Genomic DNA, 72,089 nt, shown 5'->3' with positions numbered 1-72,089 from the left:
GCGTCGGGACAGAACGGAAACACTCCGCGGCATGGAGCTCCCAAGTGAAAAGCCTGGATAGAGTACATGCGGGGAGGAAGCTCCTACTAGTGGGAGAGTCTAGGACCAGAGGGCATTGACTCAGAATAAAATGGTGTATCTTTAGAAAGGAAATGAGGAGGAATTTCTTTAGTCAGAGGGTGGTGAATCTGTCGGGCATGGATCGGCAGGTCATTCCATTCACATTCAGTTTACATCTGGTATTTGTATAAGTTTCTGGCATTCCACAGTGCCTTAGACACACGGGAGGGGTGTCATTATCACGGCCTCCATTGCTTCAGAAAGACGGATAATCCAGAAAGGTTCTGAAACCGAGGGTGTCGGAATATGTGTTCAACCTGTAAAAGGTTTTAAAACTATCTGATCTCACCCGACTAAACTCAGTGAGGTGACTGGGTGAAAATTCACAGGTGGAATTACTCAGTACGGGTTCTGGGGAGAAGGAAGGAACCTATTGCCACAGAGGGCTGTGAAGGCCAAGTCAGTGGATATTTTTCAGGCAGAGATAGATAGATTTTTGATTAGTACAGATGTGTAAGTTATTGGGGCCAATCCGGACTTGGATAAGGACATGGATATTTTAAAAGACAAATTTGCTGGCTGCAACGGAAAACCCCCCCCAATCCACAGAAAGAATCAAACCCGTCTGGCCTGTGGACTTGGACATCACACAACGGTGTGAACAGGAAAGGCTGAGACGGAGATAACGAGATTCTCTTGGATACACAAAGGGAGGAACCAAGCCTCAGCAGACGGTGGTAAACAGGCCAGCACAAGCACAATCACCATCGGGGATGATAACGATCAGGTTGAGGGATCATGACATCAGCAAACCCCTTATCATCGGAAGCCTATTGTTCATGCCAGATCGAAACTGGGAAACATCAAAAAAAAAACTTTTATCCAGAGGACCACCTGGGGGTTTCAAAGGAAGCTCAGGTATAAAAGTCGAAGTCAAGCCAGAACTCTCTCTCTCTTCCTGCTCTTCCTGCTCTGCTGGACAGCTCGTGGGCCTGCATCGACCTAAGCTGTGAGTATCCTGGTGACCTGGTGAAAATTCCCGAAATAGGATAGAGGTCGAGGGGGAGTAACTTGTGTTAAAGTAGGTTTCACGACGTGCCCGATAGTTTTCGTCCATAGTTTTAGTTTAAAGCATAAGTTTAGCCACGCATTGTGTAGTGTTGGTGAGATTCGATTTCTCATTGTTTAATAAAGCCTGTAAATTTTAGACTTGCTTTGAGTCCATCTTGGTTTCTGTTTTTCTCTCATCAGCACACTCTGGTCAATTCAACCTTTTATCATATCACACCATAATTCCGAGGTCTAGAACCTAGGGGAATCCTTTTGTGGAGTAAAGGGAAACGCAAAACCCCTACAATGTCAGAGGTTATGGGGGGAAAGCAGGAGAATGGGGTTAGGGGGGAGAGATAGATCAGCCATGACTGAATGGCGGAGTAGACTTGATGGGCCGAATGGCCTAACTCTGCTAATATCACTTATGACCTTATGACCTTATGAACTCTATAACGTATTCCCACCACAACCCTGACACTACTGACGCCATCTTGTTTTCCATTCTATGACACCGATTTTATAAACCTATTTATTGTTAAAATATTGTAAAAAATATAAAATGATAACCTGACACAGTGTGATACGGTGAATAATTTCCATAAATGATATTAAATATTTCACCAAAATAACAGGGCTTATTTTATCACTTAAACCTCAGGGAGCCGTAAAAACAAAATCTATTCCTTTGTTTATTGGTTAGGCACAAAAACTGAGGTTGTTTTATAAAATAAAAATAAACCTGTCAGATACCACCAGTAAACTTCGACAATGAATTAACATTGATAGCAGGAAAATCCCTACAAACTCTGTGTGGTTGTGGGGCGTTGTGAATGCAGCGTATTGCTCTAACATTGAGGACGGAGTGGGGTTTGGACACAATCAGTGACTGGAATAAACTTAATTAACCGGATTAAATACTTGCATATCTGCTTGTAAAGTCGGGTGTGAATCAAAGAGCTGTGGTACAGTACACAGTAGTACAGCACTGAAACTGGCCCTTCGGCCACCGTGGCCATGCTTATCTCTTTGCCCATTCACATTCATCCTCTTTCACCACAGTAGAACCGGGCGGCACAGTGCCGCAGCGGTAAAATTGCTGCCTCACAGCGCCAGAGACCCGGGTTCAATCCTGACCACGGGTGCTGTCTCTACGGAGTTTGTACGTTCTCCCTGTGACCGTGTGGGTTTTCCCAGTTTCCTTCTACATTCCTAAAACGTGGATGTTTCCACCAGTGGGAGAGTCTAGGATTAGAGGTCATAGCCTCAGAATTAAAGGACATTCTTTTAGGAAGGAGATGAGGAGAAATTTATTTAGTCAGAGATTGGTGAATCTGTGGAATTCTTTGCCACAGAATGCTGTGGAGGCCAAGTCAATGGATATATTTAAGGCAGAGATAGATAGGTTCTTGATTAGTACAGGTGTCAGAGGTTATAGGGAGAAAGCAGGAGAATGGGGTTAGGAGGGAGAGATAGATCAGCCATGATTGAAAGGCAGAGTAGACTTGAAGGGCCGAATGGCCTAATTCTACTCCTATTCCTTATGACCTAATCACGTGCAGGTTTATAGGTAAATTTGCATCTGTAAATTCTCCCCAGTGGTAGAATATATAATAATAATAAAGAAACATCGGCTATTGAACACTTTACTTAAATTAGGGGAGCCAAGGACATAGGATTAGGTTACAGAAGAAAACTTAAATAGGATCCTGAGGGGTCATTTTGACACATGGAGGGAGTGTGGTGGGTATATAGAATGAGCTGTCACAGAAAGTAGTTGAGGCAGGTACAATAATCATATTTAAAAGACATTTGGACAGGCACGTGGATAGAAAAGGTTGAGGGGACTATGGGTCAAATGCTGGCAAATGATGTAGATCGGGCATCTTGGTTGGTGTGGGCAAGTTGGGCCGAAGAGCCTGTCTCCATGCTGTGCTATTCTATGACTCTAAAAGATATTTGGACAGGAAAGGTTTAAAATGTATAAGAGAAAAATACTGGCAAATGGGACTGGTTCAAATGGGCATCTTGGTCTTCATGGATGAGTTGTGCCGCAGAGCCTGTTTCCGTGCGACTCCCTGACTCTGAAGTCCTTTTACTGGATCATTGAGTCTGTTTAACAACCATGGGTAATGTCTATGTTTAGACTGAACACACAATGATTTTATGTGAAGATAAAATTCACTGATTTTCTCCTATAACCAACAATAAATCTTGGCCTGCGATGATCCTTTGATCTCATCAAGAAAGCTTCTTGAATTTGCAATGAAAATCATTACACGTTGCTGTTCTTCAAAAAGAAAATCTGTAGTGCAGGTACGGTAATTTGCAGTCACTGTGTCAAAGTGTGGAAGGGTGCAATCTATGGAACTGGATCCCCGGGGGAGATGACGGAAGATGTTTGCATTGATCATTCAAACTCGCTTTAGATCCCTCTCTCCCAGAAAATTTGTTTCGTGATTTTGTCTTTGCGAAATTGGGGAGATAACACGGAGTAAGTGCGGAGGGGGGGGGGGGGGGGGGGGGGGGGTTGGATCCATGGGTGGTAAAGTTGGACAAGATTTAGGGCTTCTATCCTTCTGCTTAACCTTTCGCCGAATACCCCCGCTCGGTCCGCAATAACCAACCTGACCTCCCGGTGGCTCAGCACTTCAACTCCCCCTCCCATTCCGTATCCGACCTCTCTGTCCTGGGTCTCCTCCATGGCCAGAGCGAGCAACACCGGAAATTGGAGGAACAGCACCTCATATTCTGCTTGGGGAGTCTGCATCCTGGGGGTATGAACATTGAATTCTCCCAATTTTGTTAACCCTTGTTGTCTCCTCCCCTTCCTCAGCCCTCGGGCTCCTCCTCCTCCTTTTTCCTTTCTTCTCCCTGCCCCCCCCCCCCCCCCCCCCCCATCAGTCTGAAGAAGGGTTTCGGCCCAAAACGTTGCCTATTTCCTTCGCTCCATAGATGCTGCTGCACCCGCTGAGTTTCTCCAACATTTTTGTGTACCTTTGATTTTCCAGCATCTGCAGTTCCTTCTTAAACACTTCTGATTTGGCTAATGGCCAGAGCTTGTGGCAGGACTGAAATATGATGAAGGAATGGATCGACTGGACTTGTATTCACTGGAATTTAGAAGGATGAGAGGAGATCTTATAGAAACATATAACATTCTTAAGGGATTGGACAGGCAAGATGCAGGAAAAATATTCCCCATGTTGGGGGACCCCAGAACCTGGGGTCACAGTTTAAGAATAAGGGGTAGGCCATTCAGGACTGAGATGAGAAAAAAAATTTCCACCAGAGAGTTGTGAATCTGTGGAATTCTCTGTCACAGAAGACACTGGAGGCCAAATCACTGGATTTTCTAAAGAGAGAGTTAGATTTAGCTCTTAGGGCTAATGGATCAAGGGATATGGGGAGAAAGCAGGAACGGGGTACTGATTTTGGATGATCAGCCATGATCATATTGCATGGCGGTGCTGGCTCGAAGGGGCCGAATGGCCTACTCCTGCACCTAGTTTCTATGTTTCTATGAATCACCAACTCCGATTATCACTCCTACTAAGATTAAGATTAAGATTAGATCTTTAGCTGCAGATCCACTTTCCTACCTGATCTCCACACTCTACCCAAACAATGGGGTGGCACATTGGCCTAGGGGTAGAATGGTTTCCTAACAGCGCCCAAGACTAATATTTTCTCCAAGTCCTCTGGTTTCCGCCCACATTCCAAAGACATGCAGGTTTGCAGGTAAATTGAGTTCTTAAATTTTGTAAATAGGGTCAGAGAGTTCTACAGCATGGAAATGACCCTTCGGCCCATCTTGTTCATGCCGACTAAGTTGGCATATTGGCTAGACCTGTTTGCCTACATTTGGCCCGTGGTCCTCTAAAGCCTTCCTGTTAACTGTTATCAGGCAACCGAACCATCCTACCAATGACTAGAAAGAGTCCTGAGATACTATCTACCTTATTGGAGACCCTCAGACTCTTTTTGATCGGACTTTACAGAACTTTATCCTGCACTAAACATTGTTTACGGATTCCCTTTATCCTGCATCTGTACTCTGGGGATGACTCGATTGTAATCATGTATTCTGGTTCCCGTGACTGGTTAGCACGCAACAAAAGCTTTTCACTGTACATGTGACAATAAACTAAACTCAAACACACACTCAAAACTCATCCATATATCTGGCGAAATGTCCACAGTTCTCCCTGTTCCAGATCTCAGCCAAAACACAATAGCAGAAAGAAAAATGTCCAAATAAGTTTCAGTTCCGTTTTTTAGTTTATTGTCACGTGTACCGAGGTACAGTGAAAAGCTTGTGTTGCCTGCTAACCAGTCAGCGGAAGGACAATACATGATTACAATCCAGCTTTCCTCAGCGTACAGGTACAAATAAGGCAATCTACATCCTCACAGCAAAGAACAGATTGCTTATCTCTGTAAATCTTTGCACAGTCCAGGAAATATATCCTTGCATGAGGATAATGAAACAGCACACTGGGGAAAATGAAGATGGAACAACTTTTAAAATCTGACTTTGCCACTGAATCATTATGTTAGGAAAATAAATGAAAGAAACGTTGAACAAAGTGGTGCATCAACAATTCTGAGAGACTCAGGCATGAAAGAGAAAGCATAAAAAGTCATGTCGGAAGAAGGGCTCTGATCAGAAAAATCGCCTGTCCATATCCCTCCAGAGAGGGGCAACTTTTATACACAGAGGGTGGTGGGTGTCTGGAACTCGCTGCCAGAGTTGGTGGTTGAAGCAGATAAAATAGTGGCATATTGCATAGTGGTTTTTAATAGGCAAATGGGGCCAAGGAAAGAGCGTTCACGTCGCGGCCCTGTTTCAACCAATCTTTCCACCACCACGCACAAGAAGCACAAGAAGCGCAAGACAGACACCATTGTGCAGATGCCGAGAAGTGTGTTCAGCTCTGGCTGAACAACTTCTAATCTTGTGTGTGGACTCGATAAGAAGAAGAATAGGCAAATGGATTTGCATGGAATGGAGGGATGTGGATTGTGCGCAGGTAGATAAGAGTCTGAGAAATCTCTCTGTGTTCTCCAGAGATGCTGCCTGACCTACCGAGCTACTCCAGCACTTTGTGCCTTTTTGTATATTAACCAGCATCTGCAGTTCTTTGTTCCCAGATAAGATTGGTCTTCGCATCATGTTTGGCCCAGATATCGTGGGCCAAAGGGCCTGTTCTTGTGAGGGAAGGAACTGCAGATGCTGGTTTAAACCAGAGTTAGAGACAAAATGCTGGAGTAACTCAGCGAGACCGGCAGCATCTCTGGAGAGAAGGAATGGGTGATGTTTCGGGTCGAGACCCTTCTTCAGACCCTGTTCTTGTGTTGTACTGTTCCTCTATATGTTCTATTTTCTAGACGCCGCCTGACCCGCTAGGTTCCTCCAGCTCTTTGTGTTTTAGTCACGATCCTAGCATCTGCGGTGCCTTTGTGGCTCCGATTGTGAATTTAGTTGATGTTATGTGTTTAAACCTGCTACATGTGCATATATATATATATATCTAACTTTGCATCGCATATTTGAAGCATCTTTGGCTGACAAGTGCTTCCAGCTGGGGTGTCGCATGTCTCAGGATAATTGTGTTCAGCAATGAGATGGAGGTATGGTTATCTCTGTGGTCTGCTACTCTGCAGTATACGGATTCACCACTGAGTTTTCCATTCAGCTGCAAGGGGCTTGACGTACAATGTCTCTTGTATAATTAGCCAATTTAGCCTGGCGTCTATCTGACTGTTTCGGCCGAATAAATGCTACCTTGTTAGTGCAAGGGCCGCTAATGCAGAAGCTGGCCTTGTGGGAAACAAAGGATTGTGTCTTAAACCTTGCTTTCTGAGATGTCCAACATGTCGTCACAAGAGAATAATTCAAATGAATCCAACGGAGATGCAGGAAGGGGAGGAATTTGCTTTCGTTCACTTGCTGCGGAACCCTGGTAAGGGCTTTGGTCACTAGATCTCCTCAACTCTTCCCCTAAAAGGCCTGTCCCACGAGTATGCGACTCCATGCGGCAAGCGCGATCTAACGTGGTCGCTTGAGCCGTTCGGCCCTGCGGGGCCGGTCCCACTTCGATTGCCGGAGCCGTATCGACTGGCGTGCGCAGCGTCTCGAGGGCGTACGCAGCGTCTTGACGCCGTGCGTCACGCACGAACTTCCCGCGGACTTCGCTCGAACTTCACGTCACTCACTCGACCCCCGCACGGCCCCCGCTTCCGGTTTGGTCGCGCTCGCCGCATGCAGGTCGCATGCTGTGGGACAGGCCCTTTAGCTGCACAACGCTGCTGATAACAGTACGAGGATGGGTAAGACCGTATTACCTGTGATCAAAGACCCATCCCGTACCTTCTCCAATTTCAAGTAATATCTCCTACCCACATTCTCTTTTCGTCGCTTCTCCCCAGTATACACATTTTCTCCCACCTTCTCCCACCACTCCAGTCACCCTGCTCCTTTCCCCTCCTACATACACTCAAGTTCCATCCCCCAGTTCCACATTACACTTTCATCCCTTCTCTTTGCCTTCCCCTCTGTCCCCGTCCACGTTTGTCCCTCCCTCCAGCTTTACATTCCCCCACCTCTCCTTCCTTCCATTGTCCGACACCCTTCTGTCTCCTTTTCACCTCTGGCCTTTGTCGCCTATTCCATCCCATCACCACCCCCATCTGTATCCACCTATCACTCACCGGGCTTTGCCCCACCCCCAACCCTTCTGAAGCCCCTCCCCCTACTCCATCACCCTGAAGAAGGAGTCCATCCCGAGAAGTCGTCTGACCATTCCCTCCTCAGATGTTGCCTGGCCCGCTGAATTCATCCAGCACTGTTTTTTTGCACATACCTTAAAACCAGTCCAACAATTCCACATAACAAATCTTCCTTTGTGGAAGTATAATGGGTAAGGGAATGATGCAGACAAAAATGCTTATTTATGTGTGGATGTTGTACGCAGCGCTCAGCCACTAAATGTTGGAATGCCGCCACTTTCTTTGTTGGTTCGTGCCTCTGATCCAGGTTTGGAATGAGTGGTGGTCTTTGGTAGAACCACCACCTCACTGAGTATGACCCAGGGTGATGATAGAGCAAATGCATTTTGGTGATGGGTCTATACCACCTCTGTTCACTCCACTGGCAGGAGCCAGAGCTACTAGTCATCTAACACAGTTTTCTAGTATTTCCTCCTAATTCTTCCATAACCTCAGATAACCCATCTCCATTTCAATCTAAGATAAGCACAAAAAGCTGGAGTAACTCAGCGGGACAGGCAACATCTCTGGAGAGAAGGAAAGGGTGACGTTTTGGGTTGAGACCCTTCTTCAGACCTGTTCTTTTGCCGCTTAAAACCTTGGCACTTTTGTCATTCAAACCTTCCCACCCTCTATCCGATGACTAATCTTCGCTTCTCCCCACTAACTCTGAATCTTCTAATTATTTTCAGTCCTGAAGAAATGTCATCAATGTGGTTTTGGGTCAGATCCCTTCCCCAGACAGCCTGAGAGTCACGACCTGAAGCGTTCTCTCTGCAGATGCTGCCTGACCTGCTGAACAAAATATGAGGTGGTGTTCCTCCAATTTGCGTGTGGCTTCACTCGGACAGTGCAAGAGGCCCAGGACAGAAAGATATACAATTACAATACAATTCAATTTATTGTCATTTGGACCCCTTGAGGTCCAAACGAAATGCCGTTTCTGCAGCCATACATTACAAACAAATAGACCCAAGACACAACACAGTTTACACAAACATCCATCACATTGCTGTGATGGAAGGCAAAAACTTATCTCTCCACTGCACTCTCCCCCCCGATGTCAGAGTCAAAGTCAAAGCCCCCGGCGGGCGATGGCGAATTGTCCCGTGACCATTAAAGCCACGCCGGGTGATGCAAGGCCGCACACCGGGTCTTGGTGTTAGAGCCCCCGGCGTGCGCTCGCAAACTCCCGCGGCCATTCCAAGCCGCGCGGGGCGATGATGTAAGGCCCCGCTCCAGGAGCTCTTCAACCCCGCAACTCGGGCGGGAGAAGTCGCCGTTGCGGGAGCCCGGAAAAGCGGACTCCCTCCAGGGACCCGCGGGCTCCCGGTGTCGCCGTCCGCCAAACCCGCAGTTGCAGCCTCCGAAGCTCCGGAGGTCGGGCCGCAGCAGCGTCCACCACAGCTCCACCCGCTCTGGACTCGGCCAGCTCCGCGACGGTGAGGTGAGTAGTCGGCACCAGAGCCCCCGGTCTTCCTGTTGGAGGCCGCTCCTCGTTGCAGCCCCACCGACAACGGAGACCCGACAAAGAAAAGGTCGGGTCTCCCGTGCAGGGAGAGATTTAAAAGTTACCCCCAACCCCCCCACACCACCCCCACCCCCCCCACACACATACCCCAACAAAAATAACAAAAACTACATAAAAACATAGACATAAAATAATCAGTATGGGAATGGGAAGGGTAGTTAAAATGTTTGGCATTTTAACTCCCTTTAAACCTATCCTATACTACCCATATCCTATTCCCCGAAGAAAGTCAAACCAAGTTCTTAACCCATGTCGTCTCAGGACCGGCTTTGGATCACACCAGTGTACACATCCATTCTCAACAGCGATAGTAGTTCCTCTGATAGATCAGGCCTCTCCCTAAAGAGTTATGCTAAACTAACAACAGTAAACACAGGCCTTCGGGCTGATGCAGTGAGCAAGCATGTGTGTGTACTCCAGTGTATGTCTCCCAAATGTGTTATTGTAGATTAGTAAACTCAATTAGAAATGTCAAAGCAAATGCCAACATGAGTAACAAATATGTTCTATCTGTCCCTTGAGTTTAGTCTCCATTTAAAATATATATCTCGAGGTACAACTAGGCTAAGGGAAGATCTTAGAGAGGCGTATAAAATCAAGAGGGGAATAGATGGGTGAATGACTAAATTCTCCGGCGGCCATTTAGACATTCTTTATATCAGAAGATCGGGCATCTGGGTGTGAGCCTGGTACCCATGATGTGAACCATGATGTGAACCATATAACCAGCCTAGTAACCCAGTAGACATCAGTCTAGTAATCCCACTATAGTTTCACTTTTATTTATTTTATTTTATTTAACCTTTATTTAACCAGGAGAAGTCTCATTGAGATTAAAAATCTCTTTTACAAGAGAGTCCTGGCCAAGACAGGCAGCAGCACAGTTCCACAGTTACAGACAATAATTTAAAAACAACAGAGAACATATAAATAGTCACAGTCAGAACATCATCAAACAAAGCATGTACGGACAGAAGAGCCCGCTTCAACATCATTAAGAAGGGATTTAAATCTGTTTATAGAAACCAGCTCCTTAAGTTTCAGTTCATTCTGCAGCTGGTTCCATGCTCCACAAATGTGAAGCTGCAACTTTGTTTAGTTTGGTTTAGTTTAGTTAGTTAGTTTAATACTGACACCACAGAAGGTTCGACCAGCCCCGACACGAGGTTCGATCGCCCAGCGCGGGGGAGCTGACACCCCCCCCCGATTCAGGAGTGAACACCTCGACGTGGAAGGTCCGAACGCCTCTGGCTACGGGAGTTAAGACCGTCCTGTCAACGGGGAGCTCGAGGCCCCCGACTGAGGAAGAACAAAAGGAAGGACTTGAACTTTATTTCGCCTTCCATCACAGTGAGGAATGTGCGGGAGTCACTGTGGTGGATGTTCATGTTAAAATGTGTTTTTGAGTTTGTTGCTTTTAATTGTATGACTGACCTGGCCAGTGAAATTCCTCGTATGTTGCAAAACATACTTGGCGAATAAAATCTGATTCTGATTCTGATTCTGATTCTGATTCTGATTCTGATTCTGATATTGTCACCTCTACCGAGGTAGAGTGAAAAGCTTTTGTTGCGTGGCATCCAGTCAGCGGAAAGACAATACATGAGTACAATCGAGCCATTTACAGTGTATAGATATATGACAATGGAATATCGTTTAGTGCAAGGTAAAGCCAGTAATCTCTGATCAAGGATAGTCCGAGGGTCATGATTGGCTTCAGTGAAGATTGTAAATTGTCCCCAGCATGTCGGATAGTGTTAGTGTACAGGCTGATCACAGGTTGGTACAGGCTTGATGGGCCAAAGGGCCTATTTCTGCTCTGTATCTCCAAACTAAACAAAAGTCTGAAGAAGGGTCTCGACCCGAAATGTCACCCATTCCTTCTCTCCTGAGACGCTGCCTGTCCCGCTGAGTTACTCCAGCATTTTGTGTCTAACTTCAATTTAAACCAGCATCTGCAGTTCTTTCCTACACATAAACTAAATTAAACTTGATTTTGATCTCACTCTCTGGGAGAACCTACGGCTGCGCTCAGCCCAGTGAGCAGCAGGTAACTGGAGCAACCCCTATCCATGTGGGAGTGTCACACTGTGAAAACGAGTCACTGGTTTTAAGGGAGAAACTCAGAAAAGAACAGGTCTTCACACTTGGTGATTTTACCTCCTTTTCACGGGCCATCAACACGGAATTACCAGAGGAAATGCACAAAGCAGCATTTGAACAATGGGGCAGTAACTACGTGCAAGTACTGTCAACGCATCCCGAAGATAGAGACAAAAAGCTGGAGTAACTCAGCAGGTCAGACAGTATCTCTAGAAAAAAGGAAGAGGCGATTTTTCGGGTCGAGACCCTTCTTCAGACTGAGTCAGGGGAAAGGGAAACAAAAGATACAGGCAGTCATATGGAGAGATATAGAACAAATGAATGAACAGTTTCCGATTGTCCACCCAATCTATGCCAATGGTGGCTGGTGGGCACTTGATGGGCTGAACAGCCTGTTTCCGTGAAATCACCCAGCAGTAAAGATCTCTCGGTTTTCCTGGTTTCTTGCGGCACTTGAACAATAACTATTTGTGAATCAGGCACTGGGACACACAGATCCCTCTCCACCTCCAGAGATCTGCAATCTCACAAACTTTAGAAAATGGTTCATATATTTTCTACTAAAATGGACAATTCACATTTCTCAACACTGGCAACTTTTTGTACTTTCATTGAATCTATTTATATCACTATTTAGCCTCCGTACGTCCTCTCGCTTTCCTGTCTATTCTTGTGTTGTCACCAAATGTAGCAATCATACAGTAACTTCGGTGCTCTCATCTAAGTTTACATATATCGTATAAAGTTGTGGCCCAAGAACAGTTCCCTGCGTATACCACTCATCACATCTCAACAACCAGAACGACCTATTTATGCACACGCTCAGTTAAGGGGCTGTCCCACTTGGTGATTTTATCGCCGACTGCCGGCGTCATATCAGTGCCGGCAAAAGATTTTGAACATTTCAAAATCCAGCGGCGACAAAAAAATGTTGCGACACTTGGAAAAACACCGCGCATCAATATGTCACCGTGCCGCATCACAGCCACATCATACGTCGTCACGCCGCGTCACTGCCGCATCATACGTCATCACGCCGCATCATGCCGCATCATACGTCGTCACGCCGCGTCACCGCCGCATCATACGTCACCACGCCGCGTCACCGCCGCATCATACGTCGTCACGCCGCATCATGCCGCATCATACATCACCATGCCGCATCATGCCGCATCATACATCGTCACAGCCGCATCATACGTCACCACGCCGCATCATGCCGCATATTTTTCGGTGATTTTTTTCGGCAACTGCTGGCCTGATTGACTGATGCCGTCAGTCAATGATGCCGGCAGTTGCCGAAAAAAATTGCCAAGTTGGACAGAGCCTTTAGCTAGCCATTCTTCTATCCTCAGCCTGAAGGTCCCGACATGAAACATCATCCGTCCATTCCCTTCACCGATGCTGAGTTCCTCCAGCACTTTGTGTTTCGCTCAAGATTGCAGCATCAAGATTGCAGACACAAGGGTGCCATCAATCCTCTATCCATGCTAGTATGTTACCCCCTGTGCCGTAAACTTATATTTTCCCCAATAACCTTTGATATTTTGCCTTATCAAATGGCTTCTGGAAATCAAAGCATTGTGCATCAATCAGTTTTCCTTATTCCACAGCATGTTACTTCTTCAAAGAACTCTAATACATTAATCAAACACGAATTGCCTTTCATAAAATCTCATTGACTTTCCCTGAGTACTTTGAATTTTTAGTTGCCCTGTTGTAACCTGTTGATAGCAGTGTCTAACATGTTCCCTGTGTCTGACATTAAGCTCACTGGCTTTCTGACTCCCTCACTCTTTGAATAGAGACTCATTTGCCATTTTTGCAATCAAAATGAAACTTGCCCAAATCTAGGGTTTTGGAAAATTAAAACCAATGCATCAACTTCCGCAGCCACTTCATTTAAGATGTGTAGGAATGGGTGATGTTTCAGACTGAGAAGGGTCTCAACCTGAAACTGAGTTACTCCGGCATTTTCTGTCTATAGATGGTCAGTGTAGATAGTTAGTGTAAATGGCCAGTGTAGATAATCAGTTAGATGGTCAGTATTAATGGTCAGTTAGATAATCTGACAATGGTCGGTGTAGATAATCACTTAATCAGTAACGCTGTCCAGCGTAGAATGTTAGTGTAGATGGCCATCCATTCTTGTGTGTCTGGGATACCCAACCAGTCCTGGCAAGGTACAGACAATTATTTTTTCCCCATGAAAGTCATGTTGTGGCCTAGGTGGACTTTTCTTTCAAGAACCATCCATTTGTTCTGTGGTCATCATGACTAATACCAGCTGCTTTTCTGAAAAGAAAAATCAAAATTTGTAACTGAATTTAAAGTCCATAGTGGGCCATGAACCCAGGACACAGTTTGCTGGCCCAGGTATCTGGGTTACTGGCCCAGGCCTCTGGGTTACTCATGCAGAAATGAAACTGTTGCACCTTCATCAAAATCACCTGTAGACATCTAAGAATTTGAAAAGTTCAACATAAACACAGATGCTTTCTTTCTTGAATGAATTGCTGCCCATATTCTTTTGTGCCATTCTCTCCAAAGATAAAGCTCTTCTACGAATTATTTGTCAAAAGCTTCCAGGAGATTTTAAGTGATTCAACAGGATATTACCTGGATTTGTGGTTGGGTCATAGGGAGAGGTTAGATAGGCTGGGACTTCTTTGGAGCGCAGGAGGCTGAGGGGTGACCTTATTGAGGTGTACAAGATCATGAGGGGCATGGATAAGGTGATGCTCGCAGTCTTTTTCCCTGAGTAGAGGATTCTAAAACTAGAGGGCATAGGCTTAAAGTGAGAGGGAAGAGATTTAAGAGGGACGTTAGAGGTAACATTTTCACTCAGAGGGTAGACCATATCTGGAATGAGCTGCCAGAGGAAGCTGTAGAAGTGGATATAATTGTGACTGTTAATAAAGTAATTTGGACAGATATGTGGACAGGAAGGGTTTAGGGGGCAATAGGCTAAATGCAGGTAAATGGGACTAGCCTAATAAGCCAACTTGGTCAGCATGGACAAGATGGACCAATGGGCCCGTTTCCATGTTCTACTGCTCTATGACTCTCTGACTGACATGATTTTCCTTTCACTGACAAACTAAACATTGCTTTATGCTGGAGCCATATCCCAATTATTAAACACAGATTAAGAGATATCCAATTACACTTGCAGCTTTCAATTCAATATTGCCAATTCCTTAAGTTAAATATGAGAGAGTTTGCAACCACTTCATTATATGAAAATCCTACTCATTACACAATGATTATAGTTTTGTTTCAGAATTTGATACTTTTCATTTAGTCTACTTTAGCTTAGTTTAGTTTAGTTTAGTTTATTGTCACGTGTACCGAGGAACAGCAAAAAGTGTTTTTGTTGCCTGCTATCCAGTCAGAGGAAAGACTATACATGATTGCAATCGAGCCGTCCACAGTGTACAGATACAGGATACAGAGGATAACATTTAGTGCAAGATAAAGTACAGTAAAGTCTGATTAAAGATAGTCCGAGGGTCTCCAATGAGATAGATGGGAGGTCAGGAGCGCTCTCTAATTGGTGAAAGGATGCCTGAAAACAGCTGGGAAGCTATGTCTCTCTGACTGACATGATTTCCTTACACCTACACACTAAACATTGCTTAAGCCAGTGCAATATGCCAATTATCGACACACAGATTACGAATCCAATTTCATTTTGGAGTTTTCATTTCAATATTGCCAATTCCTTTAGTTCAACATGAGACACATTGCAACCACATCATTGTATGAATATTTCGCTCATTACATAATGATTATAGCCACAAAATGTTGGAGTAACCCAAGGTCTATCTTTGCAGTTCCTTCCTACGTAATAATTATAGTTCTGTTTCAGAATTTAATAGTTGCTTTCGCTCTTTTGTGTTATTCCTTCTCATGACACGCAAGGTCTGTCTTGAGAATGCTGACAACATTTGTTGATGATAGTATTGCCGGAAGTGTGCACTTGTAGAATACGACATCTATGAAGACTATGGCTACACAAACGGGTATAACAGCAAGCAAGCAATGAGCCTAGACTATAGAACAGTACAGGAATGGCCATTTCAGACCACAATCTTTGTGCTGAATATGATGCCGAGCTGAACTGATCTCATCTGCCTGCAGTTGATCCATATCCCTCCATTCCATGCACTTCCATGTGCCTATCTATAAGCCTCTTAAATGCCACTATCGTATCTGCCTCCACCACCACCCCTGGCAATGCGTTCCAGGCCCCTATCCCTGACTGTATAAAAAACTTGCCCCACGCATCTCCATTAATTTCCCCCTCTCATCTTATAGCTACTGTAAGCCCTCTAGTATTTGATATTTCCACCCTGGGAAAATGGTTCTGAATGTCTACCTTATCCATGCTTCTCATAATTTTATATACTTCTATCGAGTCTCCTCTCAAACTCCGACACTCCGGAGAAAACAATCCAAGTCTATCCAACCTCGATCAGGGGCGGCACAGAGACACAGCGGTGGAATTGCTGCCTTAGAACGCTTGCGACATCGGCGACACGGGTTTGTTCCCGACTACGGGCGCTGTCTGTACGGAGTTTGTACGTTCTCCCCGTGATCACGTGGGTTTGCTCCGAGATCTTCGGTTTCCTCCCACACTCCAAAGACGTACAGGTTTGTAGGTTATTTGGCTTGTTATAAGTGTAAATTGTCCCTGGTGTGTGTATGGTAGTGTTAATCTGTGGGGTTCACTGGTCAGCGGGGACTCGGTGGGCCGAAGGGCCTGTATCTCTAAAGCTAAACTAAACTCTGCCTTGAGACCCTCTAATCCAGCCAGCTTTCAATGGCTGATATTTAAATAATGAACGCATTAAGATATAAAAACTCAACAAGAAAAGTAGCTCAGTCATGGGTAATGTGAAGTTATAGACAATATTAGATCAAAGGAAACGACTTATAATGTGACCAAAAGAAGCGATACACCCGAGGACTGGGATAATTGCAGAATTCAGCAAAGAAGCATTAAGAAATTGATAAGGAAAAGGAAAGCAGAAACAGAGTAATCTAGCGAGGAACATATAAAATAGGCAGTAAAACCTCCACAGATATGTAAAAAGGAAAAGATTAGCAAAAGTTAATATAGGTCCCTTAAAGACTGATTCAGGAGAAATTATATCAGGGAATAAAAGAAATGAAGCAAATATGCCATCTGTCTTCACACAAGGAGATAGAGAGAAATTCCAGGAAATAGACAAGAAGCAAAAAAAAATTAGCATTTGCAAAAGAAGAAATTGGAGAAATTAATGGAACAGAATACTGATAAATGCCCAAGAACTGATGCCCTGTCACTAAGGTTTTGAATGAAGGGTTATAGATATAATGTCACTGTCCAAGATTCCTGCATCTTTGGAGTGTTTTCTGAAGAATGGAAGGCAACAAGTAAGCCCATGATTTAAGCAAGGACAAAAGTTTAGTTTAGTTTAGAGATACAGTGTAGAAACAGGTCCTTCAGCCCACCCATGCCGACCAGCGATCCCCGTACGCTAGCACTGTCCTACACACTAGGGCCAATTGTACACTTTGCACCAAAGCCAAATAACCTACAAACCTGTGTGTCTTTGGAGTGTGGGAAGAAACCGGAGCTCCCATAGAAAACCCATGCAGGTCATGGGGAGAAGGAGAACATACAAACTCCGTACAGACAGCACCGAACCCGGGTCTCTGGCTCTATAAGGCAGCACAGCTTTACCGCCACACAACTATGCCGCCATGACAGAACAAGAAGAGGGGAAGGAATCTAGGGACCAAGTACCCTGGCATGAGTAGTTAGTCAATTGCCAGCTTCCGTGGTCAAGCTGTGGTTACAGAAAACATGCACGGAATAATTGCATCGGGCAGCATCAGCATGGATTAGTGGAAGGGACAGTGTGTTTGATAAATTTGATTTATTTATTATGGTTGTATCCAGCAGGATTAATTGATTGATTGATTGAAAGAGAGAGCATGGAAATAGACACTTTGGCCCACCGTGTCCATGGCGACCATCGATTACCAGTTCACACTAGTTGTGTGTCATCCCATTTTGACATTCACTCCCTACACACCAGGGACAATTTCCAGAGGCCAATGAACTAGAGGCCAAAAGTATGTGCATAGCAATCTGTGGGGTGAATTTGTGGAACGGTCTGGAACAGGAGATAAAACTTAGCACAAACATAATTCAGTTTAAAAAGATGTACAAAAACACTTTTTTTTAAAGGATATTGGGATGAGGATAGGTGATTGTGAGTGGGATATTTGTTATACTGATTGTATATGGAAGGATGATTATAGGGTGATGGGTTGTATATATGACTAAGAGATACTGTATAGTATATGAGGGTTTTTTATTTTCTTTTTTCTTTTTTTCTCTCTTTTTTTGTATGGCTTTGTAAATATTTGATTAGTGTATAAATGTAAATAATCTGGTGTACATATAGCTGCTGGTGTACATATGGTGTACATATAGCTGCTAAATTTGTATAAGATAATTATAAGCAGTTGAATAAGGGGTGGGAATTAATAAGCTTTGGCTTCTTCCTGCTCCTTTTTGGACACATACGATTTCATTTATTTATAGATATTGTTTATGCCACTTTATAAATATTCTTGTTTTGTTTTGTGTATGCTGTTTCACACTTGTTTTTTATTCTTTTATTCTGTTCGAAATAAAGAATTAAATAAAAACTTAGAAACCTGCATGTCTTTGGGATGTGGTAGGAAACCGGAGCACCTGGCGGAAAGCCACGCAGTCCCAGGGAAAAAAGTGCAAACTCCATGCAGGCATCAAACCTGGGTGTCTGGCGCTGTGAGGCAGCAGCTCTACCTACTGCACCACTGTGTGCCCTGCCTGAGAAGGAGGAATACCAGATGTGATTCAGTTGGACTTTCAGAAAGCGTTTAAAAAAAGTGATACTGTGGCACCTTTTCACACTAATAATAGTATTGGTTTAATATTGTCACATGCACCGAGATAAAGTGAAAAACATTGTATGCATGCCATCCAATACATAGAGTTTACACATTAAAGCTTCTGCTTCTCCCCACAATAGATGCTGATCTATTGAATGCTCCCAGCATTGTTTGTTTCATTTTAAATTTCCATCATCGGCAGTATTTAGATTTCAACCCCACATGAACAATATTTAGTTTAATTTTGTTTAGAGATACAGCATGGTGACAGGCCCTTCGGCCCACTGAGTCCGTGCTGATCAGCGATCACATTATCCTGCACACTAGGGACAATTTACCTTTATACCAAGCCCATTAACCTACAGACCTGTACGTCTTTGGAGTGTAGGGAGGAAACCGAAGATCTCGGAGAAAACCCATGTAGGTCACGGGGAGAACGTACAAACTCCGTACAGACAGCACCCGTAGACGGGATCGAACCCGAGTCACTGGTGCTGCAAGCGCTGAAAGGCAGCAACTCCACCGCTGTGCCACCCATGCCGCACATAAACACATTTATTTATGTTGCAACAGTCTGTTTCACAACTGCAGTGCGTCTTAAAATATAACGAGGAATGCCTGTTCTGCTTAGTTTAATGTACGGTGGAAGGAGCAGTCAGAAATGAAATGACACCAATTTGCCACAAACTACAGTGAGATTTTCATTCACATCTTGGGCTGTACGCAAGTTGAATAAACGACTTGAAGCCAGGGAAGGTGATTCAAATTCACTGATCATCACCACTTTCCTCTACTCCTTTGTACCAAGCTATGACAATTATTGTAGGATTGCACAAAACTTTCAGACTCATCCAACCCTTGGGTAATGGTTGTGCTAATATTTATTCCTTCACTTATTAAGACTTAATCCATCGGCTGCCGGAGATAATGTGACTTATTACCATCAGATGGTTACGGAGGTTGTTTTGTGAGGTGCGGGATCTGTTTGCTAGGCATACTTGGCCGGTAACTGAAACTCAATGGGTTGGAGTCAGCGCATCATTCAGATCCTTCCGTGCAAAGGCAACCAAAGTGCCCATCTATGCTAGTCCCATTTGCCCATGTTGGGCCCATATTCCTCTAAATCTTTCCTATCCATGTATCGAGCCAAGTGTCTTTTAACTGCTGTTTAGATTAGTTCAGGGGTGGGGAACCTGCGGCCTTAAGGCCACATGCGACCTTTTAGGCCATTAAATGCGGCCTTTTGAATGAATCCAAATTTTGTAGAACAAATCCTTTTATTTTTATTCATATTTTGTTCGTCTTTTATTATTTTGATTTTAATCTTAAAATGAACGTATTTAAAATACCAAAGAGTAAAAGAAGATTCAACGAAATAATCCTCCCCGACTGACGGCCACAATTAAAACATTAGTAAGTCACGAGGGCTATTTTAACAATATAATGTACATTTTGAGGTATATCTGAAGGGCCTGTCCCATGAGCATGCGACCATGCGGCAAGCACGACCTAACGTGGTCGCTTGAGCCGTACGGCCTCGCGGGGCCGGTCCCACTTCGATCGCCGGAGCCGTATGGAGTTGTGCGGAGCTGGTCCCGACATAGTGCGGGGCTCCGAAAAACTGACCGTGTTCAAAAATTCCGCGCGGCAACGGTCTGCCGGCCCGCAGCCGCCTCGACGCCGTGTCATTCACTCGACCTCCATGCGGCTCCCGCTTCTGGTTAGGTCGCATTTGCCTCATGCAGGCACATGCTGGTGGGACTGGCCCTTTAGGTCGCGCTTGCCGCATGGAGTCACATGCTCGTGGGACAGGCCCTTAATTGAAGTTTCTTGGATGCGGCCTTATTAGATTACAGCTAACTTAATGTGGCATTCCAACATGAAAAGGTTCCCCGCCCCTGGTTTAGTTTAGTTTAGTTTAGTTTAGAGATACAGCGTGGCAACAGGCCCTTCGGCACTTTGTGCCTATCCTCACAGGGAGGTTTGCTACTCAGGGGGGTTTAAACCACTGAGGCAGGGCGGTGGGACCCAGAACGACAGTGCAGCAGGTGGGGCGGCTGACTCATGTGAAGAAAATAGAACAGGCAAGTCCAGTGGGAAGAGTATGGAGAGGCAGAGGGGGAAACATCTGAGGGTTGGTTGGCTTAATTGCATTTACTTTAATACCCCGGAGTCTCAGAGGTGAGACAGATGTGCTGAGAGTGTGAATCATGACACAGGATTGGAATATTGTTCCAGTCACAGAAACATGAGTGAGGGAAGGGGCAGGAATGGTGGCTCTGTGAGGAAGGGGTTGCACTGCAGATCAGGGAGAGCATTACCATAGCACTCAGGGAGGGTGTCCTGGAGCGATCGGCTGTGAGGGTGTACGGGTAGAACTTAGGAATAAGCAGAGGGCGATTACTATGACGTGGATAACCTACAGGTCTCCCAATAGTCAATGAGACAGAACAGATGTGTAGCCAGATCTCAGAAGCTGGGGTAGCACGATGGCACAACGATAGACTTGCTACCTTACAGCGCCAGAGACCCGGGTTCGATCCTGACTACGGGTGCTGTCTGTACGGAGTTTGTACATTTTCCCTGTGACCGCGTGCGTTTTCTCTGGGTGCTCCTGTTTCCTCCCACACTCCAAAGAATTTTGGTAAAATTGTAAAAAATTGCCCCTAGTGAGTAGGATGGCGCTAGTATAGGGGGCGATCGCTGGTCGGTGCGGACTCGGTGAGTCAAAGGTCCGGTTTCAATGTTGTATCTCTGAAGACTAAAGTCTAAATCTCAGAAGGTTGTACAATCAATAGGACCCTAGTCGGAATCACTGCCTCAAAAAGACAGCAAGCATAATCAGAGACCCACACCACCCTGGCCACACACTCGTTTCACCCTTGCCATCGGGAAAAAGGTACAGGAGCCGGTAAACTGTAACATCCAGGTTCAGGAACAACTTCTTCCCTATAGCCATTTGGTTAATAAACACTACAACCTCAAATAAGCTCTGAACTACATACACTGTTGTTGTTAGTATAGCACTATCATTGTACCACCAGGGGGCGCTGACGATGGCAGCCTCGCCAACAGTCTGTCTGTCTTTTCGTCTTTATTTTGTTATTTTTAGTGTGTTTTCAAAGTTTGTTTTAATGTTCACTGGTTTGTTTTATGTGGGGGGCGGGGGAAACTTTTTTCAATCTATTACCTGGCCAGAGATACGATTGTTCTACGGATCGTATCTCAGGTCGCTCTGCGGCCTAACCGTGGAGTTGGAGGCCTTGCTCAGAACTGACTTTGAGCCCCACCGTGGGGACGTGGGCTTACCGTCGGAGCCGATCCCTTGCCTGGGACTTCACCATCGAGGAGCTCGCAGTCTCGGGTAGAGACCGTAGATGCCGTAGACGCAGAAGCTTCGACCAGCCCCGACCCGGGGTCTGATCGCTCGACGCGGGGGAGCTGAGATTCACCCCCCCCCCGATTCGCCGAACACCTCCGCTCGGTTCGCATTAACCAACCTGATCTCCCGGTGGCTCAGCACTTCAACTCCCCCTCCCATTCTGAATCCGACCTTTCTGTCCTGGGCCTCCTCCATGGCCAGAGTGACCACCACCGGAAATTGGAGGAGCAGCACCTCATATTCCGCCATGGCAGTCTGCACCCTAGCAGCATAAACATCGACTTCTCCAATATCCGGTAGCACTTGCTGTCTCCACCCCTTCCCAGCTCTCCCTCAGCCCTCTGGCTCCTCCTCTTCCTTTCTTCTTCACGCTCCCCCCCCCCCCCCCCCCCGCAACAGTCTGAAGAAGGGTTTCGGCCTGAAACGTCACCTATTTCCTTTGCTCCATAGATACTGCCTCACCCGCTGAGTTTCTCCAGCATTTTTGTCTACCTATGGAAAATGGTAAAATCAGTCGTTGAGTTCATGCCTTGCACTGGGGGAAGGGAGGCTTCCACAATGAGGGGCAGGACCTGGTGAAGGTCATTGGGAGAAGCTGGTGGAAGGGAAGCAAGATCCAAAGAGTGGGAGACACAAAGAACTGCAGATGCTGGTTTATAGGGGGGGAAAAAAGACACAAAGTGCTGGAGTAACTCAGCGGGTTAAGCAGCATCTTTTAGATTCTACCCATGTTCTCCAGAGATGATGCCTGACCCACTGAGTTAGTTTAGTCTAGTTTAGTTTATTGTCACCTGCACCAGGAAAAGCTTTTTGTTGCGTGCTAACCAGTCAGCGGAAAGACAATACGTGACAGTACTCCAGCACTTTGTGTCTTTGTCCAATATGTGGGAGGTGTTTAAAAGTGAAACTGTGAGAAATCACTTTTATTCCTGCCTCGATGACAGGCAATTTGCAGAATGTGTGACCACGGCCCATTAAGGTACGGGGTAGGTGCATATTAAAGATAGCTCACAGCTTGCCTCAGGTCTGCACTTTAACTGTGCATTTGGTGAGCTGTCGACTTTAAATTGCACTGTAAAGATGTTAATGCACCTGCAATACTTCAGTGCTCACTCTTTGGCATCTATTGATACGCACGGAGCCAGGTTCAAAGGGAGCTGGGGCGTACAGCAAACCCAGTGCTTGATGTTGCTTCTGTGAGTTTACAGTATCGAGACATTTGTAGAACAAAAACAAGCTTCCTATTTACTTATCTTCAGAGTTAATCTTTAGTCCAGGGCTTTCTGTAGATGTACTAGTTGGCGTCTGAGCCTGTTCCTGCTGTTGATGAGGGATAACATGGTCTATCTATCAGCACAGGAGAGAGAGAGAGGGGGGGGGGAGGGGGTGAGGGAAGTAGAGGGGGAGATAAAGGGGGAGAGAGGGAGAGGGTGAGGGGGAGAGAGAGGGGGAGAGAGATGGGGAGAGGATGAGTGGGAGAGAGAGGGGGAGAGATAGGGAGAGGGAGAGAGGAAGAGGGTGAAGGAGAGAGAGGGGGAGAGAGAGGAGGAGAAGGAGAGGGGGAGAGGAAGAGGGGGAGAGAGAGGGGGAGAGAGAGGGAGAGTGAGAGAGGAAGAGGGTGAAGGAGAGAGAGGGGGAGAGAGAGGAGGAGAAGGAGAGGGGGAGAGGATGAGGGGGAGAGAGAGGGAGAGGGGGAAAGGAAGAGGGAGAGGAAGAGAGAGAGGGGAGAGCTAGAGGGAGAGGGTGAGGGGGAGAGAGAGGGAGACAGAGAGAGACAGAGAGAGACAGAGAGAGGCAGAGAGAGACAGAGAGAGACAGAGAGTGAGGGACAGAGAGAGAGAGAGAGACTCATTACCCAGGCAGCAGGAGACTCAGGATAATGAAAAACGACAACAGAGGCGGAGTGAAAGCAGAAAAATTAGAACAACATGACTTAACATCAAATAGAGAAATTAGATGGCAGGTACTTGGATTTAAGTAGCAGCAGTCACTGCTGGAAAAGCTCAGCAGGTCAGGCAGCACAAGTTAATGTTTCAGGTCTTTTGTGCTTTTGGATTTATCTGCAGGCTTTGACGTGCAGTCCAAGTGTACATCTTGTCCAAAGGTGTTTCACAGATGCATTTTCACAGGGATATTAACACCAGCAGCAAAGGAGTTGAGTTTAGTTTAGAGATACAGCACGGAAACAGACCCTTCAGCCCATTGAGTCAGCGCCAACCTGCGATCACCACGTAAACCAGAACTATCCAACACATGAGGGACAATTTACAATTTTTACCGAAGCCAATGAACCTACAAGCTTGGATGTCTTTGGTGTGTGGATGGAAACTGGAGCACCCGGGGGAAACCATTGCAGTCACAGGGAGAACGTACAAACTCTGTATAGACAGCGCCCGTATTCAGGACGGTACCCGGGTCTCTGCTGCTGAAAGGCAGCAACTCTACCGCTGCACCACCGTGCTGTGGAGTGTTTTCATGGAAGAACAGGCGATAAGTTATTGGGGGGGTGAGGGGGAGAGAGAACAGCTTCAAATTGCTGGGCATGAATATCTGTGATGACCTGTTGGGGCCTAGCGCGTAGATACAATCACCAGCACCTCTTCTTCCTTGGACGTTTAAAGAGATTCGCCATGTCACAAAATACTCTCAGAAGCCTCCACAGTTATACTGTGGGACATACCCTAACTGGTTATCACACAGCCATTCCAACGCACAGGAACACAAGAGGCTGCGGAGAGTGGTGGCCACAGCTCTCCCCACCATCGAAAGCATCTACAGCAAGCGCTGCCTTGAGAAGACGGTATCTATCATCTAGGATGCCCAGCATCTGGGTCTTGCCCACTTCCCACTACTAACATCAGGCAGGAGACAGAAGCCTGAAGTCCCACACCACCTGATTCGGGAACAACTACTGTATTTTCCTGCAATTACCAGTTTCTTAAACCAAACTACACATCCCTAAACCTACCTCGGCTATGGGACACCACAGACCATCCACTTGCATAGCCAGTTACTTGCTTTTATTCTCTAATTATGTTTCTGCACTAATATCTTCAGCAGGCAGTCACGGTGGCGCAGCGGTAGAGTTCTTGCCTTACAGCGAATGCAGCACTGGAGACCCGGGTTCGATCCCGACTGCGGGTCCTGTCTGTACGGAGTTTGTACGTTCTCCCCATGACCTGCGTGGGTTTTCTCCGAGATCTTCTGTTTCCTCCCACAGTCCAAAGACGTACAGGTTTGTAGGTTAATTGTCTTGGTAAATGTAAAAATTGTCCCTAGTGGGTGTAGGATAGTGTTAATGTGCGGGGATCGCTGGTCGGCACGGACCCGGTGGGCTGAAGGGCCTGTTTCCGCGCTGTATCTCTAAAACTGTATCTTATTTTATGCACAGTCTTCTGTCTTTTAGACATTCTATGTATAATTTATGTATAGTGTATGTATCATTTATTTTTGTGTGCTGACTGATTCTATGTGCCTGTGATGTTGCTGTGTGCAAGATTCTCATTGTACCTGGACCTTACCACACCTGTGCATGTAACAGTGAACCTGAACTGGATGTTATCACAGGCAGGTTACCAGAGCAGTGTTGGGGAATGTAACAGGCAGTAGTTAGATTGGTCTCCCTCCCACTTCACTCACTCTGAAGAAGGGTCCTGACCCGAACATCGCCTGTCCATTTCCCTCCAGAGATGCTGCCTGACCTGCTGAATTATTTTCTCATTCTTAATATCTTCTGCAGTCTGATACAATCGCAACAGAATCATCCTATCACAACCAGAGAGCAGTGCTTGGTGACCTCTTTGGTGACCCCCAGACTATCCTTGATCGGACTTTGCTAGCTTTACCTTGCACTGAACGTTATTCCCTTATCATGTGTCTGTACACCGTAAATGGATCGATTGCAATCAAGTATTGTCTTTCTGTTGACTGGTTAACACACAACAAAAGCTTTTCACTGTACCTCGGTACACGTGACAATAAACAAAACTGAACTGAACTAAACTGAACTTCTTCTAGTAATATGGTGGCTGGCCTGTACCGACATGACTAACTGCAACATAATTAGTGCGTTTTACAGTTCTAACATAATTTCCTGCTCTTGAATTCTAAATCTAAATATATGCTTTAATGAAGCCGTATAGATTTGAAGGTTGCAATTTTCTCTAAAAATGTTCTGATTTAAGTAACAACAGGAATGATGCATTTAGCCTTGGTGGCTACTCAGAGAACCCACATCCTCTGCCCACCCACCTCCCCCTCTCTCCCAAACTTAGGACACAATGGTGTTAAAGTCTTGCATCTTTCCAGTTACCGTACCGTGGTATGTTTATCAGAGATTGGTTGTAATTGGTTTTGCCAGAGTCATTCGTATCCAAGTCACGAGTGTTTAATTGTCATATGAACCAGCAACGGAACAATGAAATTCTTACTTGCTATCAGCATAACAGGCCCATAAATACAACACCACAGAAATAATATATAATAGACAATATTACAATAAATCAATTACAATAATATCCTGCAAATAGGTTAAAAGGATTGATAATCTGCACAAAATGCTGGAGTAACTCAACGGGACAGGCAGCATCGCTGGAGAAATGGAATAGGTGAGGTTTTGGGTCAGGTCCTTCTTCAGACAGGGTCCCGAGAGGTATAGACAATAGACAATAGGTGTAGGACCTTGATCGGACTTTACCTTGCACTAAATGTTATTCTCTTATCATATACTGTATCTATACACTGCAAATTGATTGATTGTAATCATAGAAACATAGAAAATTGGTGCAGGAGTAGGTCATTCGGGCCTTCGAGCCTGCACCGCCATTCAATATGATCATGGCTGATCATCCGACTCAGTATCCTCTACCTGCCTTCTCTCCATACCCCCTGATCCCTTTAGCCACAAGGGCCACATCTAACTCCCTCTTAAATATAGCCAATGAACTGGCCTCAGCTACATTGTGTGGCAGAGAATTCCAGAGATTCACCACTCTCTGTGTGAAAAATGTTTTTCTCATCTCGGTCCTAAAAGATTTCCCCCTTATCCTTAAACTGTATCATGTATTGTCTTTCTGTTGATTGGTTAGCATGCATCAAAAAAGCTTTTAACTGTACCTTGGTGCATGTGACAATAAACTAAACTGAACTGAACACCGACTTGCGTGGCCATGACAATTTATGTACGGTTGAAACGTCCTCCTAGATTTTAATCCTTCGTTCGCTTGTGTGTCAGCTGACGTGTAGCTCGCTGTTGGCTTCTGTCACCGTCCAACAAGTTGACAGAATTGGTCGCCCAATGCGTCACAGAGTGCATCGTGTCGTCATTTCCGGGGATCGACACGAGGATGCTTCTGTCCTGATCCCCTAGATTTTAATAAAAGAATTAGATAAATGAGCTCTTTCAACTGGCAGAGATTGGAGCATTTGGTTGAGGAAGGTGCAGACCATGGTCAGCGAGTAAATGATCCAATGTGTGGTACGCTCTGTCTGTACGCGTGGGGTGCCCTTCCTCATTGTCTCCTGACAAGGTGAGATGTAGATGAGAGTTTAGTGGGAGAGGAGGCGAACAGTCTGAAAACCTTTCAGTGTTGAAATAATGATTGTCACAGTGGCTGCTCCAGGTTCAGTATCGGGTGCCTGCGGTGGTTATATATCTGTGAGAATCATTAGCTGCCCTGATTTTGGACATCCTTAACACTGATTGCTCTTAGACTTATACAATCAGGCAAATTGAAATTAATGATACAAAATTAGACTGTCTCCTTTTGTCTCTTACTTAATTTTCCTGGGTCGGCTGGGGATCAGAGACACTCACTGCTTGACAATACACTGTTATTTTTCTCCACTGTTTGTTGACCGCGATGAGACATTTAGTTTCAGCTTAGCTTTGCATAGATAAACGGTGCAGAAACAGGCCCTTCGGCCCATCGAGTCCGCGCCGACCAGCCATCACCCCGTACACTAGCACTATCCTACACGCAAGGGACAATTTACTATTTATACCAAAGCCAACTAACCTACAACCTTGTATGTCTTTGGAATGTGGGAGGAAACCGGAGCACCCGGTCAAAACCCACGGCAGTTACAGGGAGAATGTGCAAACTCCATGCAAACAGCACCTGCAATCAGGATTGAACCTGCGACTCTGGCGCTGTGAGGCAGCAACTCTACCGCTGCGCCTCAGTGCCGCCCACTGTGTTCTAGATTAGCTACTCGTATGGCAGTATTCCTGGCAATGGGGCAAGCAAACATAGACTGGTGATAATGTACTGCAGAAACAGGGAGCTGTAGATGCTGGTTCAAGTCAAGTCAAGTCAAGTCTATTCGTCACATACACGTACGAGATGTGCAGCGAAATGAAAAGTGGCAATGCTCGCGGACTTTGTGCAAAAAGACAAACAACCAAACAAACTACAAACAGAATGGAACAGAATCACATATTCTTTTACATATTAAATATTGTGGGCGGAAGGAAAAAGGGAAAAAACAGCAATTTAAAAAAAAAGCTGTCGATTGGTACAGTAAAGTTAGACTTACTACGTGAAAGTGGAGAGGTGTCAGAGATGGTCCAGGTGAACTTGAGTGCATGGTCGACATTTGTGGCAAAGATAACGAAGAAGAATTCTCTCTGCCTCTCTGTCCTCCCTGTTGCTATTATATTCCAGGGATGATCATGATAAGACTCTACAGTGTTTAATTGTCAGATATAGCGACAACAGAACAATGGAATTCATACTTGCTGCATGATAACTGGTCCATTGAAGCAATAACACACAGATAACTATATGATAATCAACAATACAATAAATTAATAATCATGACCATAAGTGTGTAAAACTGAAGTCTGTAGAGCAATCAAAGGCACAGTCCACAGTTGCTGAGGTTAGTGTCGTGCAGTGTTCAAAAGCTTGATCTTTGCAAGGAAGAAGCTGTTCTTGTCTGAAGAAGGGTCTCGACCCAAAACGTCACCCATTCCGTCACCCATTCCTTCTATCCAGAGATGCTGCCTGTCCCGATGAGTTACTCCAGCATTTTGTGTCTATCTTAGCTGTTCTTGAACCTGGTTGTCACAGTTTTCTGATGGTAGTACCTGTAGCAAGATGAGATCATGGCTAGGGTGGTTTAGTCTTTCCATTCTAAGACAATTTTCTTTCGTTAGTAAATGTGGTTTCCTCCCGGCTATTATAAATGTCTCCCCCTGTCCTGTAGTTTCTCTCTCGCTCCCCCCTCCTCCGGATGGAACAAGGGTAGAGTTCACCTGGACCTCACCTCTCTCCCCACCAGCCTCCGCATCCAATATATCATCCTCCAAAAATTATAGGCCTTATAAGCTGCTGAAGCTGTTTATCTAAGATAGACACAACAAGCTGGAGTAACTCAGTGGGAGGCTGCATCTCTGGATAGAAGGAATGGGTGATTTTTTAAGTCGAGACCCTTCTTCAGACTGCAGTCTTCAGATAGTAGTCTGAAGAAGGGTCTCGACCCAAAACGTCACACATAATGTCACACATAAACGTCTCCAGAAATGCTGCCTGCCCCGCTGAGTTACTCCAGCTTTTTGTGTCTATCTTTGGTGTGAACCAGCATCTCCAGTTCCTTCCTACACTCGAAGCTGTTTATCTAAACTGTTTCATGGCCTGATCTCCTAATTTAATTATCACGTTTTATTTTTTGAACTTCAGTTATCTTTTTTGTTTCATTAGAAACAAAATTAGATTTGAAAATCTAATTTTTTTGCATTTTAGAAGTGCTGTGCTGGCATGTACTGTCGTGAATAAAGCACCATCTTTATGCCCTAGCTAATACCCTGCATTTCCAACAACTTTGGACATGAACCTGACAAAAAGGCATGTGTGTTGTCTCCATGCCCGTTACCATTCATACATTCATAAGTTCAGAAGTGATAGGAACAAAATTAGGCCAGTCGGCCCATCAAGTCTACACCATTCAACCATGGCTGATCTATCTCTCCCTCCTAACCACATTCTCCTGTCTTCTCCCCAGAACCCTTGACACCAGTAATGATCAAAAAAAGATTTATCTCTGCCTGAAAAATACTCATTGGCTTGGCCTCCACAGCCTTCTTTGGCAACGAATTCCCCAGATTCACCACCCTCTGACTAAAGAAATGCTTCCTCATCTCCTTCCTAAAGGAACATCCTTTAATTCTGAGGCTATGACCTCTGGACCTAGACTCTCCCACTAATAGAATCATCTTCTCCACATCCACTCTATCCAGGCCTACACTCTTGCACATATGATTTTGCCTATATCTAGTAAGGTTTTCACTGCATGGTACACAAAGGGATTTCACTTTACATAGCTATGTGATAAGATATTACCAATGAACCATTGAGCTGTTCCTATCTCTCCTTGACTTCACTTTGCCTCAATAAAGGCCTGGGAATTTTGTTTTGTTCAACAATTTCAGATAACTGTTCTACTTCAACCGGTAAGACTTTTTCCAAACCCATTCTCCTTTAGTTATGCCACAGCTTTCTGCTCGGAGCAGAATAGAGAATGGTTTAAGTTATTGAACGAGCAGCCAGTGTTCTGGGCTAATGATTTTGAGCAACGAGTTCAAATCCCCCGAATGTAACTGGGGAATTTAAATCCAGTGAATATATCTGAAGTTAAAAAAAGGAAATCTCATCTCAGATATTATAATCGCTTTGTTGCCAATTAGCCGTGAAAACCCATTTCATTCACTGAGGTCCTTCAGGGTAGAAAGCTGCCGTCCTCACAGATGGAGAAATGGCAGGAGGAGTTTAGTCCGAGCAAGTGTGAGTGGTTGCACCGTGAAAGGTCAAATGTAGTTTAGTTTAATGTAGCTAATTTTGGAGATACAGCGGTCCTTCAGACCACCGAGTCCGCGCCGACCAACGATCCCCGCTCACGAACACTACCCTACACACTTGAGGGACATTTTTTACATAGAATCAGACAGCACACAAAAAAAACAACAAAAACATACATTATACATAAATCACAGAATGTCTAAAAGATAGAAGACTGTGCAAAAAATAAGATACAATTTTAGAGATACAGCGCGGAAACAGGCCCTTCAGCCCACCGGGTCGATGCCGACTGGCGATCCCCGCACATTAACACTATCCTACACACACTCGGGACAATTTTTACATTTTACTTCGGAGTCACGTGAGTGACTACGTGAAGAACCCCGCCAGGACGCATGCGTGTCATATCGCTACACGCATTGCAACGAGTCGCAGCAGGGGGAACGACGTTCCCTTAGCGGCAGAATTTGAAAGCCGGGAGCAGCAGGTAAGGAGACTGTGCGTTCCTTCCACTTACCTTACAGGTGGAGACACGGACCAGATCCACGAAGGCTGCGGAAAAGCTGGCGGGGGAGAACCGCGGAGTTGCGGGCAGCCGGCAGCAGCAGCCAACGGCACGCCAATCTCCCGAAATGGGAACAGCTGTGCCCGACTTCGCTCCTGCACCGGCCAAAAACTAACAGAGTCGTTGAGTCCGACTCTGAATAGCCGCGAGCGGCCAGTGCCCGTGCGCATTGGAGCCGGTTGGAGCGGCTGCAGGATCAGCAGCAGCCGCGAGTGGCCTATGCCCGAGAGCATAAGAGCCAGTTGGAGCGGCTGCTGGAGGAAATACTCCAAAGTGGCAGGCTCCGGGAGATGGCTAGCCACAGTGGGCAGTTAGTAAGCCCCACAGCAGTACCTCGTGTAGGGCTGCACAGTGTTTCTCCCTCATCAGAGGGGAGCACGGAGGGTCAATTCTGGGCTGACCCTGAAGAGGGGAGTGATCAACATACCCCTAGTATGCCTGGGGTGAAAGAAAACATGTTGGATATGGTGTCCCAGTTTATCCAACCCGACCAAACTGGCCTAAACCTGGAGCCGAAAATAGCGGCAAGCATTGACTACATGTCTTTTAACCAACTACAGGGACACCACGGCACGACACTTACCACCAGGGAACTGCAAGTCACTAAATGTTCCCAGTGTCAACCAGTGCATCTGGAAACATGTCGGGGCATCAATTAGAACCAGGGACTTAAAAATACAGAAAGTCCTAAAAGTCCTAACGGCAGGAATTACAGCTTTTGCCCGCACATTGAATGAGCAAAACATGCCCCAAGACCACCAAGATGCACTGGCTTTACTCTGCAACTCACAATACGAGTTAAACAATATTAGGGAAAGTGCTATCCAACCGGCTTTAGACCCCAAATTTGCCGGCCTCTGCAAACCTGGAACCTCCAAACCATCAATACTACTATTTGGAGGGGATTTATCAAAACAAGTCAAAGAACTTGGCGAAGAGGCGAAAACCCTGGGGCTCATAAAAGCAGCATCCAAAAGCTACTACGGCCAAAAACATCACCCCTACGCACCCACCAGTCGGCCAAGACAAACTGGAGAAAGCGCAAAAACCAGGAACACCCAACATCGGTCTTTTTTAGGCCATTGCCCAGACCGACCTTCCTGGAAAATGCGCAAGCCCTCAACACCAACCCAACTACAGACCCAGACAACGGCGCCTCAACGTCCACGGAGGATGCCGAAGAAGTAACACACCTACCACTGGTAACCATGGAGGTAGGTGGGTCTGGTTCCTTAAGAATTAAAGGGAGCATGGAAGTTGGTGGGAGATTACGATATTATTTGGATGCATGGAATAAGTTAACTACCGACGCTTATATTCTAAGCAGTATCCAGGGTTATACCATAGAATTTATACAAAAACATAACCCTCCTGTGTACCAAACCGAATGTTCGTGCTCACAGGCACAAGCACATGCTGAACTACAGCGGCTATATAAAAAAGGAGTAATTGAGAAAACCCAACACGAATCACAGGAATTCGTGTCCAACATCTTTATAAAAAACAAGAAAGATGGTGGTTGCCGCATCATCATCGATTTGACTACTTTGAATACCTTTGTACAATATATTCATTTCAAGATGGAAACCTTTGTTACTGCTAAGCAATTGATTTCCGAAGGCTACTACATGGCAAGCATCGATTTAAAAGATGCTTACTATACAGTACCCATAAGAGGTGACCACAGATGTTATTTAAAATTCAACTGGATGGGTCAGCACTGGCAATACAGGGCACTACCTAATGAACTAACATCAGCCCCCAGGCTGTTCACAAACATTTTGAAACCAGCCCTAGCGTTACTGCGGAAACAAAAACACATGGTAATGGCATATCTAGATAACATACTTATTGTTGGCAAAACTTTGGAATTGGCTAAACAAGCGGTAACAGCCACAAAACAATTGTTTGAAAAACAGGGGTTTATCATCCATCCAGTTAAGTCTAAATTAACGCCTCCAACAAAAATGGATTATGTGGGGTTCATATTAACTCAGTTCTCATGTCAGTGACTTTGCCGAAAGAAAAGGTTACAGCCTTAATAGAGGCTTGTAGCGAAATCATTGACATCACCAAACCATCCATTAGACTGGTAGCTAGAATAATTGGGAAGATAGTGGCTGCATTTCCAGCCACACAATTCGGACCTTTACACTATCGAAATTTACAGAGCACTCAAAATTAATGGTGGCCATTTGGACAGACCAATGAAGCTACCAACAGAGGCCATAATGGAACTAAAATGGTGGGAACATAACATCAGGTATTGTTCCAATCCAATAATTATCAGCAACCCGTCTATGGTACTACAAACTGATGCCAGTGCACTTGGTTGGGGTGCTACCAATTCCATCTCCAGCTGTGGAGGGAGATGGAATGCACAGGAGGCATCATTATTACAAACACTGGGCATAAACTACCTGGAAATGTTAAGTGCATTCCATGGCCTTAAGTCATATTGTTATGGGTTAAATCACCAGCATGTTAGACTACAAATTGACAACACCACCGTGGTAGCATATATCAACCATATGGGTGGAAACAAATCGACATAATGTGACAATCTGTCCAACACAATTTGGCAATGGTGTATCCAGAGAGATATTTGGATATCAGCTACCTACTTACCAGGTAAACTAAATTTAGTGGCAGACAACAGGTCACGCAAATTCAATGAAAACACTGAATGGATGTTGGATAAAAATGTATTTGCTGAAATTACAGCATGGTATGGAACACCAGATATCGATCTTTTCGCATCCAGGCTCAATCACCAGTTATCAAATTATGTTTCATGGGAACCAGACCCTGGGGCAGCGGCAACAGATGCATTTTCGCTGCATTGGGGGAAATTGTTTATTTATGCATTCCCTCCTTTCTGGCTCATCAGTCGGGTATTAAGGAAAATACAGCAAGACTCTGCGTCTTGTATTTTGATAGTACCCGATTGGCCTACTCAACCATGGTTCCCGGTGATACTAGACATGGTATTAGAACCATGCATCACCATCCATCATAGACCTAATTTACTGGTCCATCCGGTAACAAAGGAAAGTTCACCCACAGATCTATGAACATCCCGTCTGTTCTGGAATTCCTGGCAAGCCTCCATTACGATGAGAGGCTCAGTCATAGTGCCATCAACTGCGTCAGAAGTGCTCTGTCAACATACCTGTGGCAAGGAACAGAGCGGCATTCTGTTGGGACACACCCTGGTAACCAAACTCATGAGGGGCATTTTAATGTTACTCCCCCAAGAACCAGGTACTCCCAAATATGGGATGTGAGCATTGTACTGACCATGTTAAGAAACTGGTCTCCAGCTACAGCTCTGTCCCTACAGAAACTGACTATGAAAACAGTCATGCTGATGGCGTTGGTCACGGCACAAAGCGTCCAGTCACTACAGAAACTAAGGCTGGACAACATGACTATTTCATCTGGAAATTTAACTTTTCACATCAATGAATTAGTCAAACAGAACAGACAGGGGTCAGCAGGCCTAAAAACAGAATTCAGGGCCTACCCGACAGATGATCGTCTCTGTATTGTAACACACTTACTATTATATATGGAGTATACTAAGATCATCAGAGGGAAAGAAATGTCACTTTTAACCAGCTACAAACAGCCACTCAAAACAGTGACAGGCCAGACCATCTCTAGATGGCTAAAACAGGTCCTAATAAGGCTGGAGTAGACACTAGCATTTTAAATCTCACTCCACCAGGGCTGCCGCTACATCGGCAGCTATGAAGTTGGATGTTCCTATGGACCAAATCCTCAAGACAGCAGGATGGTCAACGGAGAAAACTTTCCAATGATTTTATAACAAACCAGTCATTAAACCTGGAACATTTGCAGAAACAATTTTAAGTTCTGTAATATAATTTACCCCATAAATAGGGGCTATAATTTGGTGTTAATATATTTATCGTTGGGTTTTCAATATCGTATTGATGTCTAATGATGTTAACACTATTCTCCCCATAATCAAGGCAGATGTGATGCATGGACTCGTTTCCACGGCATGAAATCACAGAGCTTTAAAATCTTCACATAGTCACTCACGTGACTCCGAAGTAAAATAGTAAGATTAAACGAGAACTTACCAGTTTGAAGTTTGATCGTTATTTTATGAGGAGTAACGTTGAGGGATTACATGCCCTCCGCTCCCACCCTTGATCATATACTCAACTGGTATCTCTTCTCTAATCTTACTATGTTTAGTCATTACAGTTATCTGTGATTTCACACCGCTGCTTTGAAGAATGACACGCATGCGTCGTGGCGGGGTTCTTCACGTAATCCCTCAACGTTACTCCTCATAAAATAACGATCAAACTTCAAACTGGTAAGTTCTCGTTTAATCTTACTATTTACCAAGCCAATTAACCTACATACCTGTCCGTCTTTGGAGTGTGGTAGGAAACCGAAGATCTCGGAGAAAATCCACGCAGGTCACGGGGAGAACGTACAAACTCTGTACAGACAGCACCTGTAGTCGGGATCGAACCCGGGAAATTATACAATTAATGACAAGCCTCTTTAGCAGCATTGATGTAAAGTGGGATCTTGGGTTCCAAGTCTGTATCTAAGTGACAACACAAGCACTGTAGATAGTGGTAAAGAAGGCATATGGTATGCTTGCCTTCATTGCTCCGGGTATCGAGTATAAGAGTCAGGAAGGCATGATACAACTTTATGGGACTTTGGTTCAGCCATGTTTGTGCAGTTCTGGTCGCCTATTACAGGAAGGGATTTGAAAGGGTGTAAAAGAGATTTATGCTAGGTAGACAAAAGTGTTGGAGAAACTCAGCGGGTGCGGCAGCATCTATGGAGCGAAGGAAATAGGCAACGTTTTGGGCCGAAACCCTTCTTCTGACCAGAATGCTACTTAGATCAGATGGTATCAGCAGACTCTGGCTAAATAAAATTCCTCCTCATGTCCTTTCTAATGGTAAATCCTTTGAAATCTTCTAAATCACTGTCCAAAAATATTTTTAAATGTTATTTTATCTGCTGACACAACTCTGTGCCAACGACACACGTTAACCTTCATTGGCAAGGGTGAGGGTTACAAAGGTTTGGACGCCAAGGTGTGGCGGTACTAGTCAGTGGTGAGACCACACTTCGGCAACCTGAAGCTCAGTTCTTGCTGACTATCTCACATTGGGCACCTTTACCTTGCTCTTCCCCTCAAATGGAAACATTAATAAAACCTTCCCTAGTTTTAATCACTAGATTTAATGAGCAGCTTCATTCAGTGTCAGAGCGGCTGATTCAAACCCCCTCAGAGATGGAGAGGCACCACTGTTTCTGATTAAGCAATACTTCCAAAACAATTAAGTCTTGAAAGAACCAGACATATACATGAGAGATCACAGTTGCTGGAATCTTGAGCACAGTGGCGCAGCGGTAGAATATCTGCCTTCCTGCCCCAGAGACCCGGGTTTGATACTGGCTATGGGTGCTCATGGGAGAGTCTAGGACTAGAGGTCATAGCCTCAGAATTAAAGGACGTTCTTTTAGGAAGATGAGGAGGAATCTCTATAGTCAGAGGGTGGAGAATCTGTGGAATTATTTGTCACAGAAGGCTGAGGAGGCAAAGTCAGTGGATATATTTAAGGCAGAGATAGATAGGTTCTTGATTAGTACGGGTGTCAGAGGTTATGTGGTGAAGGCAGGAGAATGGGGTTAGGAGGGAGAGATAGATCAGCCATGATTGAATGGCGGAGTAGACTTGAAGGGCCGAATGGCCTAATTCTACTCCTATTCCTTATGACCTTATGATCTTATGACTGTGTGTGTTTTCACCGGGATCTCCAGTTTCCTCCTACACTCCAAAGACGTACGTTTTTGTAGGTTAATTGGCTTGCTGAAAATTTAAAATTCCCGTGTATGTGTAAGATAGTGTAAGTGTGCTGACATCACTGGTTGGTGTGGACTCAGTGGTTTCCGTGCTGTATCTCTAAACTAAACTAAACTAAACTAAACTATTACTGATCTGTCACTTTGATTCTGATAGCTTGCGACCAATGAATTTGCCACCCTCTGGAGTTAAGTTATAATCTGCCAATGGGATATGGAAGTAGGGATCCTCTTTATCGGAAGTTCCTTGACAAATGTTATGGGGTGTCTTTAATAATGAGAATTGAAAGATTTCCACGCATCTTTCGGGACGGGACCCTTCTTCAGACTGATGGTGGCGGTGGGGGGGGGGGGGGGAGAGAAGCTGGAAGAGAGGATGGGGCAGGACAAAGCCTGGCAGGTAACAGGTTGAGATACACCAAATGCTGGAGTAACTCAGCGGGTCAGGCAGCATCTCTGAGGAAAAGGAATAGGTGACATTTAGCATGTGATGAGCGTTTGATGACACTGGGCCTCTACTCGCTGGACTTTAGATGGTTTAGGGGGGACCTCACTGAAACTTACAGAATAATGAAAGGTATAGATAGAGTGGATGTGGAAAGGATGGGAGAGTCTAGGACCAGAGGTCACAGCCTCAGAATTAAAGGGCGATCTTTTAGAAAGGGGGTGAGGAGAAAGTTATTTCGTCAGAGGGTAGTTAATCTGTGGAACTCATTGCCAGAGAGAGAAGTGGAGGCAAAGTCAGTGGATACTTTTAAGGCAGAGATGGACAAGTTCATGATTAGAATGGGTGTCAAGGGTTATGGGACAAAGGCAGGAAAATGGGGTTAGAAGGCAGAGATCAGCCATGATTGAATGGCGGTGTAGACTCGATGGGCCGAATGGCCTAATTCTACTTCTATAGCTTGTGAACTTGTGACCCTTCATCAGATTGCAAGGGTCTGACGAAGGACCTCGACCCAAAGTGTCACCTATTCCTTTTCTCCAGAGATGCTGCCTGACTTGCTGAGTTATGCCAGCATTTTGTGTCTATCTTGTGTCAGATGTAAACCGGCATCTGTAGTTCCTTCTTGCACAGGTAATAGGTGGATACAGGTGAGGGGCAGTTCCGCACATCCCTCAAATGCAGACAAGTGGAGTTTCATTTCTGCGCGTTAATGAGATGCACACTGCATTAGTACAAGATCCCTATTGTGTTGTTGACAACAGCATGTTCACTGAGGCACAGCTAATCCCATTGTGGAGTGCCGTTAGTGTGACATCTCTATAAACACACACATGGGACCAGCCATTTGATCTTGCATGCAAAATGAAGTGCTCAGTTCCATTGCTTCCCGATCCCACCACAACCAGGGAGCAGCGCAGAACTATTATCTTTCAACGGACTTTACCTTGCACTAAACGTTATTCCCTTGATCATGCATCTGCACACTGTGAACGGCTCGATTGTGATCATGGATTGTCTTTCTGCAGGCTGGTTAGCACGCAGCAAAAATCTCTTCACTGCACCACGGTATACGTGACAAAACGCTAGACTCAAAAAGCTGGAGTCACTCAGCAGGACAGGCAGCATCTCTGGAGAGAAGGAATGGGTGATTTGACTGATTTGACTGAAGACACCTGTTTGACTTTGAGGAAAGAATAATATACATTTCGACATGCCGTTTTGAGGGCAGGTTTATAAATGCACCGTGTTTTGCCGTCTCATGACACTTCAAGAATCCATTTAAACTTAATAACTTAAAGAATAGTTTTGATGTCCTAATTATCTTTTAAATGTCATTAACGTCATTTAAATGTAAACTATAATCATGGACTACAAGAAGAGTTTATTTGCATAGAGCATTCTTAATTATTAAACTGCTTGTTAAACGTACTGAGTGAGTCAATAATTGTTTTCAGTAATAAGCGCGTCTTCTGAAAGCATTTGCCTGATTCATCCACCCATTGGAAGATTGGTGTGTTGAACCTGTTGCTCCTTCAATATAAACAAGGGAATTTTCCACACTGATTCGTAAATCTGTTCCAGTGAAGTGTCTTAAATTCAGAGTTTCTTTCCAGCATTGGGGTGCAGAGAGCTTCACTCAGAAGCCATTGGATGAGACAGGTTCACGGAGAAGAGGACAAGGTTTAATAGGAATCTGAGGGGTAACTTTTTCACACAAAGGGTGGCGGGGGCATGGAACGAGCTGCCAGATGAGGTAGTTGAGGCAGGGACTATCCCAATGTTTAAGAAACAGTTAGACAGGTACATGGATAGGACAGAAGATGAGACACAAAACGCTGGAGTAACTCAGCGAGACAGCGTAACCCGTGCCTTCTCTCCAGAGATGCTGCCTGTCCCGCTGAGTTACTCCAGATTTTTGTGTCTATCTTCAGCTTAAGCCAGCATCCGCAGTTCCTCCCTACACATGGAGAGGACAGGTTTGGAGGTGAAAGGATCAAATGCAGGCAGGTGGGACCAGTGTAGCTGGGGACATGTTGGCCGGTGTGGGCAAGTTGGACTGAAGGGCTTGTTTCCACGCTGTATCACTCTATGACGATGACTCTATGAGAGGAAAATGCATCCTCAACCTGTGAAATATCCTGACGTGCTGAAAGATGGAAATCGATTCAAGTTCCTAATTCACGGATGGCAAGAAATACAGGATGAATCGGAGAAACGAAGGTGAAGATAGACTCAGTGAATGGTGGAACAGGTTCATGAACTAAATGGAGACACAAATAGATGGCACGGTGGCACAATGGTAGAGTTGCTGCTTCACAGCTCCAGGTACCTGGGTTCGATTCTGACTACAGGTGCCTGTCTGGATGGATTTTGTACCTTCTCCCTGTGACCGTGTGGGTTTTCTCTGTGTGCTCCTGTTTCCTCCCACACTCCAGAGAATGTTTGTCATTTAATTGGCTTCTGTACATTGTAAGTTGTCTCCAGTGTGTAGGATAGAGCTAGTATACAGGGTGCTGGCTGGGTGGGCCGAAGGGCCTGTTTCCACCCTGTCTCTCTAAAGTCGAAAAGAAGCTGGTGGAAATCCAGGAATTTTTCTCCCTAAAAGATGGCGGCTGCCACGCATCAGGACCTGAGCTTTGCTGGGGAGACGATGGGAGTATTGAAGGGAAGTGGGAAGACCAACAGATCAGTCAGTCTCAGACGGAAGGCAGTCTCTACTCAAAGGCCTGAAAGTCCTTTTCATGTTCCTACGAGCTCGAGCTCCAAGGAGGATAATTTTCTTTTAAGTAGATTTCCATTAAATATTTTCCTTCAGGCTTTGATCAAGGTGATTGTCAGATGGATTCAGACTTGGTTTCAAGTTACAGTAATGAAAGGGCATCTAAGATCTCCTGCTCCATTCGCCCTGCGGTAGTTCCTCCCTGATTCTTAACCAGCCTCAGCCTCAAAATCCTAAAACTTTTAACGGTGCTGTGTGGGTTGCCGGTGAACTTATTCCCCTCCACCAGCTCAATGGACATTGCATGAGGTATGCACCAGGCAGCATCTTGTCAGGGACACAGAGCTGTGCAGTAAATAGTTAGTCCCCCCTCTCCCTCTCTCACTCTCTCTCGCCCTGAAAGAGAAAATGAGGAAGAAGGGGAAAAACGAGGGGAGGAGAAGAGAGAGATCCACGAAGAGGAAAAGAGAAAAAGAACGGGAGAGAAAGAGGAGAAGAGAACAAAAGAGCGAGGGGGGGGGGAGAAAGAGGGGGAAGGAGAGGAAGAAAACAGAGAGAGGAGGAGAGGAGGAGCAGAGAGAAAAAAGAGAAAGAGAGAGGGGGGAGAGAGAGAGGAGGGTGAAGGAGGACAAGAGAGAAGAGAAGGAGAGAAGAGCGAGAGAGGGAGAGAGAGAGAGAGAGAGAGGAGAGAGAGAGAGAGAGAGCGAGAGAGAGAGGAGAGATAGAGAGGAGCGAGAGATATGATCGGAGAGAGAGTAGAGATATAGATGAGCATAGCATCTGCTTAATCGTCTTCCTTCCCTCTCCCTCTCCCTCTCCCTCTCCCTCTCCTTCTCCCTCTCCCTCTCCCTCTCCCTCTCCCTCTCTCCCTCTCTCCCTCCCTCCCCACAAATAATGAATGTATAATTGCTGATGAAAGTAGGGCAATGTCAGGTCAGATGGGTGGGTGTGGAGGAGGGTGTTGATAGGAGGTGTGGCAGTAAGATGGTGAGAGTGGAGTGTGTTGGAGATGTCGGTGAATAATGCGCTTCGGATGTGAAGGAGACAGAGGCTGAGCTTCTGAACATAAAGTTCGTGTCAAATCTTTCTTCAACCTCATGTTATGAAATACCGGGAACAAATGCAAAATAAAAAAATCAATTCAATGTTTCTGATACAGATGAAAAATACCACCCAAATTAAATGCAAATGCCTCTAGGGTTCAAAATTTCAAGTATTTTTACATGAAGAAATTTGAGCTTGGAAGAATCCAAATCATCTAAACTAATATTACAAGCACCAGCAGTGTAAAAGCATTCCTTAGTTCTCCGATTAAAAGATAAATGTTATCAGCTATCAATGAGAATCCGTTGTTCCATTGAAAAGCTGCAGTATTATTTTTCACATCAAATTACTTCCAGACAGGTTGCTTCATGTTTCCTGGCAGCGAGATCTGAGAGTGCAGGTTTGAATCGAGCTGGTGACTTGGCACAGAATCTAAGATCCATTCCATCGTGCAGACTGGGCGATCGTTTCGCTGAACACCTCCGCTCAGCCCGCCTTGGCCGATACCATCTCCCGGTTGCCAAACACCTTAACCCACCCATCCCATTCCCACACTGACCTTTCTGTCCTGGGCCTCCTCCATTGTCATAGTGAGGCCCAATGCAAATTGGAGGAACAGCACCTCATATTTCGCTTTGCAGTTTACAACCCAGCAGTATGAATATCGAATTCTCTAACTCTTCCCCTCTCTCTCCGTCCCTCTCCCCACCCTAGATGTCGTACTAGTTTCACTATTGTCCTGTTGAGTATCACTCTGCGTAACTCGATATCACCTACCCCACAGCCAACAATGGACCATTGTGGGCTCCACCTCTCATTGATCATTCTTTCTTTTGGCATATCTTGCATTTATTTGTTCTGTGTACCTGCTATATCTCTCGTCTCCCTTTCCCCCAACTCACTGTCTGAAGAAAGGTTTCGACTGGTTGGACTCAGGGTCATTATTTTCCCCAATTGGTCACTAGCTTTCAGCTCGAAGCAGGAGAATAAATCTGAGCATGCGTTCTTGGAAGAGACGGTCTTGTGTCTCAGTAATGAGATGAGCTTGTTGATGACCAACATCGCGTAAACCAATGGATGGGGAATCGGAGAGTGGGTGGAGGGAGACAGCAGTGGCACGGACAGTGGGCAAGGTGGCTGATGTGAGGAACCAGGGGGTCTTCACTTTCATGTCCTTGGGTTACACCTTCAGGAACAAAACCTAATGCATAAATCTTCACACTCAGCATGCCATACGGAGCCTGAATGTACTGTTTAGTTTGGTTTAGTTTAGGGACATGGTGCGGAGACAGGCCCTTCGGCCCGCCAAGTCCATGCCAACCAGCTATCCCCGTACACTTGCACCATCCTACACACCAGGGCCAATTTACAATTTTTACCAAAGAAATTCAACCTACAAAATTGTACGGTCTTTGGAGTGTGGGAGGAAACCGGAGCTCCCGGGCAAAACTCACGGAGAAAACCCACACGGTCATAAGATCTTAAGCGATGGGAGTAGAATTAGGCCATTTGGCCCATCAAGTCTACTCCACTATAGGTCACGGGGAGAACGGACAAACTCCGTACCGACAGCTCCCAATGCCAGGATTGAACCTGGTTCTCTGGCGCTGTACGGCAGCAACTCCACCTCTGTGCCACCGTGTCGCCCTGCCTTACCGCAATGAGATAAAACTTTGGTGTGGGAATGTTCCCTGACCGGAGACGAGTGCTACTAAATTCAAATCTCCTCTCTCTGACGTCCTGCAATCTCTCCAGGCACCTTAATGGGAGCTGCAAGCCCTCTCTCTGTATTTCAGTCACTCACCGGGTGTGAGACTGTTTGCTTCGATAAGGACACGAAGAAAATTACCAAAGACAGCAGTGCAGAAGACAAGTCACTAATACATTTGCAGATTATCATCTGTTGATAACTGCCAGCAGGATATTGCAGAGGGGAAGGAACGCGTGCTTTGAAACGGCACTAAATGGGAGCTGTAGATAACGTGTGTACGATCAAATGACACGGACATCAATGGAAATGTCAGTGCTCCTTGCAAGAGTGAGATCCTAACATAGAATGTGGTAGACCGCCTCCGATATTGGATGCCTCCAATACTCTGCTTGTAAGTCATGCCATCACTAGTTATCACTCGGATTTACACCAGAGGCTGTCTACCGTGCAAGGTGTTTTTCGAACATTGATTTTTTTTTCTGAAATAACCTCTTTGCTGGCTGTGTGTGACATGTTCAGGCAGAGCAAAGCAGTATTAGAAACCAGTTCCGTTTGCCTTCTACCTGAGCTTCAGAATGATCTAATTTGGGTTAGGACCACTAAATCTCAGCCTAAAACCACAGACAGCACTTTGTAAATCAAATTATGTTGTGTCTCTGCATCTTCTCAAAGGTTTCCTGATTTTTTTTTTGATGAGAAAGCCTTTAGTTTTCAGTAGCTCACATGCTTACGTTTATTTTGGTTTCGTTAAGTTTGGTTTAGTTTATCATCTTGTGTACCAAGGTCCAGTGAAAAGCTTTTGTTGCGTATTAACCAGTTAGCGGAAAGACTGTGCATGATTACAATCGAGCTATTCACAGGGTCCAGACACATGTTAAAGGGAATAACGTTATTCAAGAATCACATTGCTTCTTTGCTTAAAGTACATCTTAATTGAATTCATTACATTTTTTGAAGCACATGATGTCAGCTAAGGAATCTTTGGAAGAGCTGAATCTATCCAAGTGTATTGCTTAAATGTGAAGAAGGGTCTCGACCCGAAACGTCACCCATTCTTTCTCTCCAGAGATGCTGCCTGTCCTGCTGAGTTACTCCAGCATTTTTCAGAATCAGATTCAGATTCAGGTTCAGATTCAACTTTGTTGTCATTGTGCAGTGTACAGTACAGAGACAACAATATGTAGTTAGCATCTCCCTAGAAAAGCAACATAAATATGAGCAATAAATAAATCTATTTACATGCAAACAGTCATAGTTGTTTTTGTTTTTTTTTTCCTGGAGGGAGGTGTGTCCGGGGGGGGGGGGGGGGAACTGGCAATCACCGAGGTGCAGTGTTGAGTAGTGCAACAGCCACAGGGAAGAAGCTGTTCCTGGACCTGCTGGTCCGGCAACGGAGAGACCTGTAGCGCCTCCCGGATGGTAGGAGGGTAAACAGTCCATGGTTGGGGTGAGAGCAGTCCTTGGCGATGCTGAGCGCCCTCCGCAAACAACGCTTGTTTTGGACAGACTCAATGGAGGGGAGCGAGGAACCGGTGATGCGTTGTGTCTATCGTCAGGGTATGGCTATCTCAGAGCATCAACGAGATTACCTTCATGATGAGAGAAAAAAGGTAAGGATGCCTTTCAGCATGGCGGTGCATTGGTACCGTTGCTGCCTTACAGCGCCAGGGTCCCGGGTTGGATCCTGACTATGCATGCTCTCTGTACGGAGTTTGTACATTCTCCCTGCGACCACGTGGGTTGTCAATGGGTGCTCTGGTTTCCTCCCGCACTCCAAAGGCATGCAGGTTTGTAGGTCAATTGATTTCTCTAAATTGCCCCCTAGTCAGATATTGCTAATGTACGGGGCAATCACTGGATGGCATGGACTTGTTGGGCCGAAAGGCTGCTTCTGCCCTGCATCCCTAAACTAATCTCAAACTAAATGACTGCTTGGTAGTTTAGTCCCATTGGCAGAGAACTGCAATGAAGGCACAGGTGCGTCGATGTAATATTCCGTCCAGTTGCTGGAATCCTAATCCCAACTTCATTGAGAGGCTGTGGGCTAACTATTGACCACAGCTCGTGAAATGGCATTGCAAGGAGATTCCTGACATAGTCACACATTGCGATGTCTTACAGTCGTGCAGCATTACATGGAAGAAAGTACAAACTCCATACAGACCAGCACCCGAAGACAAGATCGAACCTGTGTCTCTGGCACTGTAAGCACTGTAAGGCAACAACACTACCGCTATGCCACCATGCCGCTGACTAATGCTCCGTAATACGTGCTGATCGATGTGCGTCATGTTGGGTTTCCGTTTGCTTTCTCTGGAGATTTGAGTTATGATTCGACATTGGCCCACTCCCATTGAAAGATCACCTCACAACGCTTTTTGCTCTACCCACTGAACTTGACAATAGACAATAGATAATAGGTGCAAGGGTAGGCCATTTGGCCCTTCGAGCCAGCACCGCCATTCAATGTGATCATGGCTGATCATCCCCAATCAGTACCCCGTTCCTGCCTTCTCCCCATATCCCCTGACTCTGCTATGTTTAAGAGCCCTATCTAGCTCTCTCTTGAAAGCATCCAGAGAACCTGCCTCCACCGCCCTCTGAGGCAGAGAATTGCACACTCACCACTCTCTGTGAGAAAAAGTGTTTCCTCGTCTCCGTTCTAAATGGCTTACTCCTTATTCTTAAATACTCTTGAGTATTGTACTTGATTATATTTATTTATAGTATTATCTGATTTGATTAAATCGCGTGTAAAACAAAGATTTTCACTGTACCTGGGTACATGGGACAATAATAATCCTAAACCTAAAATCTAAACATATAGTCACAACTACCTTGATTTGGTAAAATATAGTCTTTCAGTCATTTTCTCTGTGTGTACATCTTACACTGCCTGCCCAACATCATTAATTTGGGAGTCTTCTTCAGACTGGTCTCGACCAGAAACGTCACCCATTCCTCCTCTCCAGAGTTGCTGCCTGTCCCGGTGAGTTATTCCAACATTTAGTGTCAATCTTCGGTGAAAACCAGCATCTGCAGTTCCTACCAGCTCATCTCCTCCTGAAGACCCGAAGAGGCTCAGGATGACCACCATATTCAGTTGTAGTTTAGTTTAGTTTAATGTCACTTGTGCCGAGGTAGAGTGAAAATATTTTGTTGCGTGTTATCCAGTTGGTGGAAAGACAATTCATGATTACAATCGAGCCATGTACAGTGTATAGACACATGGGCACAGTTACAGATAGGCAGGGAGTGTTAACTTTGCTTGTAATATCCAAATTCTTTGAATAAACACTAAAAAAACTGCTGAGTAAAGTGAATACAGCAGCACAATTTGGAGAGCAGTTCCTCCAAGGAGTTTGACTTTTAAGATCCTGTGTAAATTGATTTCACAAGGATAATTTTTAAAGTACATTATATTTGCTCTCTGTACTCAAGTGGGATTATAAAGGAGAGTCATGGTCAGCAAATCACTTACTGCAAATCAAATCATGGCTTCAACTATTCTGCAATCTGAAAGGAACTGAGGAAAAATATTGTCTTGCAGAAAAAAAAATTCAAAGCTAGACAGAAAAAGTCAACAAGCAGGTCATAAAATTACAGAAGCAACATTATTTGTTCCACAGGAAACAACCTCGTGTGAAGATTTAAGTCCCAGAGTTTGGTTGCATCCAAGTGGTGTTACTGAGGAAGGTGTAAAATCAGACAAGGAATTAATGTAGAAAGGCCAATGTGAAGCTCACTGCTTGCAGAAAACGGCAGCATCAGAAACCCAGGCTCGATCCTGATCTTGGGTGCTGTCCGTGTTGAGTTTGCACGATCTCCCTGTGACCGTGTGGGTTTCCTCCGCGTGCTCAAGTTTCCTCCCACAACCCAAGGACGTGATGTTTACGGGTTGACACAAAATGCTGCAGTTAGCATCTCAGGAGAGAAGGAATGGGTGACATTTCGGATTGAAGAAGTCTGAAGAAGGGTCTCGACCCAAACATTATCCATTCCTTCTCTCCAGAGATGCCGCTGAGATACTCCAGCATTTTGGTGTTGGGCATAAGTTAGACTTCGGTCTAAACCAGCATCTGCAGTTCCTTCCTACAGGTCTGTAGGTTAATTGTCCCAGTGTAAATTGCCTTTGTGTGAAGAGAGAGGATGAGGAAGTGGGATCACAAAGAACTAGTATGAAATGGGTGATTCATTATGGTTGGCGTGGATTCGGTGGGCCGAAGGACCCGTTTCCATACTGCATCGTTCAATCGATATCAATCAATCACAATCAATCAATCAATCAATCAACCAACCAACCAACCAACCAACCAACCAACCAACCAACCAACCAACCAATCAATCAATCAACCAATCAACCAATCAATCAATCAATCAATCAATCAATCAATCAATCAATCAATCAATCAATCAATCAATCAATCAATCAATCAATCAATCAATCAATCAATCAAACAATTGGGGGGGGTGGGAACTGAAGGTAGGGAAAGATCAGAACGAATATGGACTGGCAATAGATGACCAAGGAAAGGTGGAACCATAATGGCCCATTGTTGGCTGGGGAAGGGGTGATAACAAAAGTCTGAAGAAGGGTCTCGACCAGAAAAGTTACCTATTCCTTCTCTCCAGAGATGCTGCCAGTCCCGCCGAGTTACTCCAGCTTTTTTTGTGTCTATTATCGGTTTAAACCGGCATCTGCAGTTCCTTCCTACACATTACACACTGATGCAGGGAAGCGAACAGTGGAACTAGTAGGACAACAATGGTTGGGGAGGGGGGTGGGTGGCGGGGAGAGAGGGATTGCAGGGGTTACCTGAAGTTAGAGTAATCAACGTTCATACCGCTGGGTTGTAAGCTTGCCTAAGCGAGATATGAGGTCCTCTTGCTTGCAAGTTCGTCTGTTCCAGGAAAGTTAAGAAATATGAGATCCTGTTCCTAGATCCTAGCAAGTTTCCCAGTACCCTCTCTGCAGTAATCGCAGTGCGATGACCAGAAATACACTCAGCACCCCAGGCAGCATCCTGGCCAGCATTGTGCCCGAACCTCCCTACAATTATATTGCACACCGTGGCTGACTAATGAGGCCAGATATGCCTTCTTCATCACCTTGTGTGTCAAACTCAGAGACCTTTGGACTGCAAACTAATGTTCACTATTCCTCAGTACTCCCCAGGGCCCGTCCATTCATCATGCATGTCATCACCTCATTAGCCCTCTCAACATCGGGTGGAGGTGAACAAAGGGGAATGACTCCTGATGCACTGAGCCGCCTTCACCTCTCAGACCCTGCACTTGCCATTTACTGTTCCAGCACTCTTTTATTTGTGTTTTGACATTCAAATATTCTTTCCTTCAAAGACATACAGGATGTCCATCCAAGGTGATTTGAAGTGCAGAGTATTCTAATGAGACATCGTAGAGTCATAGAGGGATGCATCACAGAAACAGGCCCTTCGGCCCTCCTTGTCCATGCCGGCAAAGGTGACATTCTGGGCTTTCGCCCCAGCCTGTATTTGGCCCAATATCCGTATGAACCCTTTCTATCCACATATCTCCCCAAACATTTTTTAAAACATCTCAGACGTAAACGTGGGCGGGTTGATTATAGAGTCGTAGAGTGATACAGAGTGGAAACAGGCCAATCGTCCCAATGTGCCCACATCATGTCCCAGCCACGCTAGTCCCACTTGCCTGCGTTTGGTCCATACCCCTCCAAACCTATCCTATCCATTTACCTGGCGAACTGTTTCTTAAACTTTGGGATAGCCTCAACTACCTCCTCTGGCAGCTTGTTCCATACACCCACCACCTTTTTTTGTGGAAATGTTATCCCTCAGATTCCTATTAAATCTTTTCCACTTAACCTTAAACCTATGCCTTCTGGTCCCTAATTCCCTTTCTCTGGGCAAGAGACTCTGTGCATCTAAGCTGGTTAGTAATCTTGCAATGACACCAAGATTGCTGGGGTCGTGGACTGTGAGGAAGTCAAAGTGTACAGCGGGATCTAGATCAGCTACAGAAATGGGCAGAGAAATGGCAGATGGAGTTTAACCCAAGCAAGTGTGAGGTGTTGCATTTTGGAAGGTCAAATTTAAGGGGAAATTATACAATTAATGGCAACATTGATGTACAGAGGAATCTTAGGCTCCAAGTCCATAACTCCCTGAAAGTGGCACCACGAGTTAGTAGAGTGGTCAAGAAGGCGTATGGTATGCATAGGTCTGGGCTCAGAAAATAAGGGTCAGGAAGTGAAGATGCAGCTTTATAGGACATTGGTTGGGCCGCATTTTGAATATTGAATGCAATTCTGGTTGAACCCTTTACAGGAATGATGTGGTCCTTGGAAAGGGTGCTGAGGAGGTTTTCTATATTATGAGGTTTCAGCTGCCAGGAGAGATTGGATAAACTTGGATTGTTTTCTCTGGAACGCCGGAGGTTGAGGAGAGACGTGATGGAAGTATATAAAACTATGGGAGGCATGGATAGGCTAAACAGTCAGGATCTTTTCCCCCAGCTTTAAGATTAGAGTGGCAATGTTTAAAGGAGATGTATTTTTATTTCACGGAGGTTGGTGAGTGCCTGGAATGCACTTTTGGGGGTGGTGGTTGAAGCAGATATGTTAGTGGCACTTCAATTATTTTTTGGATAGGCATATGGATATGCAGGGAATGGAGTGCGATGGTTTATGTGCTTGTACATAAATGATAGTCCTGGCATCATGTTCGGCACAGCCTGTTCTTGTGCTGTAGTACTGTTCAATGTTCCAAAAATGACAATTATATCAACCGCTATAGCTTCCCCTGGGCTCATTCTAGATATGTATTACTCTCTGAGTGAAAAAAAATCCCCCTCAGGTTCCTCTTAAATCTCTCCTCGCTCACCATAAGCCTTTGTGCTCTCTATTTTAGGATTCACCGCTCTGGAAAGAACACTGTGTTCAAACCTCTCAATAAGGTTACCCCTCAGCCTCCTGCATTCCAAAGGAAGTCGTCCCAGACTATCCAACCTGTTTCCTATAACTCAAGCCTAGCAAATGTCCTGAAGAATCGCTTCTGTATCCTTTCCAACTTAATCGCAGAACAGTTTGAACAGTGTGGCACAGGAACAGGCTCTTTGGGCTCGCTATCCCCATGCTGAATATGATACCCAGATCAACATTATCCCCATGCATACAATCCATGACCCTCGATTCCCAGCATATCCATGCGCCTTCCCAAAAGTCTCTTAAATCCCACTATCATATCTGCCTCCACCTTCACCCCAGGCAGTCTTTCCAGGCACCCACCACCCTCCGTGTACAAAACTTGTCCCACGCCACTCTTTTAAACTCTGCCCCTCTCACCTTAACATAATGATCTCTATGTTTGATATTTCCATCCTGAATCAGTGGACTGAGAGACAAAAACCTTTTGCCTCCATTTCGATGTGAGCTGATGGCGATGCCTTTCAGTGCCGCATGGCGGCCATCGATGGAGATGTCAATGCAGAGAGGCTGATTAGTCCTTGAGACAGTGCAGCCCCTCCTGTGTGACCCGAGGCATAATGCTCACAGAATCATCTCACTGCTGATGTTGAAATGTGAGTGTGGTTGAAGCATTGGCGGCACGGTGGTGCAGCGGTAGAGTTGCTGCCGTACAGCGCCTGAGACCCGGGTTCGATCCTGACTACGGGTGCTGTCTGTACGGAGTTTGTACGTTCTCCCCGTGACCGCGCGGGTTTCCCTCCGGGTGCTCCGGGTGTTCCGCTTTCCTCTCACGTTCCCCCTCCCCGGGCACTTTCCGTTGCAACCGCAAGAAATGCAACACCTGTCCCTTCACCTCCCCCCTCGACTCCATTCAAGGACCCAAGCAGTCGTTCCAGGTGTGACAAAGGTTCACCTGTATCTCCTCCAACCTCATCTACTGCATCCGCTGCTCTAGATGTCAGCTGATTTACATCGGGGAGACCAAGCGTAGGTTGGGCGATCGTTTCGCCGAACACCTCCGCTCAGTCCGCAATAACCTACCTGAACTCCCGGTGGCTCAGCACTTCAACTGCCCCTCCCATTCCCAATCCGACCTCTCTGTCCTGGGTCTCCTCCATTGCCAGAGTGAGCAACAGCAGAAATTGGAGGAACAGCACCTCATATTCCGTCTGGGGACCTTGCGTTCGTATGGCATTAACATTGAATTCTCCCAATTTTGCTAGCCCTTGCTGTCTCCTCCCCTTCCTTAACCCTCTAGCTGTCTCCTACCACCCTCCCATCCGCCCGCCCTCGGGCTCCTCCTCCTCCTCCCCTTTTCCTTCTTTCTTCCCCCCCCCCCACCCCCCATCAATCTGAAGAATGGTTTCGGCCCGAAACGTCGCCTATTTCCTTCGCTCCATAGATGCTGCTGCACCCGCTGAGTTTACCCAGCAATTTTGTGTACCTTACAAAGACATGCGCGTTTGTAGGTTAATTGCCTTTTGTAAATTATAATTTATCCCTAGTGTGTAGGATAGAACTAGTGTAGAGGTGATAGCTGGTCGGCATGGACTCAATGGGCCGAAGGGCCTGTTGCCATGCTGTATATCTAAACTAAACTAAACTAAAAATGTGATTGATTTCCCGTTCTTGACGCATGATGTACATGATATAAACCTGCTAACACCATCAATGGTAACAACCCTTGACACAACATGTACTAGGGATTTAGACTGGGTTGCCTCTACTCATAGGGTTCAATTTTAAATTTCACAATCTAAATAACCATGTCAGTAGGCTGCTGATGGGAATATGAATATTTTATTTGTTGTGCCACTGGACTCAATTGAAATACAAAGTTAAATTGATCGGTGGTGACAAGGTTCCGCAAGTGTCGAAGCAGTAATGTTCATTCCTCTTTGTTAAGAATCGCACGTCTTAAGTCTGTTGCACTCTAACCAGTGAAGTGGAAATCGTCAAATCTTCTTGCAGTCCATCAGGATCGTGGATTGTTACTTGCAATCCAGTTCCGTGGCACTTTGAACCCTGAGTGTGGATTAATCCGCGGGCCGGATATGGAATAATGACAATACGGAGCACAGGAAGGAGATTGAGAACTTTGTAGGTACACAAAAATGCTGGAGAAACTCAGCGGGTGCAGCAGCATCTATGGAGCGAAGGAAATAGGCAACGTTTCGGGCCGAAACCCTTCTTCAGACTGATAGGGGGTGGCAGGGAGAAGGAAGGAAAAAGGAGGAGGAGGAGCCCGAGGGCTGAGGGATGGGAGGAGACAGCAAGGGCTAACAAAATTGGGCGTAGAGTTGTACGGCAGGGGGGATTGATGCCAACACAACAATCTCTCCCTCAATGTCAACAAGGCAAAGGAGATTGTGATTGACTTCAGGAAGCAAAGCAGCACATGCACACCGCAGTCTGCATTAATGGTGCCGAAGTAGAGATGGTCGTGAAGCTTCAAGTTCCTGAGAATGAATATCACTAGCAATTTACCTTGGACAAATTGAAGCAATTTGGCCAGACACATTGAAGCTTTGGCCAAGGAATCACACCAATGCCTCTACTTCCTTGGAAGGCTTAGGAAGTTCAGCATGTCCCCATCAACCCTCACCAATGACTACAGATACGCTGTAGAAAGCATCATATCAGGATGCATCAGGGCCTGGTTTGGGAACAGCTCCATCCAAGACCGCAAGAAATTGCTGAGAGTTCTGGACATAGCCCAGACCATCACCCAAACCAACCTCCCTTCCATTGACCATGTCTACACTTCACGCTGCATCACAAGGCCACTAACATAATCGAGGACCAGTCTCACCTTCTCTCTTCTCCCCTCTCCCATCAGGCAAGAGGTATAGAAGTGTGAAAACACACATGCCCAGATTCAGGGATAGTTTCTTCCCAGCTGTTATCGGGCAACTGAATGGTGCTGTCATCAGATGGAGAGCGGTCCTGACCTCCCATCTACCTCATTAGAACTATCTCTAATCCAAATTCAATGTTATACCTTTTCATCCTTCATCTTTATCTGTACACTGTGGACGGATTGATTGTAATCATGTATAGTCTTTCCTTTGACTGGATATCATGCAAACAAAAGCTTTCCACTGGACCTCAGCACAAGTGACAATAAGCAACAAAACTAATGAACTAAACTAAACGGGTGTCCATACTCTGCCACGGGTGAGGCAGTTAGACCTGGAAGTTGCGGCTCTGTGGACTGATTGAATGCTCCTTCCAGTATTTACACGTTTGTTTGTTTGTGTGTTCCCTCAGCAAATGCCCGGTGTGTTCTCCCATGTCCGGTACTTAGAGATGTCAACAGCATATTGCCTCAGATACAAACAAGGATCACTGCTGTGTAGGAAGGAACTGCACCGAAGAAAGACACAAAATGCTGGAGTAACTCAGCGGGACAGGCAGCATCTCTGGAGATGTTTCGGGTCAAGACCCTTCTTCAGACGGGTCGATCGCCCAGCGAGGGGGGGGCTGACATCCCCCTGATACAGGAGCTGATCGCCTCGACGCGGAGGGCCAGAACGCCGCCTGCCACGGGAGTCAAGATCGTCTCGTCAATGTGGGCTTGTAGTCCCACGACCGAGGAAGAACTAAGGGAACGACTTGAACTTTATTTCGCCTTCCATCACAGTGAGGAATGTGTAGGAGTCACTGTGGTGGATGTTCATGTTTAAATGAGTTTTTGAGTGATCTGGTGCTTTTAATTGTACGACTGACCCGGCAAATTAAATCCCTCGTATGTTGCAAAACATACTTGGCGAATAAAGTGTGATTCTGATTCTGATTCTGAGACTGAGAGTCAGGGGAGAGGGAAACTAGAGGTATGAAAAGTTACAAACAACAAAACGCAGGATCTCTGCCCCGTAACAGACCATAAACTCTCAAGGTTGGAGATCTTGGTCCTCAAACATTCATTTCCAAAGATGACTAATGGTTGAGCTTGGAAATTGGAGGCGGTGATGCATTTCGTTGTTGATTGTTTATCTGTTAACTGTTTAATCACTAGTAGTTTACATCAACCTTCGAAGAGTTGGGATATTCGCTTCTATCTGTTGGTCAACCTCTGTGTCCACCAGTTGTCTGGACTCTGAGGTGGTCCATGGATCATAGCTGGGCCGTACACGTCCTCCTGAGTGGGATAGGTGCAACCTCCTGGATTTGGCAAGATCCAAGTAGAGATCTAACAGCAATATTTGTGATTCTGTATTGAGATTGCAGATGTGAAGTCTGCTACACTCTAACCAATGGAATACACTACTGGAATCAAATGGGAAAATTAATCCAACAGTTTTCTAATTCTGCTGGTTATTACTTCTATGGATGTTTCTGAGAGTCTGATTTGGGACAATCCAGAATCAAATGAAGTGGATTAAGTTTGAATCAATTCATTTACAGCTGCATTAGGTTGTATACCTGTTATATATTGTGTAACAAGTTGCACTGTATTAGAGTGCAGAGGAGATTTACCAGAGAGGCTGCAAGGATAGAGATTTTAGCTACAAGTTGGGGTGGAGAGTTTGGGGTGGTTACTCTTGAAACTCCCTCTCAGGGATTGTCTGTAGTCCGTAGTGTGATCAAAACAAAGTCCATAGTCCAAAGTCCATTGCTGGGAAGAAGCTCTTCTTGAATGGTTTTCAGGCTCCAGTACCTTCTTCCCAACTCTCAGTAGTAGGATGAGAGCGTGGCCAGGGTGGTATGGGTCTTCGATGGCAAAGACTCCTTTTTGAGGCAGTGCCTCCTGTGGATCCCTTCGATGGTGGGGAGGTCAGTACCTGTGATGGACCGAGCAGGTCATAAGACCATACGTCGTAGAAGTAGAATTTGGCCATTCAACCCTTGAACCTACCCGCCATTCAATCATGGCTGATCTATCTTCCCCTCTCATCTACATTCTCCTGCCTTCTGCCCATATCTGAGGAAGGATGTGCTGGCTCTGGAGAGGGTCCAGAGGAGCTTTACAAGAATGATTCCAGGAATGAGTGGGTTAGCATATGATGAGCGCTTGACAGCCTCTACTCGCTGGAGTTTAGAAGGTTGAGGGGGAACCTCTTTGAAACTTACAGAATAATGAAAGGCACAAATAGTGTAGATATGGAAAGGATGTTTCCACTGGTGGCAGAGTTAAAGACCAGAAGTCATAGCCTCAGAATTAAAGGACGCTCTTTTAGAAAGGAGGTGAGGAGGAACTTCTTTAGTCAGAGGGTAGTTAATCTGTGGAACTCATTGCCATGTGGAGGCCAAGTCAGTGGATAATTTTAAGGCGGAACTAGACAATTTCTTGATTAGAACGGGTGTCAAGGGTTATGTGGAGAAGGCAGGAAAATGGGATGAGGAGGCAGAGATCAGCCATGATTGAATGGTGGAGTAGACTTGATGGGCCGAATTCTTAAAGGGTTGGACAGGCTAGATGCAGGAAGATTATTCCCGATGTTGGGGAAATCCAGAACAAGGGGTCACAGTTTAAGGATAAGAGGGAAGTCTTTTAGGACCGAGATGAGAAAAACATTTTTTACACAGAGAGTGGTGAATCTGTGGAATTCTCTGCCACAGAAGATAGTTGAGGCCAGTTCATTGGCTGGATTTAAGAGGGAGTTAGATGTGGCCCTTGTGGCTAAAGGGATCAGGAGGTATGGAGAGAAGGCTGGTATGGGATATTGATTTGGATGATCAGCCATGATCATATCGAATGGTGGTGCAGGCTCGAAGAGCTGAATGGCCTACTCCTGCACCTATTTTCTATGTTTCTATGAATGGCCTAATTCTACGCCTAGAACTTGCGATCTTGTGAACCTGTGAACCACTGGCAGACTGCAAGACTGAGTGATACGCATCCCAACTCTGGCGCTGCTTGTGACTGCAGGGCTAAAGTGCTGCCCCGTGTATTTCCCACCCAGTAGTCATTGTGCAGCCACGTGTGCTGTGCGATCACGCAGCTGAAGATGACGGAGAGCCGCCAGCCCACTCAGAGGCGGCTGAACATGACGGCAAAGGAAGACTGATTTCCAAGTGAAAACTTGGGATAAAGTAACGATTCAAAGAAGGGAACCGCACACTGGCGCCTCAACAGTTGACACTTAACAGATAAGCGGCTCTATTTTTCCATTAACCTTGAAAACTTCAATCCTTCCCTTCAGGGCGATTCCGTGTCTGTGAGGAAATCATTCCAGTGGAGCCTCTTAAATTATTCTCTCTCCCCTGGCCATAGAAATGGAAATATTGCCTCAATCAAGCAATCTCTTCACTCTGAGCAGGGTGATATAAAACACCAATTGTGCAAAGATTGGTGTCCATTAACACCCAAGGGGCATTTTGCTGTGTGTGACCTTTGAGGAACGGCGACTGCTCCTCTCCTGGCTGTGTTCGCTTCACCACGAGCTCCTCAGCACCCTTAAATCACCCAGAGTGAAGCACGTCCCCTTCAACTGGGATAAAGTGTTCAGGTGCCTCGAGGCAGAAGCTTAGCAGTTCTGCAGTTCCAGCTCCATCGACCTTTAATGTGAACAACCTTCTGAACTGGAATCCCGCCATCATTCATCTGGTCTTTTCGATGAAAGCCTTAATTATTTGAGCCACAATATCTCCCGATAAAATACGCTTGCTGTAAGTCCTGAGATCATTCTTTTTTTTCTCGTAACTTTCCAGGCCATTATCGTCACCGCTAGATGAAATAAGGTGGGTTTTTTTTCCCGGAGGCTCTTATTTTCTGAGGTTCAAGGATAACTCTGCAAAGTCTTCCTTCCAAGGCGGCAAATCAGTTCGGATTTTTCTTGCGTCTGGAAACGTTCTTCAGGGTTGGCCTTAGTTATTAAAAAAATGGCAGGTACACTACACAAGCAAGCTAACAGGATGATATTCATCCATTGCATCTGGAGCTCTGTCACAAGTGGGTAGTCTAAAGAACAGTGCTGAAAATAACGGGACGTTTGGTGGAGAAATTCCGTAGGTTGCAAAATGTTTTGTGTAATTCACAACTCGGGAGAAAATAAAACAGTCCACGAATACCTGGGGCAAGACAAATGGACAGAGGAACGAGGGAGGGATCTCATTGAAAGTTATCGAATCTTGAAGGGCCTGGGTAGAGTGAATGTGGAGAAGATGTTCCCATTAGTGGGAGAGTCTAGGAACAGAAGCCATTCCCTCAGAATAAAAGGACGTATCTTTAGAAAATAGATGAGGAAGAAATTCTTTAGTCAGAGGGTGGACAGTGTTTACAACTTTTTGCATCCTCTGAATCTGTTGAATTCATTGCCACGGGAGACTGTGGAGGCCAAGACAATGGATATTTTTACGCCAGAGATCGACAGATTCTTGATTAGTCAGGGTGTCAGGGGTTATAGGGTAAACACAAGAGAATGGGGTTCAGAGGGAAAGATAAATCAGCCATGATTGAATAGCAGAGTGGACTTGATGGGCCGAAAGGCCTAATTCTGCTCTTAGAAATTATGAACTTATGTACAAAGAGAAGGTTCAGGCATGGATTGAGAAGAGACAAGTAGTGTTTGAATGACAAAGGTGGGAAGCTGGTGAACATCTCCAACAATGGAGAAACACAAGAAAATAGGAGCAGGGGTGGGCAACACGGTCCTCGAACCTAAGACAGACACAAAAACCTGGAGTAACTCATCAGGTCAGACAGAATCTCTGGAGAGAAGGAATGGGTGACGTTTCAGGTTGAGACCCTTCTTCGGACTGACAGGGGAAAGCGAAATTGGAGATATGGACAGTGATATAGAGGTGATATAGAGGTGCACATTAGAGAGCATGCTGACCGGTTGCATCGTGGCTTGGTTCGGCAACCTGAGCGTCCAGGAGCGGGAAAGGCTGCAAAAAGTTGTAAACACTGCCCAGTCCATCATTGGCTCTGACCTCCCTACCATCGAGGGCATCCTTCGCAGGCGCTCCCTCAAAAAGGCTGGCAGCCTCATCAAGGACCCACACCATCCTGGCCACACACTCATCTCTCTGCTGCCATCAGGTAGAAAGTACAGGAGCCTGAAATCTGCAACATCCAGGTTCAGGAACAGCCCCTTCCCCACAGCCATTAGACTATTAAACACAACTTAAACAAACTCTGAACTATAACAGCCTGTTGCACTTTATCTGTTTACTTATATATATATATATATTCTATGGTATACGGGCACAAAGATCTGTTCTGTGTTTATGCCGACAATATTCTGTTGTGCTGCAGCAAGCAAGAATTTCATTGTCCTATCTGGGACACATGACATTAAACGTTCTTGACTTGACGATGTGGAGAGATATAAAATAGAATGAATAAAAGTAACAATAAAAAAGGCCATTGTTAGCTGGAGCCTGGGTGAAATCAAGTATAGACAATGAGACTCAACAAGATGGCTTTGAAGCTGGTGTGACTTGGGTGGGGGAGGGATGGAGAGAGGGGGGGATGCAAGGGTTGCTTGAAGTTAGAGAAATCGATATTCATACCACTTTCTCTCCTGGGCCTCCATTGTCAGAGTGAGGCAAAATGTAGATTGGAAGAACAGCATCTCATATTTCGCTTGTGCAGCTTACAACCCAGTGGTATAGGAAACCGTAGATCTCGGAGAAAACTCATGTGGTCACGGGGAGAACGTACATACTCCGTACAGACAGCACCTACAGTCGGGATCGAACCCGTGTCTCTGCCGCTGTATCTCTGGTCCTCGATCCCTCTGCTGACAAGAGAAACTTACTTGAATATACCAGTTTTGACCATGTACTTTCCAAACAGGAAAGACATTCTTGCCATAGAGGGAGTACAGAGAAGGTTCACCAGACTGATTCCTGGGATGTCAGGACTTTCATATGAAGAAAGACTGGATAGACTTGGCTTGTACTCGCTAGAATTTAGAAGATTGAGGGGGGATCTTATAGAAACTTACAAAATTCTTAAGGGGTTGGACAGGCTAGATGCAGGAAGATTGTTCCCGATGTTGGGGAAGTCCAGAACAAGGGGTCACAGTTTAAGGATAAGGGGGAAATCTTTTAGGACCGAGATGAGAAAAACATTTTTCATACAGAGAGTGGTGAATCTGTGGAATTCTCTGCCACAGAAGGTAGTCGAGGCCAGTTCATTGGCTATATTTAAGAGGGAGTTAGATGTGACCCTTGTGGCTAAAGGGATCAAGGGGTATGGAGAGAAGGCAGGTACAGGATACTGAGTTGGATGATCAGCCATGATCATATTGAATGGCGGTGCAGGCTCGAAGGGCCGAATGGCCTACTCCTGCACCTATTTTCTATGTTTCTATGTTTCTATCCCCTCAATGGCTTTGCTCAAGGTAGAACATCCACCTTTTCAAGTCCACGTTCATTGAAGTTAATCACTCAACCTCTGGCAGTCGTGTCTCCTGCTGCCGATAGTTCTCTCCCTCAAACCTTTCTGTTTCTCAGTCTTTCTTTTCTCCTTCACAACGATGTTGAAAAGCTCTCATATCAAGCGAGCTTCTGCCCATTCCCTCTCACATTTAAACTTGTTTGATTTGCTGCTGCTTCTGTGAAGTGCCTCAAAATGTTTTCTTCCGTTAAGGGTTCTGAAAAGAATTTGAATTCTTGCAACGATATCACGAACATAAAGCATTTCTGCGTGACATTTAATAGAATATTCATGCCCTCAGTAAGCTACTAATACTGCTCAGGCAGCTTTCTGCTCCTGAAAGCTATCTTTTTGTATGAAGGTGTTAATTCTCGAGGATAAATATCTTAAAATATATGATTACATAATGTAATTGCAAATATTTTTATGATGTATATTTAAGACACATCAACATTTCATCATATGCTCCAATCTTTATTTAATGCTGTTTAAAATAAAAAGTTTATCAATGTTTTTTTAATTTTTCATTTAGAAGCTCTACAATTGTTTACTAGTTTTGAACACGTAGCCAGCTTGTTGCAATTGTAACTGCTGGATTCTAGAGATCCCATTGAATCTCTGCCATACAGGCGCTGGTATGGGAAAAGGGTGTTCACTTTTCTTCCCAGCTTTGAGGTCCATGGTTTCCTTTAAGGTCAATCTCAGAACTCGTCACTGTTCTACTGACTGCAAACTCCCCTCTGCAAACCAACTGTAAACCAACCTCCCTTCTACTGAGTCCATTTGTACCTCACGTTGCCTCGGCAGGGCCAGCAACCTAACCAAGGACGAGTCGCACCCTGGCCAATCCCTCTTCTCCCCTCTCCCATCAGCCAAACGGCATAGAAGTGTGGAAACGCACACCACTTGGTTCAGGGACATAGAAACATAGAAAATAGGTGCAGGAGTAGGCCATTTGGCCCTTCGAGCCTGCACCGCCATTCAATATGATCATGGCTGATGATCAGTTTCTTCCCAGCTGTTATCAGACAACTGAACCATCCTACCACAACTACAGAGCAGTGTTGAACTACTATCTACCTCTTTGATGTCTCAGGACTATCCTTGATCGGACTTTGCACTAAATGTTATTCCCCTATCATGTATCTGTACACTATAAATGTATCGATTGTAATCATGTATTGTTTTTCTGCTGACTGGATAGCATGCAACAAAAGCTTTTCACTGTACCTCGGTACATGTGACAATAAACTTAATTGGCTTTGGTAAATTGTAAAAAATTGGTCCTCAATTAGTTTAGAGATAGAGCACGGAAACAAGCCCTTCGGCCCACTGAGTCCGCATCGACCAGCGATCCCCGCACATTCACACCATCCTACACACACTAGGGACAATTTACAATTACATCAAGCCGATTAACCTACATACCAGTACCTCTTTGGAGAGTGGGAGGATACCGAAAATCTTTGACAAAACCCATGCGGTCACGGGGAGAACGTACAAACTCCATACAGACAGCACCCGTAGTCGGGATCGAACCCGAGTCTCCGGCGCTGCAAGCGCTGTAAGGCAGCAACTCTACCGCTGTGCCATCGTGCCGCAAGTGCGGGCAGGTGGGACTAGTGTAGCTGGGACATGTTGGCCAGTGTGGGCAAGCTGGGCCAAAGGGCCTGTTTCCACAATGTATCACTCTATGAATCTATCTAAAGTTTAAAAGTCTGCTTATGCGACTGTTCCAGTTAAACTTTTACTCAATGGCTTCTGCAGTCTGCCAGTTCCCAGCTGTGGTAGACATCGGCTGGTCCATCACGGGTACTGACCTCCCCACCATCGAAGGGATCTACAGGAGGTACTGCCTCAAAAAGCATAATTGTGTTTTGCTCCAATGTCTTTTTTATTTTGCACAGTCTCTTTCTTTTACTGTCTTGCAGAATTTCTATGCAATTTATGTATAATTTACCTTTCAATGTGAGTCCATGTGCCTGTGATGTTGCTGCAAGCAAGATCTTTATTATACCTGTAACTCACCGTTCCTGCGTCTATGACAAATTCACTTGACTTGAGACTTGGGACTTGACTTGATCAAGAGAGCTGCTGTGCTGGAGGAGCTGGGAGATCTCCAAGGCTGGAGTGAGACAGAATGACAGAGGAATGGGAAGCCATGGAGCAGTCTGAAAATGAGGAAGAGAATTTGTAAAATTGATCGGGAACCATTGTAGCTCAACAAGCACAGGAATTAAATGGAGCAAAATAATGACCAAAAGGTCATAAAATGTGACTGGAGCGAGTATAAATAATTCGGGCAATCTTTCGGACATGAACAGGGTAATAATAGATAGCCTGAGTGGGTTTTAGTATGGAGCCATTTCAAGGAACATTGTGTGCTCGTGACAAGATGATTTACTGGAGTATTGGCTTTTTAAGTAAGAGTGGTTATTAAGCGAATTGACTTAAAATACCAAACCTCTTTCAAGTAAAGAGATTGCCTACTAACAGCATTGGTAAAATAATGGTAGAAAGCGCTTTGTTTGTTATCTTGCACTTTGAAAGGGCAACTAATTCCCAGTGATGTATGTAGCTGTTCTGTCAAGTCGCCTGCCTTTCCATCTAAAACCTCTTTTAAGGCAACTGATGGTGATTGTATACGTGATCTATTGAGACAGTGATTCTATTTTGTTGTCGCACAGTAGCACAGCGATGGAGCCGCTGCCTTGCAGCAACGGAGACGTGGGTTCGATCCTGACTAAGGGTGCTGTCTGCACAGAGTTTGTACCTGCGACCGTACGGCGTTTCCCCAGTTGCTCCGTTTTCTTCCCACATTATAAAGGTGTGCTGGATAAATGGCTTCTGTCTAAATTGTACCTTGTGTGTAGGATATGAGAGTGGGATAACATAGAACTAGTGTACGGCTGATCGTGGGTTAGCGCAGACTTGGTGGGCCAAAGTGCCTGTATCCACAACGTATCTCGAAAATGTTAACCTCTTGCAGTCAGATCGCTCCACCCTTTGTAACAAAATGTGTTTGTTCATTCAATTGACAAGAGACATTGTCCAACCGGGAAGGTTGATAATGCAATGTTTCACCAAGCTGGTGCTTTTGTTCTCGTTGCCCCCTGGAGTCCGAGTCACACAGTCACACAGTGGTGGTGAGGTTACACTTCGAGTATTGTGTTTGGTCACCCTGCTGCAGGAATGATGCCATTAAGCTGGAAAAAATGCGGAGATTTACTAAGATGTTGTCACGACTTGCGGGCTTGAGCCATCGGGAGAGATTGGGCAGGCGAAGACTTTATTCCTTCTGCTTTCCTTCTTTGCAATGTGAGAGCATTTCAATTGTACATTGTAAGTTGTTTGACATTGAACAAACTCAAGGATGTTTTCTTATTCTTTTCTTTGCTATGGTTCAGGTAACTCCAACAAAGAAGTTTAGAATAAACTAACTTTACACCCAGAGTCCTTTCAGATCCTGATGTGGACCCGAATATTGTTTTTTTAAAGATCAACCCCTGTCCCACGGTACGAGTTCATTCCAAGAGTTCTCCCGAGTTTGCCCTGATTCGAACTCGGAGATTTATGGTCAAGGCCACTCGTCGGTACTCGGGGCTCCCGTGGACATTTTTCAACATGTTGAAAAATCTTCACGAGTCTTCCCGTGCTTACCTGATGTTAGCGAGTCTTCCCGAGTACCTGCCGTTAGCATTACGAGCCGCTAAGAGACGTCCTCGAGCTCCGACGTACCCGCTACGTTCATTCTCCGTGCTTACCCCGAGTTTGATTTTTTTTTAACTCGGGAGAGCTCTTGGAATGAACTCGTACCGTGGGACAGGGCTATTATTCTCTTTAACTTTGATGGTCCCTGGGAAGACGTATTAGTTTGGATAAACTAATCCCACTAGGAAAAGCTCAATTAGCAGCCTCACTTGGAGGGAAATGAGAAAGTAAATGATTGTTGGTTTTGTGGAGTGGTACACTGCACAGGATGGGATCATTTCCTTTCTGCCTGAAGGAGCTTAACATGGTGACTGATGACCAATTAATTTTAATTGGGGTCAGATTCAGTCATCCAAATGGAAGGTGTTTCTGGATGCAGAATCATCTGTGCTCAGGAGGGTGGAGACCAAAATCCAGATAACCGGTGGGAACCATCAACTACTGACTGTGCACGGTACAGTGGAGGTGGGATAGCATGGGCATGATGGGCTGAACGGCCTCCTGCAGTGCCATTATTTTCTACGATTGCAAGATTCTATGAAAACAACCTCTTAAAATTGGCTGAGAGGATTGGATTAACAGCAGTCATTCAGAATTGAAACTCAGAGCATACTACACGGAAGATTATAGCACAGTCACAGGCCCTTCAGCCCACAATGGCTGTGCTGAACACAACACTAAGTTAAACTCATCTCCTCTGCCTCATTCTTTTCTAGAACCATAGAGTTATAGAGCTTAGAAACAGGCTGTTCGGCCCTACTCATCTATGCCAACCAAGAAGAACTTTTTCTCTAAGTTCTTCTTACAATCAGAATCTACCTCCTCTCAGCTTAACCTTCCTCATCTTCATTTCCGCAAGATGAACTGCTATTTTCCCCAACATCTTTATTTTGCGTCCTATTTGCCAATGTATTCCAAATCATACCTTAGGTCAAACCAATGAATTATCCATTCCTTTGTAAGCTTCTGGATAGAGTCATGGAGCTGTAGGTAGACAAAAGTGCTGGAGAAACTCAGCGGGTGCAGCAGCATCTATGGAGCGAAGGAAATAGGCAATGTTTCAGGCCGAAACCCTTCTTCAGACATTCTACATGGAGCTGTAGTATGTATGGTATGTACGGCACTTTATTTTTCACATGTTCCGAGGTGCAGTGAAATTCATTTTTGTATACATTTCAGTACCAGTATCACTACACATAAGCACTTAGATACATATTAGATAAGCATCACAGATAGAAGCATAGAAGCATAGACATAGAAAATAGGTGCAGGAGTAGGCCCTTCGGCCCTTCGAGCCAGCACCACCATTCAATATGATCATGGCTGATCATCCAAAATCAATACCGCGTTCTTGCTTTCTCCCCATGTCCCTTGATTCCATTAGCCCGAAGAATTATATCTAACTCCCTCTTGAATACATACGATACAAGTGTATATAGCAGTAGTATACTGAGATAGTGGCCCTTGTGGCTAAGGGGATCAGAGGGTATGGAGAGAAGGCAGGTACGGGATACTGAGTTGGATGATCAGCCATGATCATATTGAATGGCGGTGCAGGCTCGAAGGGCCGAATGGCCTACTCCTGCACCTAATTTCTATGTTTCTATGTTTCTATAGTATACAGTCAGAAACAGGCCCTTCAGCCCATCTTGTCCATGCCGACCCAGTCGTCATACTTGAGCTGGTATCAATCCCTTGCATTTCGCCCATGGCGGTCTAAACCCTTCCCGTCCATAGCCTTGCAGTAGGTGGCAGCTTGCTGTACCCGACTGACTCCCTGTCTGACGTAGAAAAGGGCTTCATTAGTTACGGAGCCCACCAAGCTGTCGTCCACCCCCCCCATCCCACTCCCCCCCCCCCCCCCCCCCCCCTATATAAACGCAGGTCTATTTTTCAGAGCTTTAAGCAATCACCGGGAACATCAAAATCTTAATCATTATGTGAAAACCTTTCAGGCAGATGCAAATAAATTATTCAGTACTTCATGAGAAACTGCAGCTGCTTTTTCAAAGCATTCCCGTGCTTCTCTCCATATAACCCAAGGCACAAAGGACACATGTTATAGAGAGCCATCAGCATGGCCACCTTCTTGCTATTTATTTTCTTGACGGTCTTATAATATCATTACGGGTTTAATGACAAAGTACATTTTCATCTTTCTAGTGATTTGGCAACCGGGTCGCTGAGTGACCCAAACAGCATCCTTATTTATATCCGGATTTGCGCAAAGTGTTTCCAGATTGGCCCAGTGAAGCATAGAAGTGAAAATGTTTGCAATGTAAAAGCAGATTAAATTAGACACAACACAAACACCGCAGTTCCATTCAAGAACGTTAACCGCTGTGTAAACTAAGAACCCTGCCCCAGTCACTGTTCGCACAGCGGTGCGACGGAGAGCTGCTTCACAACATCAACATGTTTAATCCTATTATTCATGTCAGATTTGGGAAGAAAGATGCGAGCGAATTCACTTAGACGAGGAGGATTATGCACTGAAAGGGTAGTTCAATACTGTTTCAGAATGTTTAATATGGTATCAGTTTCAAATGGTAACACAGCTGGTGTGTACACCCTTAAATCATAGACACACCAGGAACCGCAGATGCTGGTTAACAATAAAAGACAGAAAGTGCTGGAGTAACTCTGGGTCAGGCAGCATGATTGGAGAACATGGATAGCTGACAGTTCAGGGTAGGAGCCTTCTTTGCGCATTTAATCTCTTTCCCACATTTTGGCTACTTCTCTAATGGGCCTGTCGACTTTTTTAGCGACTGCCAGCACCCGTCATAGGTCGCCGATAATTTTCAACGTTGAAAATTCAGCGGCGACTAGAAAGACGCTACGACTCTTTGGGCGACTGAGGAGACGACTCACGACCATACAGGTGACTCCTTGGCGACATATCGTAGGGTGAAGCCTGTATGGTCGTGAGTAGTCGCTCTAAGAGTCGTACATTGTTCTGGTCGTCGCTGGATTTTCAACATGTTGAAAATTTTCGGCGACCTGCAACGACCTATGCCGGCAAGTCGACGAAAAAGTCGCGTAGGTGGGACAGGCCCATAAGAATCACACCTAGCAAACCAACATGTGTCTGTCAGGGCTAACAAACGGTCGAAGTGCAGAAGGTGCTGTCAGATTCCGCAGGGCAGGCTGTCCTAGCCTTCTCTGCGCTAATATACAGGAGTCATTGAGATGGCAACAAACTTCAGTTGTACATGAGCAATCCTGCCTATAACTGGAGGCTCTCTCAGTGTGTCAAATGCCGGTGACCTTTCCAATGTATTCTACATCAGATGACTGCTTCCCAATCCATCTGGTGGTAAAAGAATAATTCTAAGGCAAGGAGTCAAGTGTCGAGAGTGTTTACTTGTCATTATCTCTAAACTAAACTAAACTAAACTAAACTAAACTATGTACTGGCAATGGAACAATGACATGCTTACTTGTGGCAGCTTAACCGGTATATTAATGCAATAACACAAATAAGTATATAATGTTCAATAAGATAATAACAATCAGTAATACCAGGTATCCATAATATTGCAAAACCCGTGAAAAGTTCAAACAAAGACACAGTCTTCAGAAGACTATGGTTGCTGAGGTTAGTGTCGTGTGGTGTTCAAAAGCCTGATAGTTGCTGAGAAGAAGCTGTTCTTGAACTTGGAGGTCACGGTTTGCAGACTCCTGTACTTTCTTCACGATGGTAGTGATGAGATGAGAGCGTGGCCAAGGCAGTGAGGGTCTTTGATGATGTTCGCTGCCTTTCTTTAAGACAGCACCACCTGTAGATCCCTTTGATGGTGGAGAGGTCAGCAGCTGTATGGGGGTCTGGGACATGAGACATGATATGTCTAACACTCTCTGGAATAGGATCCCTGAAGATAAATATTCCTAAATTCCAAGTCTGTTCTGTTCAAAAGAATTGAAATTAATAATAAACCCAGACAAACCATTGGCCGGGGCATTAAAATATAGAAACATAGAAACATAGAAAATAGGTGCAGGAGTAGGCCATTCGGCCCTTCAAGCCTGCACCGCCATTCAATATGATCATGGCTGATCATCTAACTCAGAATCCTGTACCTGCTTTCTCTCCATACCCTCTGATCCCTTTAACCACAAGGGCCACATCTAACTCCCTCTTAAATATAGCCAATGAACTGGCCTCAACTACCTTCTGTGAATTCCAGAGATTCATCACTCTCTGTGTGAAAAAAGTTTTCCTCATCTCGGTCCTAAAAGACTTCCCCCTTATCCTTAAACTGTGACCCCTTGTTCTGGATTTCCCCAACATCGGGAGCAATCTTCCTGCATCTAGCCTGTCCAACCCCTTAAAAATGTTGTAAGTTTCTATAAGATCCCCCCTCAATCTTCTAAATTCTAGCGAGTACAAGCCGAGTCTATCCAGTCTTTCTTCATATGAAAGTCCTGACATCCCAGGAATCAGTCTGGTGAACCTTCTCTGTACTCCCTCTATGGCAAGAATGTCTTTCCTCAGATTAGGAGACCAAAACTGTACGCAATACTCCAGGTGTGGTCTCACCAAGACCCTGTACAACTGCAGTAGAACCTCCCTGCTCCAATACTCAAAAGTATATGCAGAGACATGAAGAACTGCAGATGCGGCAATCTTGTATAAAACACAAAGTGGTGGAGTAACTCAGAGGGTAAATTCCTACATTCCAATGCTCCTGACGTGGCCTCCTTCACATCGACAAGACCAAATGTAGACTGGGCGACCGTTTTGCTGAACCCTTGTAATTAGTCCACCAAGGCCTGCAGGATCTCCCGGTTGATAACCATTTTAACTCCCCTTCTCATTCCCGTACTGACCTTTCTGTCCTGGGCCTTCTCCATTACCAGAGCAAGGCCGCACACAAACTGGAGGGACAACACCTCATATTCCACTTGGATAGCTTACAACCCAATGGCATGTACATTGAATTCTCCAATTTCAGTCAAACATTCCACTCCCTCCCTCTTTCTTTATGTGACACTTTGCTCCCCATCCCAGCGTGCACCCATGTTTTCCACGATCCTGCCCCCCATCTCCTTCCACCTATACCTCTTCTTACAGCTTTACATTTCACTCTTCTCCTCTCTGTATCGGACACTCTCCTTCTCTTCTTTGGCGTCTGTCCACCCATCTGCCATAACGAGGTTCATGAGGTTAATTTCCGGGATGGCGGGACTGTCATATGTTGATAGAATGGAGCGGCTGGGCTTGTATACTCCGGAATTTAGAAGGTTGAAAGGGGATCTTATTGAAACATATAAGATTATTAAGGAATTGGACACGCTAGAGGCAGGAATCATGTTGCTGATGTTGGGGAAGTCCAGAACCAGGGGCCATAGTTTAGGAAGAAGGGGTAGGCCATTTAGAACGGAGATGAGGAAAAACTTTTTTACCCAGAGAGATGTGAATCTGTGGAATTCTCTGCCTTAGAAGGCGGTGGAGGCCAATTCACTGGATGCTTTCACGAGAGAGCTAGATAGAGCTCTTAAAGATAGCAGAGTCAGGGGATATGGTGAGAAGGCAGGAACGGGGTACTGAATGTGGATGATCAGTGATGATCACATGAATGGCGGTGCTGGCTTGAAGGGCCGAATGGCCTACTCCTGCACCTATTGTCTGTTGTCTATAAACCACTCCTCTCACCTGTATCCACCTATCACTTGCCAGACTTTGTCCCGTCCACCATTTATTTTCCAGCTTTCTCCTCCCCCCCCCCCCGCTCCCCACTCCAGTCAATCCGAAGAAGAATCCCGACCCAAATCATCGTCATACATTACTTTTACAGATGCTGCCTGAGCTGCTGAGTGCTTTACATCATATATAAGAACATGGCACAATATTATAGTTCACAGCAGGAGTATGGTGCTGTTTTGGTTGCCACTCTATAGAGAGGAGATGACTGCAATGGAGAAAGTGTAGAGCAGGTACATCAGTACGTTGGATGGAGTGACGTTATCTATCCTTCTGCCACCATGAGTTGGCTTGACACGCTAGGGACAATTGTTACATTTACACCAGGCCAATTAGCCTACAAACCTGTATCTCTGGAATTCTCTGGAATTCTCTGCCACAGAAGGTAGTTGAGGCCACAGTTCATTGGCTATATTTAAGAGGGAGTTAGATGTGGCCCGTGTGGCTAAAGGGATCAGGGGGTATGGAGAGAAGGCAGGTACAGGATACTGAGTTGGATGATTAGTCATGATCATATTGAATGGCGGTGCAGGCTCAAAGGGCCGAATGGCCTATTCCTGCACCTATTTTCTATGTTTCTATGTATCTCTTTGGACTGTGGGAGGAGACCGGAGCTTCTGAGAGAAAGACCACGCTGGTCACGGGGAGAACGTATAAACTCCTTACAGACAAGCACCCATGGTCAGGATCGAACCTGGGTCTCTGGCGCTGTAAGGCAGCAACTCTACCATTGCACCACCGTGCCGGCCTTATTAGACAAAGCTTTTCACTGCACATCAGTACACATGACAATAATAAACCTAAACCTAAACCCTCTGTGCCAACAGGAACATTTCCATATAACCATCAGACTGGAAGGCATTTGGAAGATGAGCAAAAAAACCCACTGAGTGTGGATGCATTGTGCCCTCTGGCATGATTTACATCCTAACTCACAAATCAATGCAATCGATTTATGACCTTCCTTGCCTTTGCTTACAGAAATATTTACAGCGCTCTTAGTTCGCTTAGACATGTGCATCCTCTGTTTATTTACATGTGGCCACTGAAGTATGAAAGAAGTCTTTGCAAAATTCATCAAACATTCCAAAAGTCAAAGTTGCCTTTGGGTTGACTGCAGTGCGGAGAGGCACTGTCAGATGCTACCCCTGCTATGCTTCAGTCTTGCGTTAATGATTTGATCTTCTAAGTCAGATCAACAAACAGAAACTTTGTCCTTCTGCTCATGTTCCCAATCAAAGACAGAAGCCCGTGGTGCCCAGCGGTCAGTATTTAGTTTTTTATTTCGTTTAGTCTAGAGATACATCGCGGAAACAGGCCTTCGACCCACCTATTCCGCACCGACCTGCGATCCCTGCACATTGACACTATCCTATTAGGGACAATTTACATTTTATACTAAGCCAATTAACTTGCAAACATGTACGTCTTTGGCGTGTGGAAGGAAACCAAAGATCTGGGAGAAAACCCATACGGTCACAGGGCGAACGTACAAACTCCGTGCAGGCAACACCTGTCGTCGGGATCAAACCCGGGTCCCTGGCGCTGTAAGCGCTGTAAGGCAGCAATCCTACCGCTGCGCCATCATGCCGCACATGACCAACCCCAGCTGCAGCTGGCCATAAAGGCCTGTTATAGCCGGTCTCTCCGGTCGTCCAGCGAACTGCCATCCTCCTTGCCCGGCTATCTTCAACCTTTGTGTCCGAGGAGGAGCCTCCTACATCCAAACTTGAAGGTGTGGAAGGTGAGACCGTTCTTCCTGCCATCTCTTGCCCAGCGGCTGCTGCCAACGTTGATTTGATGCATTGGGGCAAGTGCGAGGGTCCGTGTGGGTCGGGCCCACTGACCACACCACCATTATCCATGACTCAAGAGAGTGCAGGTTCAGTAACTCCATGTAGGTCCTGGTTTACTGAAGATAGACACAACATGCTGGAGTAACTCAGCGGGATAGACAGCATCTTTGGAGAGAAGGAATGGGTGATGTTTCGGGTCGAATACCTTCTTCAGACTGATGTCAGGGTAGTGGGAGGTACATAGATAAGGAAGTGTGTGGATAAGCAAGGGAAAGGTGTGAAAACAGGACAAAGGGAATGGAGATCAAGGAAAATGTAGAATAGATCACTGTTAGTTAAGGGAAGTTGACAACAAAGCAAATAGAGATGAAATGCAGTCGGAGACACTAAGACTGGTCGGAGTACTGGGAAGCGATATAATTTGACTTGACAGCACACAATCAAAAGCTTATCACTGTATCTCACTAGATGTGATAATAATAAGCCAATACCAATTGCAATTCTATTGCCCATTTTTAAAAGAAAGGTTTTGTCTGGCTATTAAAACCACTTTTTACCTTCTTTTTACTTTCTATCTTACAAAAGGAAATGAGGAGGAATTTATTTAGCTTTTCACTGTACCTTGGTACACGTGGCTATAAATTAAACTAAACTAAACTAAACTAAACTAAAGGTAGACTAAAAAAGCTCAGCGGGTGAGGCAGATTCAATTGAGCAAAGGAATTCCTTCGCTCCATCGATGCTGCCTCACCCGCTGAGTTTCTCCAGCTTTTTTGTCTACCTTCAATTTCTCCAGCATCGGCAGTTCTTTCTTAAACTAAACTAAACTAGTTTATGCTTCTGCCCAGCATGTTAAATATTACTGCACAAACAACAGTGGGTATCATCAAGACTTGGTTTGGAAGAGTTAGTTTGATGGTGTGAGATTACATTTAATTCTCAGTTCAGCCAAAAGCCTGGCTAATGACTGAATCATCCGCAATTAATATGTCTGTTTTGCTTTGTTCAGGTAGATAACCTTGCCACACTGCCAATCCTGATGGGATCATTAACACCCTGTGCTTAAAGGAAATGAAAGAATTGAAATAAAAAAGCATGTTAACACTGATTTTAATTGCTTTGATTTTACATAGATGGATTATCCATTCCTACTGTGTTGAGAAGGATAAGTATGTTCCTTGTTATTTCATATTCTCTTCAGAAGAACCTACATCCCATGCTGTTTACAATCAAAATCCCCCGCTCAGCTATTTAAGCCAAATCTTTTCATTAGTTTAACCTATGCCCTGGGAGTTTTAAATTAATATATTAAATATGCAAAAATAATATGTTTATTGCAATTGGATTTGTAACCATGTTAAAAATAGCTTGTAAAATGAAACCAATAGTTTATTTAAAAAAAGACACAACATGCTGGAGTATCTCAACGGTTCAGCCAGCATCTTTGGAGAACATGGGTAGGTGACGTTTTGGGTCGGGACCCTATTTACAGTCTGAAGAAGGCTCCCGACTCAAAACGTCACCTATCCATGTTCTCCAGAGATGCTGAAGATAGACACAAAATGCTGGAGTAACTCAACGGGTCAGGCAG

Source organism: Amblyraja radiata, chromosome 33 (genome assembly GCF_010909765.2).
Source record: "Amblyraja radiata isolate CabotCenter1 chromosome 33, sAmbRad1.1.pri, whole genome shotgun sequence".
Lineage (NCBI taxonomy): Eukaryota > Metazoa > Chordata > Chondrichthyes > Rajiformes > Rajidae > Amblyraja > Amblyraja radiata.
Note: the sequence above shows the minus strand (reverse complement) of the source record.